The following is a 61,318-nucleotide window of genomic DNA, read 5'->3' on the forward strand; positions in this document are numbered from 1 at the left end:
TTAAGGAATGCTAAAGTCATGTTGGATGGGTACATAGATGCAGACATGGCCAGTGATGTTGACTACCAAAAGTCCACTTCAGGATACTTAATGACTTTTGCAGGGGGAGCAATTTCATGGCAATCCAAATTTCAAAAGTGTGTTGCATTGTCCACTACAGAGGTTGAATACATTGCACCTATAGAAACTTGTAAGGAGATCCTATGGTTGAAGAAGTTCTTACAAGAATTGAGAATGAAGCAAGAAAGATATGTTCTCTATTGTGACAGCCAGAGTGCTATCCATCTCTCTAAAATCCAACTTTCCAATCAAGATCCAAACACATTGATGTAAGGTACCACTGGATTCGGGATGTGTTGGATATGAAGTTGTTGAACATTGAGAAGATTCATACTAATGAGAATGGTGCAGACATGTTAACAAAGTTCTTTCCTAGAGACAAATTTGAATTCTGCAAAGAAACTGCGGGCTTGGTGAAGAACCCCATATAAGCTGAAGGGGGAGAATCGTTAAGTGTGGGTCCAACCCATATGAAGGTCCCACCCACTTTTATTTGCTCCCAAAAGAGCTATATAGTGGAAGCCGAAAAGGCTCCCACCTTTTCTGTTTTGGGGCATCATGTTTTGTAACCACCGAATTGAGAAAAACAAGAGAGAGAAAGAAAACATAGAACCGGGGGTTTATGGGTTTTTGAGTTTGTGAAGAAGAGAAGAAGATAGTTGATTTTTCTATTTCATTCAAGACCAAGCTTGGAGATGTTTCAAGCCCGTTCTTGATAATATTAAGTACTGGAGTTAAGAATCCAACTCCAATTCAGATTTGGTGATTCTTCCTTTTTCTACTTCTTAGTTCAAATTTACAGCAACTTGGTGAGATCTAAACCTCTATTTGTCTTGTATCCACCTTGCACTTAGTGTTGTTAATGCTGTTCTTATGAGCCAAAGATTATTTCCTTAATGTTTGTAAACCTCTAGTTGCAACCAAAGAAGATTGTACCCATTAATTTCTGAATTAGTAGAAGACTTTTACGAACCATAGGTCCCATGGTTTTTCCCCGATTTTGGAGTTTTCCACGTAAAAAAATCTTGTGTGCTATTGTGTGGTGACTGTTATCTATTTTTCTGTTACTTGCCTGAATTATTTACTTGTTATCATTATTGTTGGCATACCTATTTTCACAAACAAACTTAGGGGAAAAGTTCTTGCTGTCCTGGGATTGGTTTTACACTCATTTCTGCAATTCCCCAACACCTATTTATCTTATAGTCAATGATAAATAAACATGGTAGAGTTGCCCATGGATTATATAAAGAACACCAACAGCTGTTATTTTGATAACAAAACCAAAACTACTCTGGTTACAACAAACAAGAGACATGACAATTAAAACACTGATCTCATTCCAACACATGAAATGTGATTTACAATTATATTCACAAGCTCAGCATTATCAAACTGTCATCTCTACCTCCTCAACCCACCCTCAAGGGGAAAAAAGGCAACCAAAATTCAGTACTCACTGGGGATTGGGAAGTCGGCTGTTTGCAGAACCAACTCGGGATCCCCACTCCAAAAGCTCCTTGCTAGTATCGTCCCTGTGCACAAAAACTTCAATGAAACACAGGGAATCTTGTTTGTCTCTTGTAGCTGTTGCAATTGCCGCTGTCAGTTCATCCTCTGTCTTTACCTGGATTTCAATTGTCAAATCCATAAACCTACTTAAGTGGGAAATGATTAATGATAAAGCATGCAATTATGATATGTTGAGAGGGTGTTTTTGGATTACTAGCTGTGGATGCTTCCAATAATTCCATGAGAGATCTCTTGAGTTGTCATAGCAGAGAAACTAGACTAATCAAACAAAACCCAAGCTCATCAATTTGGTATAAAGTGAATCTAGTTTCTTCAGAAATGGCAACTGAAAAGATTCAGAAATTTAATAGTCTAGATGACTAGGCAGGTTTACAGTGATGAGACATGGATTGCATCATCCACAAGGGAAATAGAAGAGATGCTCAACATTTCTCTTTTCATGCTCACCTTGGCAGTCCAACATTTTCCTTCGCCATTATGAATTGCATCCACAAACCTGGTGTAGTCCCAATTCTTGATGATATTGTAGGGGCCGTCACGAATCTCTACTTCTATTGTATATCCTCCATTGTTGATGAGGAATATAATGTTCCTTTGACCACAACGGATCATTGTTGAAATATCCTGAGCTGTTACCTAAAGAATCAAAGAATTGATTAGTTTCACTAGGCACCAAACCTGTTAGATGTATATATATAAGTATGTGCCTGTTTGGGAGGACTGAAGCGACGACTTCTGGCTGTCTGAGTTGGGACCTACATGGACAGCCTTTAAGCTATGTTTGGTGAAAAATCCAAATAGCCCAAATTGGCTTCCAGTTAGTCATTTTTTGGGTTGTTCACTTCAGCCTCTTTAGATAGCTTATCTGGAGCACCTCAAAGCAGCTGAACCATCTTATCTAAGTGTTCAGCTCAGCCCTCCCAAATGGGGCTTTATATCTTATCTAGATTCAACATGGATGGATCATGCTATGTCATAGAATGGACACAGCGACCAACCTGGAAACTTCCATCACCAATGCAGGCAATCACACGCTTGTCTTCAGCTGCCTGGGCATACCCAAGTGTTGCACCTACCGACCAACCAATGGATGCATACTGCATCTGGAATTCATATCTTCACAAAAGTTGCTGTTAAACTTCATTGCTGAATGAAAAAATGGAAAACATTTAGATATAATTTATATGAACAAGTCCTTTGTCTTACTTGCAATTTCCTGGAAGGTGGAGATTCTGAAAGTTGAACCATGAGTCTCCTCCAATCTCAGAAATAACTGCAGTGTCTCCACCCAACATTTCCTGTTTAATGTGTTAGGCTCCTTAGATATATATAAAAGTCAACCAATCATCATGTTTTTCTGACCATAAAACTCAAAATTGGGTAGTCATAAAAATCTAGATTGTCTTTGTGTCGTGCCTGAATGTGTTTGAAGATGATGTTAACTCCCAAAGGTTCATCTTGATTGTGCTTGATAGGGATGGTGGGAGGAACAAAGATCTGGCGGTGATTCTCCACTGCTGCGCTGTTCTTCTTCAGCTTCTTGGCCAATGCAGTCAAGAATTCAGCCATGAAAACCCAACCAAAGGAAGGTCCATTACCAATAGTCACACGCTTGGGCTGAATTATTATTGCTTTCTCCTTCTTGATCAGCAATGAGTACCCCACAGAGCTGGAGTCATCGAAGGTGGGGCCAATAAAAACATAGGCATCAGCAGACTCCACCATCTCACTGCAGAAGCTGGTGCTGACAACACCTCGGTATGTCCCAATGAAGTGTGGGTGGTGCTCTGGTACCAGTCCCTTGCCGGATGGCATAGCTGCAAAAGGATATCCACATGCATCTACCAGCTCCACAAAGGCCTTTTGTGCCTTGGCCACCCTTAGCTTGGGCCCACCCACAATGATAGGTTTCACAGCTTTATTCAGTAAATCAGCCGTTGCCTCCACTGCTGCTTCCAACGCCATTTGATTGCTCATCCTGCATTCAAGTAAGGTTGATCATAGTGAAAATCAATGGCCTTATTTTATCTGCTTGCTGAGAGTATAAAAGGCTTATGAATCTTATTCATAAGCCACAATATATTCCTTATAGCTCAACAATCTAATGAGAAACATGTTCTTGATAGCCACACATATTCTTGATTGGAGAAATATACCACTACAATCACAGGAAAAAATTCTGAAGATCACAACCAGAATGGACCTATATGTGATGCCTAATTGTCATTACTAAGTTGATCTAACATATTGATTATAAATAGGAGACAGGAAAAGGGCCAAAAATATAACTAAGATTTTACAAATTGAAAAGACTTCTGCCCCTTTCACAATGAAACTAAAGTAGCCTCAAGGAGAATAACAATTTTTAATGTTCACAAAGATATTTCAATTTTCAAGTTTCCTTCGAGAAGTCTGTTTGCTTGCAGTGCAAAGCTGAATGGAATACAAATTTTGCACTCAGTTCAGTTTTTCATCCATTTGTTTGTAATTATGATTTGCACCCCTATCTGATACAAAATTTGTAAGTTTTTGTCTCACTTGCAGTGCAAGTTTTGCATCTCAAAAACTGATGCAAAGTTTTTACCACCTTCCTTTTACCCTCTCTCTCTCTCTCTCTCTCTCTCTCTCTCTCTCTCTCTCTCTCTCTCTCTCTTTTGTTTTGATAAAACGGGATAATAACAGAGGGGCTACACAGCTCTGGGGGTAGCACGTCCCCAAAAATCTAAGCAAGAAATTAACGTTAAAGGTCTTGGAATCAGCCCATTCAAAACAGAAACTTCATGAACTTTGTTAGCTAACCAATCTGCAGCTATATTTGCTTCTCTGAAAACATGCTGATACTGAAATTTTCCTTCCAAGCTGTATCTTATGGTCCTGCAGTCTTCAATGATATGCTTTCATCTCCATGGCGGTTTGGTTTTGTCATTGAGGCAGTCGATGACAAGCTTTGAATCACCTCCAATAACGATGTACCTGTTTCTGAAATTGCTTGCTATATTGTGGGCCTCCCAAGCAGCCCAAGCTTCAGCTAAGTTAACAGTGGTAACTAAGGTCAAGAATATTTCCTAAGTGATCCCTTGCAACACAACCTATAGAGCAGTGACCATTTACACAGGAAGCATCAAAATTTATTTTAATAGAATCTAAACATGGACTCATCCATCTTACCGGGATCCAACTCTTTTCCTTAGGAGCTGATTTAATCTCCCAAAAAGAGCTGAGAGCTCTATCAAGAATGATAGCAGGAGGTAAGATTTTATTTTTGAAAGTTTTCTCATTTCTATTTTTCCAAATATGCCAAAGTAAAATTACAAAATTTTCCTTAGTATCTGAATTTTGACAGATATTTGGATCATTATCATTCACCTTTTCCCACACCTCCTGAACTGAGAAAATTAATTCACTTGTGGACTTGAATGTACTTTGGGTAATCAACCAAATCTGTTTTGCATGGTAGCAATTGACAAAAATGTGGTTCAGATCCTCCTCACTTTCACCACAAATACTACAAGACCCATCAATCTTCATTCCTCTATTAAGCAAGTTCATTTTTTATAGGAGGTGCATAAAGTTCTTGTATTTGGGGGGGGGGAGGGGGGGGTTGTTTAGGTTCCATACTATTGTGATCTCACTAGATCCCCTAGGAAGAACACTATCTAAAGTACTTGCCTTTAAGTAGGCAGTTTTAATTGAGAACTCCCCATCCGTATTTGGTCTCCATATTAATCTATCTTCTTTAGGAGCTGAAGGAATGAAAATTGTCCTCATCTTTTCCCACACTTGGTGTGGAACCAAGTTCCTTATTACTTGTTCTTTCCACACTCTTCTTTCTATATCTATCACCTCACTCACTTTCAAGTTTTCATTAGATATGGCATCCCTATTCACACAACTTCTTATTGGGGTATCATCAGTCCAAACATCATCCCAAAAATGTATTTTTTCTCCATTGCCTACTTCCCGTCCAATGCCTTCCCTTAGAAGATTTCTAGCTGAGAGGATTCCTTTCCAAGCCCAAGAATTTTCCTTCTCTTTTTATTTCCCAATAATTCTCTTTATTAAGTACTTTCTTGTGACAACTTGAACCCACAAGTTGTCATTTTCTTTGACTATTTTCCATCCAAGCTTAGCTAGACAAGCATCATTTACCCATTCAATGTTTTTGAGACCCAAACCACCCCATTTTTTGGTGGTACATACACAAGTCCAATTAACTAAGTGGAGGGGTTTCCTCTCACTATTATTTGTCCATAAGAATTGTCTTTGGTATTTGTTGATGTCATCAATCACACTCTTAGGAATTTTGTACGACCTCATTACAAATTGAGGCATCACGTTAATTGATGAATTTATTAGGTGATTCTTCCGGCAAGGGAGAGAGAGTTCTTTTTTCATATAAATTGATGAATTTTGTAAGACCTCAATTCTCTTTCGTATAAAGTGGGAACTACATCCACATCATCTTGCTCCATACCTCATTCCGAAATATATAGCATTCCTCCTACAAAAGTAGGGACTACATTTTACTTCCTACTTGCACTCCCATTTCAATCACTTCCCCCTAGACAACCAAAAATGTGTCACTAAGCAATCTTCCAAAACAATATTTCAGGGCAAAGTAACTAGAGTTATTTAGAGGAAAAAATATTAAAATACCCATCAAATTTGCACCATATGAAAAGTCACCATTCAATTTATAGGGAAAGCGATCAAGTTTAGTTTCGTAGTTTGGTTCTCGAATAAAACATCAACGCATTTGTATAGAAGTAAGGCCTCGTTCGCTAATCCATTAATAAAAGGGTAATTTTTGTCCCATTCAAATATTGGCCAAGTTATTGATGGGTTAACTGATACCCAGAAAATAAACTTTCCCCCTCTCAAAATCCGAAAAAAAAGAACGCCCCCTAAACGTCAAACGAGGTAAAATCATTAGAAGGGACTTCATCACTTTATCTAACCCTGTTTCAGTTCATCTCATCAGAATTAATTCACAACTCACAAGCTTCCAAAACCGAAAGACATGCCAACTTCATATAAAACTAAAACATGAATTGTGAAAGAAAAGGAGAATCCCAGAGAGCGGAACCATACCATGGTGCGAGGAAGAAAGGAACAGGCTCCCTAGCGAACGTCGGATGAGGAATTGCTGGCAAATTGCAGCTAATGCTAATATAAACTGGCTTACTTTCCTTCAAAGCAGTCGAAAATGCAGTGTCTATCTGCTCGTGTGCATTCTCCAAATTATTCACCACCGCCTGTTGCAAACATAGCCATAACCCTTTCTTCAATTTCAGAGATATAAAATCAGCGATGCCAAATCCAGCATTATTCTAACAATCAAATCAGAGAAATTAAATATAATGGCAATTCGATCTCTAATCCATGAGGGTGGAACAGTAACTTGCCTGATGACATGTAACCGTCTGAAAGCACCGAAATTCCTGGCTGAAGTCCGGCAATCCGATCGTATGGTGTAGAATGCGGTTTGTACCAAAATCATTGGAATTGGGCCCACCAACGATGCAAATAACAGGGAGGTCCTCACTGTAAGCACCGGCGATGGCGTTGAGGACGCTGAGCCCACCAACAGTGAAGGTGAGGACGCAAGCACCAACCCCCTTGGCACGGGCGTACCCATCTGCAGCGTATCCAGCATTGAGCTCGTTGCAACAGCCGATGAGGTTGAGCTCCGATTCAGCAACGAGGTGGTCGAGCAGCGTAAGGTTGAAGTCACCCGGCACAGAGAACACGTCACGGATGCCGATTTGGACAAGCCGACGAGCTAGGTGGCGGCCAAGGGTTCCGCCGGAGGAGCTAGCCCGAACAGCCGGTTGGGTGGTGGTGGGATGCCCCTTAGCGCCGATATGATTCTGGGCTTCCATTTTCGCTTCCGGGTTTTCTGTTGAAGCTTGAAACAAAGATAAGATAAGCTTAATTAGGATGGAGAAGACGCGATCATGGAGCTCTGCCGGAGAGTAGTGTTCAGATTTTGGCCGAGTTCTGTAACGTGGTCTTGAATAGAGTGGTGGTGGTGGGGTGTGCTTCAGTGTATTAAAAGTTTTCTTCCTTTTTAAACATTTGGCATATAGAAAGATTGAATAGTGCATGCAAGAGGACAGGTAAGATAAGGAATTGCTTCTTTAATGCAACCATTATTTTTGCTACGAGCGAGAGACGAGAGACGAGAGACGAGAGTGTAGTGTGTGTAAAACAACGAAATAAAACCTTCCATGTATCAATAGGGCCCACCTTGAATCAAATAAAGTAGAGAAACGTCTTGGTAGGCCACGGTAACAAATCTTGGGTTATGATTCTGATGTGGCGTAAGCAATGATGGTTGGCTCATTTTGGCGCCTCTTTTCATTCGGAACTGTGGACTCTACTCTAACAACCCTTTAAACTCTATCTGCAGCCGCACCACGTTTTATTTACGAATTACGATTACATCAACGGGTCTGGGTTATACAAACCCAACGCGAAACAACTCTTATTTGGGTAAAAGATAGGATGCTGAAACACTGAACGGCAACGGCTGAACCCAGCCCGCCCTCATTCCATGTATTATAGATAGTACATCTATACTTAATCATGTTTGTAAATATAATTTTTCAATATTATAATGCCAACAACAGGTCAGATGGGATGAATTCATGTCAACCCAAATTTGATCATAATCCAATTATAGCCGACCTGATTAGGGCAGATTTGTCATTTAATCTGACTTATTGGATTCAATAAGGGTGCTCATGAAAATCGATGAATAATATATACATACACATGGAAAATTGAACTGATCAACCATTAACCCATTGATGTGATTTGGTTTCGGTTTGAAATTTAAGAAAGTAAAAGGACCAATACGGTTTAAAAAATATGCTCGTTAACCGTACCGTGAACACTCTCCTAATCAAGAATCAAGGGTACCCGATGACCCACATATCAATATAACATAAATGGGATTGGTCCTTCTTCGCTTCACATTTTAATGACCAATACACGACCGCAATTACCAATTAGGTCCCGTCCCACCCCAAACCCGATTTAACAGGGAATTAAACAAATTCACATTTTCTCTTCTATTTTTTTTCCACGGTAAGCAATTGCACGCAATAACGTTTAGATAATGTTGTCATATTCTACGTACCCAAAATTTTCCAATCACAAAAAAGAAAAAATCCAATCACTCTGTTTGTTGCCCACCCTGTGGTTTTGAAAATTGGAAAATTGGACGGTCAGGAGCGGGTCAGGCAACCAGTTTTATTTCATCCTAAAATTGTCCTTGAGACAAAAACCGTTGATTTGATGGGTGACCACTGGCAGGTGATAAAATGATTCAGCCGGTTGATTTAGACTGTAATTCCCCTCAGAAATTTATTTGCAGTCTACTCTTAGTCTACTAATAACCCACTTCCCACAAACGCATCCTGTCTATAAATTTGACATCAATCCCTAAAAACCTTAACTCCACCCTAGGGTGGATTGAACCATTAAAACCCCTTTAATTTTTTACTTTTTTTTTTATTTCTTAAATCAGAATAGACTGTCCATTCAAACCCAGTGCATATAATTGGGCTGTCACATAAAACATGGAACGGATACCTCAATCTCACATTTCCGCAAGAAATTGAGAAAACTGGCTATCCCCCACATGACACAATAATTTGCATTAATTGACTGTGGATGGCTGGAGTGGGATATAATCATTAGTTCACAGCCTATTAAACAGCCATTGCCTTTTAGTTCTCATACAAGTATTGGTTTATGGAGTTCCTTTAACTTATGGGTCGTTTGATAAGTCTTTTTAGGAACATGATCTGAACAGTCTGAAGTTAATTTGGCTACCTGTATTTTTTCATGTCTTCCTATGTAAGAATAAAGTGAGAAAGATATGAAAAACTCTATTTAAAACTTCTCGAAATCAGCCCAAAATAAACTTTTCGAATTTTTTGATACACCAACTTTTGGCAATTAAATCAATAATAAATTAAATGTAAAAAGACCATATCACAGTCTACCCAACTTATAAACAACTAAAAAATCACATAAAAAGATGCCACAAACAGAGCCTTATTTGTAGACACTATGATTCACCGTTCACGTTGATAAAAACAAATGGTGTAGTCAAAGGAAGTTTCCTCTAGACAAAGATATGGATGGCCTAGAGGTAGAAGAGTTTAGAGACAAACAATAAGCCCACCGAACCACCTATCCATAAAAATCCTGATCCTGATCACATAATTTAAGTAATGAACTCACATGATTTGTCCCCTTGTCTGTGTACGATTGTAATCCGGTGGGCAAATCAATGAATCAGCGTAAGTATACTATTTGAGATAAAGTATGAGTACTATAAGGCCCTGTTTATTTTTCTGTAAATTATTTATATGGATAAATGTATCTATCCAGGGAAACACTTATTCATGTAAATGGATTTATTTATATTCTTTTATTTTTTTAGGTAAATAAAGTAATCGCCATTTTAGTGTTAGTACTTCCCCTAAGTGAAAAAATTATTATTAAAATAGGCACTTTTATCCCATTCAAGTGTTAATGACTTTCCCCCAAGTGAAAAAATTTATTTACCCATCTAGGAAATAGTTATTACATTCACGAGTAAGTAATACCTATGAAAATAAACTTTCTCTGGTTCTCACATAAATCTAAAAAAAATATATGAATTTTTTGGTCAATGAGAATCAAAATCCTATTGACCAAATTCTCCCTTCAAAATCCAAAAAAAAAAAAAAACCCTAAATGGTATCCGAAAATCCAATTTCGTGTTTGAGATCAAGGGTATAATCGCATTATTAAATAGTTTGAGCTTGAATTCCATTAGCCTCAATTTGAGTTCAAATGTTAAATAAGTTTAATTAATTATTTGAACTCCAATATGAAACTTGCACAATTTATTTTGTTAGATTGAATTTGGATATGATTATTCTATCCAATCAATATCTGAATCATTAATATACACATATGAGAATGACCTAAATACTATATATTCCTCTCTAATAAAATTATAGGACAAATTATAAACTCTCTGTACTTTGAGGCTAATAACACTTAGCACCCTGAACATTCATTTTTGACAAAGACCCACCTTGAGCTTCCAGATTCCAACACTTTGTCCTGGACATTAGAATTTCATTAGGCTGAGTTTGGTTGAAATACAAATAAATTTGCACTAATGCAAAAATATGACAGTGCAAATAATTTGAGTGTAAACTCTGACCTATCTTTGTTTCAAATTTTAGTTTATTTTGTTTGATTGCAGTATAAATAAAGTAAATTAAGACATGAAGCAGAATAAAGTAAAATCCAAATCAAAATTAAAATAGAATTTGCATTTTCTTTATTTGCATTTCCATGCATTTGTACTAGTGCGAATAAAATTGCACAGCAACCAAACACAGCCTTAGTTAAATTTCATTAAAGATTCTCATGTATTTGTTTTAAACATTTCCATAACCCCAAATTTCCTTTGAGATCATTTTGCAAAAAAAATTGAAAAAATACAGCAAAAATAAAAAGAAAAGAAAAATAGGAAATTGTAAAAAAAAAAGGAAATACAACTAAACTGAAAAAAAAAAGATAAAAATACATCAAAATAAAGAAAAACAAAGAATTAAAGAAAATGAAAAGTAATAGAGGGAAATACAAAAACATTAAAAGTCACAAAAAAAGGCTAAAAATACAATAAGAGATATAATGCTTTAATATGACTATTTTTTTTTATATTTTCTTAACTTTGAATGGGTGTTTTAGTAATTTTACCTTTACTGTCAAGCCCATTAGCATGACAAGGGCAAAGTGCTGAAAGCTTCAAAATGGGTCTTTGTTACAAATGAAAATTTGAAGGGTTAAGTGTCACTACCCTCAAAATGAGGGCATGTCAATCTTTAATATATCCACAATTATATTACAGTTTATTTCTTTGTTTTGTAAAGGTTACAAGGATAAAAACATCAATTAAATTTGTTTAGATTCAGATAATTGAATTCGGATTACAAATGATCTGTCAGATATCGATTAAATTCAAATAATCAGTTTTCTAATCGAATTTGAATTTAGATATTAGCTGATTCAGTTCGCTCCATTTACACCCTTATCAGAAATTCAAGATCATATATATAATAATAACAACAGTAAATAACTAAACACATACATTTTTACAGATACAAAGTACACAAAATAGTGGAGGAGCCTTTCTTTTGTTCTCATGCTCCAACCACACGACATTTCGTCTCGTATGAACCAGAAACAACAAATCAAATTAATGTAGTACAAACACATTCTCACATCAGCGTTTCACAGAAAATTTAAGAAAGAAAACTGAGACCTCATTTAAAAATAAACCAAGTAGTATATAACTGAAGCACAGAGAAGAATGGAATTGGATTGACGTGTAAGTCTAGCAGGGGATATGAGAGGTAAGCCACTCCAAGACGTGAAGCGGGGCATTGATCAGCTCTAGGGCAAAGTCCACCAGGGCCGGCACGCACAGGCAACATGGGCATATCAAACCCACTACCGACCTATCCCAATAACAAATGAACAAGCAAGCAAATAAATAAACAGATAAAAATCAGAAATATCACTAGAAAAGCCCAAAGCCAATTAAAATAATAATAATAATAATCGATGAACAAAAAGCTCAAAATGGGCTTTTCGCATAAAAAAATCCCAATTAAAAAAGTAGGGAGAAATTAAAAAAAAAAAAAAGTTGATGATCAGCTAAACACTAAAAAAGTGTTTTTGTAGAAAGCCCATTTCAACAAGTGACTTTCATAAGTTCATTTTAGGCCAAAAAGTACTCTCAAATGAGCTTAGATCTCTTATCCACAAATTTTTTCTTACAACCTTACTCACAGTAATATTACAAATTTACAACTACACATTGAGAATATCTCCCTTGTCATTCAGGGAGCTGTCCCTAATACATAATGGGAGTAATGTCTTGTAGATTGGGATGTGGGAAGAATTTATGAGTAGTTAGAGTTTGGGGTGCAAATGGGGTTGGTCTGAGTTAACAGTTTAATCTATTTTGTGCTCGGGCTTTGGGTTGAACCCATCAAAAATCTGACAAAATCTCAAACCCTAATCCTCAAGAATAACACCATCCAAGAAATTATAAAGAAGAGAGAGAGAGAAAACCCGATGGCCCAGACAATGACGCCAGCGATCGATACAAAGAGGGACAGGATGACACAGGGCAGGGCCAGTAGAAAGGCTAAAGGCCGGCATCCGCAGCAATCCACAGGCCTCATGCTATTCTTCCTTCTGTCTTTCATTGTTCTCGTGCTGTGCTATTCAACTTACTTGATGCATTTTCTAGTCGGCTAGTCCTTCCTACTTTATATTATTCGTTTTGGGGTGACAGAAACAGAAAAAAACATAAAAGAAACTAGGAGACGCAACATGTTTGGTGCCGTTCACCCAAAGCAACGATCATGTATCGAAAAAGTAAGGGAGAAAAGCCGTTAAGATAAAAAGAACCAAACAAACGTCCATTCTGTACCGATTATTAAACTTTTAAAACCACATCTCTGAACCTTCCTAAATCTTCAATATGGGACTGATGGACGTTTGTTTGGTTCCTTTTAAGAGTTACATTTCTGAACCACATCAGTCTCATATTTTCCAAAGCAAACCACTTTGATTAAGTCCACAATTCAAGAACTACATTTCTACAAGCGAATCAGAGCTATATAGGCATTTGGACAAAGAATTCTAGGCCGTGGGCATGATCAAGCAAATCACTTGTGCTACGACATTAATGTTATAAAGTTATTGCACTGGACTAAAATAATAAAATGAAAAGCCTTTTATGTATACTGTTATGGTCCTAGATGAAGTGACATGTTGGTGGGGCTACACCAATACATTCTCCGTTTTAACTTTTAACATAGAGCCCTGATCTGTTTCTTACAGAGTTTCTTCACACCGATCTCACATCACGTACCAGCTATACATTGGGAACATCTCTCATACTTGTGTGTTATTATTCATGGGAGATATTTCCAATACAAGGTGGGATGTGGCTGTCAGAATGGTGCGAGGAGCAGATCCCAATGCTATTGTAGAAAAAGTGAACTCTTCAAGGTTGCCAAGATAAACTTTACATGTAGCCCATGAAGGAAAGAACTTCCTCTCTTTCCAACCTTAAAAAACCCACGTCTGGTTGCTCACTTGCTCTTAGTGGTGATTTTTCAGAAGTTTCTTTGAAAGTGTTATGTTAATTGACCGGTAATTTGCCATGCAAAGTTGCAAACTAAGAAGTGATTGTTAACGGCATCCATGAAAAGAAATGATTTTTGCAAGTTGAAGGGTAGACCAAAAAGGATTTATGTAACCGAGAACAACCCCATTTGAGTGACTTTCTTTTTTGGTAACCTAGTAAGAAATGATTTAAGCGCTTGTATGGAATGGCAAAACAGGATTTATGTAACCGAGACCAACCCCATATGAGTGGAATAAGGCTTGTATGATGATGAAAGCATATACCCATTTCTGCCATAGGCTTATGTGAACAAGTTATTGAAGAGGTTGTGACTTGTGAGTTCCTTAATGGTTGAAGCTAGTGGGATTATTGATTATTATAATACCTCAAATATTTAATTAATTAATACTTTTATCCTTTCAAAAACAAAATAATAAGTCATTCAATTCAACTTTTATCAAACAGCCCTTAGCACCTACACAATTTCTTTCCACAATCAGGTTATTCCATCCAAAAGAGTATGGGTATATGGATATCCAACTTGGGCAGCCACTTGAACCTAATTTCTGGTAGGGATGCAACTTGAGCAGGCTTCGATATTGCAAAACATATTGATAAGTTAAGTTAAAAAAATACAGAATTTTCCTCTCTGTTCTCCCTTCTTCTTCTTCACTGCGATAAAGAGTAGAGCCGATAGTCTCTATTCTAAAGATGGAGAAAGTTAAAAAAAAACAATAAAATTAATAAATTAATAAGATAAAAACAAGAGTATGAGGGAAAATGAGAACAAGAATAAGGGAAAATAAATGGAGAGATGGAAAGGGGAGGAGGAGTAGCGACACTATTCTCGTTGCTCATGAAGCAGAGTAGATGTGCTCCTTCAAAAACAAAAGCAACAGTTTTGAGAGAACTTATGTAAAATCGCCATCCGCTGCCGCTCTTGTTTCTCCTTGCTGTTGTGACAAGAAGGAAATCTGTCGTTGCAAAATCGTCGGCCGTTGTTGCTTTTGTTTCTCCTTGCTGTTGATGACAAGGAAATTCACCACTGCTCCTTGTTGCTCACCACCATAGATGAAGCCCTTTTGAGGAAGGAAATCCGGATGACAATTGTTGGTCGTTGTGATTCATGGAATTCACCTTTGATCGACGTCGGTTGTGGTTGCCGCAGGTCGTCAGCCGCGCCGTTGGAGTATGAGAAGGAGGGTTGGAACTTGAAAGGGTTAGAAGTTAGAATGAAAATGAACTTTCGTTCTAACCTGACTCATAAGGGAGAATCTAAAATATGAATGGATTTTTTTTTTTTTAAATCAGACGAAAATAAATTTTAACTACCTGCAAACCGCTACTTGGGTTGAACGGTTTAGCGGTTCGACCGTCCAATTCAATGGCTTTTCGACTTTTTCAACAGTTATTACTAAATAACGCTTTACATTATAACCGGACCCGGGGCTGAATGGTTACCAATTTTCCGGTCCAACCGTTCGGTCTGGTCCGGTTTTGAAAACCATGGTTTAAACTTCCATATGTAATTTAAGAAACAAACATTAATTTTGTTCTTGGTAATAAAGAAGTTTACTAAAGTATGCCAAACACAAATGAATATTTATAAAATTTAAAGAGTTTATAAAATTATGTCAAAAGTTAAAATTAAATCATATGCTACTTTGAAACCCATTTGTGTGTTGTGATGGTTGAATTTGCGTGTTATGCGAGAGCCTTGAGTACAGATTTCTATAGATGCATATTCAATGTACCCATAACTGTGGATCATGATGCGTATGCTCTCTTAATTAAGTAAAAATATATGCAACTTGTGGAAAGCGCTTAATTATTAATCCGCTGCGTGTGGAATGTATCTTTTCACCATAAGGTTGGCCGGCCAAGCGTCAGTGAGGATAATTCATAATTGTGGACCGTAGCGCCCTCATGAAACTGATGCCAGCCTAAAAATCCCAACCCCAACAAATTTCAAATCAGCCCCCACAGCACATCCCTGCCGTGTTTTGAGAATATCTCCCGGTGTATTAGAAATATTTTTAATATTATCATTGGGAGATGTTTCCAATATATATGTGCTGTGGAACGTTATAGGGGGCAATCTTGTGGGAGTTGATTTGATCACACCCTAAATGCTTTCTAGGGTAGCACAGAGCCAGAGAGTGGTAAAGCGTTCAGAGCATTGCAATTATCAAATATATACTAAATCAATGTTTATTTGAATGACCTAAAAAGGTGGTGTATTCTGGACTGTGGAACTTGAAAGATGGGAGTATTTACCATGGTCCATGGTGCACTCCGAAACCAAACAAAATAGACATTTACCACAGTATCAAACACCACCCAAATGAATTGATCTCTTGGATTGACCACATCTGAAGGCCCCACCTATGCAGGAAATAACCTTGTATGGAACCGCAACAAGCAACAGGCCCTTTATATAAATTACAGTTGGATCTATAGAGTGAAAACCAGTGAAAAGATAGATGCATGAATGTAATCTACAGCTGCTGCAAGAGAAAATCAAGCTCAGACGTCATTACTAGATGAAGCTGCTGCATCGGCCACCGTGGCACCCAAGCTCCCAACTCCTTAATTCTGTGTATGCATAAACAATACACATCCACGCCGGCATGCTGCAAAATATTTGGAAGCAATGACGACTTAATAATAAAAAATTACGATTACAATTCAACACCCGGATATACATGCGTCATGTATAAATCCTGCACTTAAGATGATGCAATGCAACCTTGGCCTCCCCGACTGTTGCACCTTTGAGACTCTTCAGCCTCTTCCAAGTGACCGTGGTTGGTGGACTCCTCCATTCGCAATTAGACAAAACCAATTTTACAGTTAACCAGCAAATATAAACTATTACAAACTTCTAACAAGTAACATCCAGACGAGCAATAACATTGGTTAGAAATTTACAGTGACTACTACACGGTCTCTAATCACCACCATATCATACAAATTTTGATGGGGAAACCTGTGATTTAAGACCAACAGGGTCCATCTGATTGGAAGAATAAAACCCACATAAAAATCATCGCCTTTCTATGAATTCAGTAACTGACAAAAACACTCCTTTTTGTAGAACCACGAAAGGTCTTGAAAACTGCCTGATTCATATACAACCAGCAGACAGTCACATTCCAACAATCATCAGAACTAACCAATTCTTTATCTTAAATCTTACATCTCCCATCTCCAAGTATCTGCCATATGAAAAATAACTCGATAAGCAATTAGGCAAAAAATCAAAATAAAAAGGAGAATTTTAATTTTACAATAACCACAACAAAACATGTTCCTTCAAGCACATGTGCCATAATCTTCTTTGTGGTCAGGAGATGAAAGAAACCTCAAGACTGGAAGTTTTCCTTTCACAACCAAGTTTTGATAAGTCATCTAAAAGAAACCAAGTTGAGTGCACAAGATCTGTGATACTGTTCTGCAAATTTATCTGTCTACTTGTACCATACGGCAAAATAAACAAAATGGTTTATTTGCAAAAAATATCGAGCATCAACAGCCACATATCACAAAATGAGAAAATAAGGGTTTTACTGGAAATGGTAAATGGGTTAGAATAATTTAATTGTCAATATTTAAATTACAGATAGGAACTTCATGCTGTTACTGTAGAGGACATCCTACTTTTAGACCCTATTCATCTAAAACAGAACTTTATTTAGGATATTCATCTTTAACAGAATGTTACTACTACCTTATGGATGATAAATATTCTTAACTACCAGATGAGGCCAGAATCCAAGGTTCCAGCCACAGGTTCACAACTCAAACTGTGAAACCAAAGGTTTTAACACAAACCAAGTACTTCTATGAAAGCAAATGTAGATACCAATTAATGCAAACTCTGATGTCCATCCAATCAAAATTTGTTTCTTTTTTTTTTATGTTCTTCCTAAATGGTCTCTACCAGTGAAGTCTACCTGAAATGCTTGGAGACGGGTGGTCCGTGGATTTGTTCAAACTCTTCTGGGCCAAGAGGTCAGAAAGAGGATACCACTTTACACTTGTTTTCAGAAGGGGCATGTGATTAAGATTGTTATTCTCATGTTTGTTAAACACCAAACACTTTAACAACACAAAAGAATATAGGAAAAAATGCAGCAACCAAATTGGGTTCTTTGCAAACCAGAATGTCTCCACATGGTAAAAGTATCTCCCCAAAGAAATGCAGCAACCAAAGATAACAGAGCCTTTTCAAAACCAGTGACTAACCAACAAACAAAAAACATGTTATTGATAAGAAAACCATAAAAACCATGATAACCAATAAATTTCTTTTGTAAATGTTTTCCTTTCCATAACAACTGATTAACTTCTATAACTAGAACATGACTGAAATTAAGGCTGTGTTTGCAATACAAACGCCGAACCAATGTATTAATGTACTCCGGTTCACGTTTGCGAGCATTTGGTTGCCATATAAAAAAGTAATGATTAAGATATCAAAAATGTTTTATCTGACATCTTTGTATCGTGAGAAGAGAACATTACTGTACCCATTTTTTGGATACAAACTTGCTCTTCTTATAAATGGTGTGCTTGAGCAAAAATATAAGGCATTTAATGATGGGGCCATGTTTTGCACCGATTTCAAACAAACAGGAAGAGTACAAAAAACGGGCTATACTTTGCATTCATGAACCGGAAAGAGAGTATTTATGCAGAGTACATATTTGCATTTGCATCAGAACCAAACACAGCCTAATAAACAAATGCAAATGAGTCTAAGAGCTTAAGCATAATATCTTTAATGTGATTCACAGGATAGGCAACCCAACAACTTGCATCATACTACATATGCCATCCATTACATTCAAAAAGATAAGTAGACTAAGAAATGACCAAGCATTATACAAGTAATATTTTTATGTATATGAGGAAATCAAAAAGCTTTATTTGATTGCAGAGAAAATCCAAACTGGGTGCAAAAATAACATCCTTCTCAGATTTACAGGTATTTGCGGACATCATGATTTGCACATGATACCAAAAAACAATGCCTTCTTGTCTCGTTTTACACATTTTGCATCCCAAAACTGATGAAAAATGTACTTCACATTTTGTATCTCAAAAACTAATGCAAAATTTACAGCTTTAAGCCCACCTTAATCACTTCCAAATTTTTGTTGAGTAAAACAACAAAGCAAAACCCAATACAGAAGTGAACCAGAAGTTACACCATCAATTAGCACTCCTTGCACCACTGTATGAACAGAATTCAATAACATATAACATAAAGCAATATGATATTGATGTCATGTAAAATACCTTGTAACAACATTTAACATAAAGTACTAGGATTTGGATGTCATGTAAAATACCTTATAATGTATAAAGGACAGCTTTTAATATAAACCAATGTTGAGAACTATTGAGTTATTCTTTCAACCAATCTCCTCTATGAAAATCCCAAAACTGGCCTCCACCCTCCCTTACGAAAATAGAATAGTCAGCAACTCTATTGGATTGTTCTGTGAAACCGCCAAATAGTTTAATGATTGTACTAACTGATCAAATTCCCTGTTTCTTCATTTGCAAGGATATTATCAACTTTTGACTCTAAAAGGAAACATTTAGGGGTCTTATGTTGGAAAAATAGCATGGACTTTCCCTAAACTGAGTTGCCACATGTCACCTGGAAGATTCCTTATTTATTCTTCCACATGGCACAAACAACAACCAAATCGAAACCTCCTTTTGTGCCTGCACAAAGAGAGAGAGAAAGAGAAAGAGAGAGGTTTCTTCTGTTGTAACATGTCTTAGAGCTCTACTTTTTATATCAAGCCTTTGAGCCACTGAGTGCAGAACAGGTAGAGAACCCAAAAAACAATGATCAAACCCTCTTATTTGCAGGCCTGCTTCAGCCTTTAGATAACCTATTTGTATGGTAAAATATTAAAACAAAAAAGAGAACACAAGATTGGTAATAAGACAAGACGAGGAGAACAAAAGGCTACCACTTACACCACCCAAAAAACACTCCCCAAACAACTGATTTTTTTTTTGGATCAATCTCCCAAACAACTGATTACCAACCAATCTAACACTAGAAGGTTTAGTCATTTAGATAACTGTCATAGTTGTCTTTGCATCAGGTCTTAAAACTAAAATTTCTATAGCAAGGTTTTAAATTGCTGAATGGGTTAAAAATCCGGTGGTTCCTTAAGCAAACAAAGAACTTCCTAATCATGGCTCACTTACTAATTATGCTAGGGGAGACAAGGGAAAATAGGTGAAGTGGTTTCATAGAATTACCTAAATCTGATGCTCTAACCGAATTCTTCTCTTTTCATCATGTACTTATTCAAGTAATTTTTTAATAAAATATGTTTAGTACAAGGATTACAGTCCTTTCCTGCCCCTGAATCCCTCAATGGTAGGCCCAGTGTACAAGTCTGCTCTATTCACCTCACTCTTGCCACTTGCCAGCCCATCAGATCTTCTAATCCATCCACGTGAGTGTTCTGATTGGAAGTTAGTGATCTAATCTCCTGTACGATATGTAAGCAACAAATCCTACCTCACTCTTTCCACTTTGGGCCTTTGGCCACTGGTTTCCGGGTAAGAGGTTCAAGTTCAACCATCTAGGTCAAGCAGGTCAAAATAGTTTAGGTTAATTTTAGGTTTTATTGCATCTTTTTTTATAAGTGTGTTTGTTGCATCTTGACCATTGAATTAGCATATTAGGTCAGGTTAGGAAGAGATATAAATTGGCTATATTTATAGAAGAGAGTGGAAGACGACGGAGATGCAGCGGCGACAGTGGTCCAGCATGGTTGCATCATCGTTGTTCATTTGCTGGTCGTCATTGTTGCAGAAGTTTCCTGTTCCTGGTAATAGTCATTTTTTTCAGCAGAAGGCAAGGGAAGATGATAAACACTGGCTGAGAAGGGTGGAAGGAGAGAGAAAGAAAAAAGAGAAGAAGGAGGAAGGGGGAGAGAGAGACTGAGAGAGATGACACTGCCACTGGTTCGAATGCAATGGGAGGAAGAGGAAGATCAACAGTGTCTTCCATTCTCTTTTTTATTTTCTTTTATATTAAGCCAAAACCTGCAAACTGCTGCCCAGGTCAAATGGTTCAACCATCAAGGTCAGATACTTTTTACTTCTCAACATTTTTTAGAAAATAACAGTTCAGGGCAAAATGGAACCAGTGACTTGTCTGGTTTCCGGTCTGAATGGTTTGACTGTCGATCAATGATGGTTTTAAAACCTTGATTTAGAATAGAGAAGATAAATGGAAATAGTAATCCCCAAAAAATAGATAAATGGAAATTTACAATACCATAGCAAAATATGTTTTATAGATTGTGACTGAATTTTTATTATAAATTAGATTGTTGCATGGTAAACGAGCTGGTAGACCAATGATTATATAAAAGAATGATCTGGTAATCCATCCATGTTTCTTATTCTTTCCTTTTTAGTTACTTTATAGTTGATCCATCCAAACCACACACTTAAAAAAGTTAACAGTTAACCGCCAACTTCAGTGGATGGCTTTGTTTTAAAAACATTGATGCAAACGAGAGTTAATATACAAAATTAAACATCAGCATATGGGGAGAGAAAGGAAATGAAATCACAATTAACTCAATAGAGCAGCAGTCATAAGATAAAACAATAATCCAATTAAGTTACTAAAATTCTACCTGAAATGAATCCATTCAAGCCCTTGGTGAATGCCCCGCATCAGATCCAAAGGCAGATGAACTTTCACTATCAGAATCTGTCCAATACAGTTTGAAATAAATAAATGACTTAACTTTCAATAAGACAACCTAAAATTTGCTTTATTACTTGTAAAACCAAATATGTAGAGCATTTAACATTGGCATTTTTAGCTACCAACTAACTGGAAATAATCCTACCACTTGATGAGGATCCAGAGTCACTACTAGAACTGCTTGAACTACTTGATCTACTAGCATTATCCCCTTGCTTTTCTGCTTGAACAGGAGAGGCCGAGGAGATGATCTTTTCATCTGTTGGGAACACAATAGATTTGGAAGTGTAATTGAGAAAGATATCATGTGCCAACTTACAAAGAAAGAAAAACAAACAGAACCGGAACCCGTTTGCAAGTTTCCAAAACTTTACCTGCTTTAGTTTCTTTAGAGGGTTCCACCATAGCTGGGGCTGCATTCTGTAAATAGTAAAATAAATCATGTATCAGCCAACAACTCCTTTTATTATGGAGAAGTGAATATTCAATCATGGGAAGAAATATGAAAGGAACAAACCACTTCTGCTGCATTCTGCTCAGCTTCTTGCCCTGCCTGCATGGCAAGCTCAGCAGCAATCTCAGCCTTCCGTTTATTCTTGCTCAAACTCTTTTTGTAGTTGGTCACAAACCTATCAAGTTCCCATAGAGTCTCTGCATCAACGCTATCAATGTCCACTTCAATCTCATCGTCATGCTGGCAGAGCGATGAATTCCTCTTCTTAATAATCTGAACTATATTGTCCAACTTTTCTGAAGGCAAACTCTGAAGATTGGTGCTGAGTCGCTGCTTCTCCTCATATGTCATGTCCCTTTTAAAGGGATCCTTTGCCTTTGGCTTCTTCGGTGCAGGAGTTCTACCAGTTGGGGTGAAGGCAGCCGGCTTCATCTTGGGATCAATGGGGTGTGTAGTAGATTCTGATCTATCCAGTGTTCGCCTCATATCTGTAAGTGGTGGAGGGAGGGAAGGAGGAACCTTCCTTGAAGTAGGGGTAGGTATACCCATATCATGGTCCATCTCATACCTCGAATCAAGATTATGTTCGGCCTGTAAAACCGCCCATTTCTCTTCAAATATCTTGGCCAACTGTTCCGCCATAATGTGAACATCTTGCCCTTTCGGGTTATAAGTCATGGCATTACGGAAGGTAAGTCTAACATCTTCTGCGAATTCCCTAGGAGATTTGTACCAATTCTTGTTCAGCCTTGACTTCACGGTTCCCAGGTCCATTGGATGCTTAATAATGCTGTAATAGTCATGCAGTCCAAGCCCCTTCACGTCCACAGGGGTATTAAATACCCAACCATGTTTGTGCTTCATCAATTTCGCAAGCAGATTGCTGCAACTCTTGAATGCCTGAGCCGTATGCTTGTCCATCGCAAAGCCATATTCTCCATCTCCTACTACACCATGTTTCTTACTGCTATTAGATTTCGACTTCTTGTTGCTGTCAGGAGGGGGGAACTTTTCTTTTCCAAGAACAAAGTCCGAATTGCGGTAGTACTGGTTAGCCTTAGGCGTCCTCTTCTCTTTCTCAACAACGTCGCTTACCCCTTGGCTGTTCTCAACCACCGAGATACTGAGCTGATGCAACGGCCTGGACTCGTGAGGCCCCACAGAAGCCACCTCAGAGTGTACTCTCTTTGCACCGCCGTTATCTATGGCATCGTTGGCCGACAGCTGCGACTGACTATAACCCCCACCAGAGAACCCAGTAAGCTGCAGCTCCTTTGCCTCAAGCTTCTTCACTAGGCTCCTAACCTGATCAAGCTCATTCACGAGCTTCCGCCGGAGCTCACGCATCTCCTGCTTTGATCTCGACGATAGATTTATGGTTATCCGGTTCTCCAACCTGGGAAAAGCCGGCCTAACCGAGCCGTTCCCGGCCGGAGGGTCACGGCTGTTCGGAACGGCGACTTGCCGCCGGTTGAGACTGGAGGAATCATCCGACGCCGCATCAAAACGAGTCAAAAGCTGCTGCTGGGACGAGTTTCCATCTTCAGGTGCTAGCGTTTGAGACGAGAGTTGTTGAGGAACATTTTTGGAGCCCTTGTTGTGCGCTTTTCTGGTGTAGACCTTGCTCTCTGCCCATCTGTGCTTCTCTCGTGAACCATCACCACCTTCCCCGACCAAAGCCATACATGTAAATCAAAAAACACCAAGTCCGATCTGATAAAAAACAAAACCCTAATTTGTTTTCACGACGACGAAGGTTGTTTCAGACTAGGGCTTTACAGTCCGAAACCCTAGAGAGCGCATGCGGAGGATTTGACCGCCGAGGCGATAGATCGTGAATGGCGAAAAACCTAGTTTCGCAAGGAATTAGGGTTTTCGCAGAGAACCCCAGAAATGGGAGGGAAAGCACAGAGGGGTTTGGAAGAAAGCTAGGGTTTCTTACCGTACTTTCGTAATGGGATCTCGATCTCCGATTCTCTCTCTTCGGGGGCGCGCGCGCTCTCTCTCTCTCTATCTCCATACACTTATCCTACCGCTACAGATGTACGGTGGACTAATTTCGAGGGAGTGTTTCGTAACCAAAGTCGAGAGTACAATCGTAGCGCTAGAGTATTCAAAAAAAAAAAATCGTAGCGCTAGAGTAATGGATGTGGACCTAAACTGACTTGCCTCTTTATAAATGCATTTCCGGCCCAATTCTTTTAAGACCACTAAATACATCTTTCTATTAGGCTTCTTTCAAGGCCCACTTCAAACTCAATTAGGTCTGACAAGGAGTCTCATGTTTGTCCAAACTTCAATGGAAATTTTTTTTGGTTTGATTATAATATGGAAAAGATATAATATCTGAAAAACTTCTGACCAGTTAACTGGAATCATAAAGGTGATAGCAATCGTGTTATTTATCAAAATTCATAAATGGGTTTCGATTGATCAAAACTCTTCTCATATCATATTTTTTCTGCATCATAGATTTTCCCTCTTTTGTATACATGATGTTACATATCTTATAAAGTATATATTGATCTACATCTCCAAGATGGCTTGCATCTTGTTAAGAATGGCTGATCCACACATTCTTGTGCCTTGGCTAAAAGCCTAAACTACAATTTTGTGGAGTCCAAATTTAAATTTGCCACCAAGAAAACCCTACTCACACCCTTCCACTTAATTCATGTATCCATTTTTTATTCGTTGTTTGATCTATATCCATTCTCTTGTATGAACTAAGGTACTCTATAGGATGTAACCGGGGGGTGCATATTTTTGAAGGTTTTCTAGTTTTTATTTTTCCAAAAGTATCATAACAAAAAAACTTATTTTTATTAATAATATATAACATATTGATTTTTTTTTGTTGAATATATTGATAGTATTCGATATTTGAATTAAATATGATGGAAATGATTCAATTTGAATTTGGATAAAAAAGCAAATCAATTTTCAATCTCAATCCATTTGCAACCCCAGTATATAATAGATAGGAAGGCGAGGTCAACAATTTGGATGCCTAATACAGTAAACCGAATAAATCATCCTTAATTCTGAATTCTTGAGTCTAGTTTTGCTCATCCATAGGCTCAGTTTGGAAGGAGTACAAATACATACAAAATACAAGGTTTTGCATTCTACAAATTTGCATTTGTAGTCCTTCCAAATGGAGCCATAACAAAAAAACACTATTTGAATATGTATTAAACTTTGATGTTTTATGACCTTTTGCTATCTTGCTCATTGGTGCTATTCTTTTCAATTCTTTATTTGATTGGTACTCTAGTCTTTCACTTCAATGTTACAAATCAATGTTCTAAGAACCAACCTTAGAAGAGGTTTTTCAAAAAAAAAAAAAAAAAAAAAACTTATTAGAGTTGGTTTGGGTGGTTCAATTGGGTTGTTTGTTGGGTACAATGATGAACCATAAAAAAACTTGAGAGTTTAGATCACAGGTTGCTATTTCACTTCTCCCGGTCAAGTAATAGTGGGAAATACTCCCAACTAATTCTCAATTATGTAGACCCACTTTTGTACTTGTGAAATATTTTTAAATTATTAATTTACTAAAGATACATCTATACTATATAATGTGGATATTTGCCTTGAATTCTATGCAGGTCATAAAAATTAAATCCAATACCATATATCATATATGGTTAATACTTATATACATGCATAGCACTCGCTCTTACATTAATTTTATCTTAAAACATATTTGGGGATTTTTGTGGGCAGGGTTGATAAGGAATTTGGTTAGAGTTCAATATGCTACATTAGATTTTTTATAACACTTCATATTCTCACAATGAATCAATTTTCATCAAGCAGTGTTGTTAATTGCAAAAGGTCTTGGGATGGAGTTAGGGGTGTTAATTGGACTGGATTTGGTCCAATCCGATCCAGTTCAATGTGAGTCCATTACAAATGGACTAGGTCCAATCCAATGAATATTTTGGACTATTTTGGACCGGTCCAATTCAATGTTTGAATCGTCCAATATGTTCAAATTCATTTCAATTTAGATTGGTTTCATTCCAAAGCCAGTCCATTGACACCTATATTCTTATTTTATATCAATTGACTAGATATTGACTTAATCCAATCGTATCCAATATAAATTTATTATGGACGAACCAGGTCCATCAAATATGCCCAAATTGATTTTGGACTGGATGGGGTCAAGTCCAAAAGCGGTCCATTGACGCCCTTAGGTGGAGTAAGCTGGTAGGTCAATCCTCCCTTAAGGGAAAGATGGCTAGTTAGCAAGGTTCAGAATTCGGTATCATATCTTTTAGGTGGCAATACATCTATTTAAAAGTATTTTGAAGAAACTTTTTTTAATAATTAAAACATAAAAAAATGCCAAAACTCAAATTTTAGGAAAAAATTCTAAGGGCCCATTTGGTTTGTAGGAATAAGGGTTTGGAATTAGAATAAAATGGCTCATTTTGATTCCAACTGTTTTGTTGGGCAGAATTACAATCCTACTCCCATTCCCGGTGGAATGACATTCCTCCATTTAAGGGAATGGTCATTCCCTCCCTCTCCCATGGGAATGAGATCCCATTCCATCTGATTCCAATTTTGATTTGGTTTCCCATTTGAACCAAATAAGTTATAGAAATAAACCATTTTGATTCTAATTACAAGGGATTCCAATTTTGATTTTGACTATGAACGAAATGAACCCTAAAAATATCAAAAAGTGCAAGGGTCAAAGTCTCGATACACCCCTTTTGGTGTAGTGGGGTATATCAATATTTTGAATCTTGAATAATGGAGCAAATATAGACATTTAGGCTGATTTGTAGCTCTGCAATATTTTAAAATTATGAGCCCTAGACTAGGGCCGAATCTATACTATATATAAAAGTGTGAATGGGTCTTACTTTTTGGAATTTTATTGGACAAAATTTACCCCTTAATCCTAAGATCTATTAAGGACAAATTTGTATTTTCATAAAGAATCTTTAAATGATATTGTAATAGTAAAAGTCACACATGCCTGGTCATCTATCCCATTTAACTCCAAAAAAATGCTTTTCCACATACACATACACGATTACCAAAAAACTCCTCATATTCCAAAACATAAAGCAAATGAACAATTATGAATAGAAAATTTATGACCCATTCATATAAAATTCAAAAAAAAAAAAACTTCATGACCACATGATTCATATCTAACAGCTCATGTTTGGAACAAGTCCCACCATGACTGCAAATAGAAATAGATATTCACTATTCAATTCTTAATACATTATATGAAACGTTGTGCTTTATTGTATAAAAATAATTAAAAATCAAATGGCATTTGTATTAAAACTAGGAAAGCAAGATTGGAACCCATAAGGCCACCAACTCCGGCATCAATGGATGAAGGAAAAAACATTGATACAAAAGTCGGTCCCTTACCATCACTCCCCACTTAATCTAGGTCACCACCACCTTGAAGCAAAATCATTTACAACATCAATTATCAGTGCAGGGGTTTCATTTTAGTCCTAAACTTAACATAATACATTCACATTATAATGTTAAGAGAACCAGACTAGGCATAGAACCAGAGAAGGAAGAGGTTCACGAGTCAGAGGTTCAACTAGGGTCGAATCGTGATGATGTGACATATACATATATACTATGGGTCATATAAGTATTGTATATAATATATTTTATAATTTTTAATATACTTAAATATGGTGGATGGATGGTGAGATTTTTAATGTTTAGAACAAATGATTAGGACTCAAACCTTTTAATTTACGTTTTCTTTAAAATACGTGCATAATAATGTAATATGTACAATAGAGTCATTTATTAACATAATTAAAGAGGTGGATATGTGGTAATTAAGTAGGGTTCGCTATGATATGGAAAAGATATGATATCTGAAAAACAACTGACTAATAAACCGGAATTATGAATGTTATAGCAAATAAGGTGTTATTTATCAAAATTCATGGGTGGATTTTGATTGGTCAAAACTCTTTCCATACCATATCTTTTCTACATCCTAGATTTTCCCAATTACGTAATATATGAAAATAAGAGGTCTTGGGTTCAAGTCTTGTTAACTACACTTTAAAATTTCACTTATGTATGGACCTAGGCAGTTTTATGAAACTGGGACTGACTCACCAGTTTTTCTATTAAATCAATCGATCAACTGGTTATCACCAGGTTTTGAACAAGTCCGGTTATTGGGGTGTGATTGACTCGGTCAGGGTCCTGTCTTGGGTTCAAATCGTGTTAACTACATTTTAAAATTTCACTTATATAAGGATCCATGCAGTTTTATGAAATTGGGACTGGTTCATTGATTTTCGATTAAACCAACCGGTCAACTAGTTATCACTAGGTTTTGAGCAAGTCTAGTTATTGGGGTGTGATTGACCCGATTAGGGTCTTGGATTACACTTCAACCAGATGATCCAGTCTAGTTTTTTAAACACTGTATTGAGTAAACTATAGTGACACCATAAGGATCCTAATGTTCCAATTGAGCTTCCATGCCCAGTCCCTTTTCCACAAACACATTAGAGTTGTGTTGGAGTTTTGGCATGAGAACTCTCATTCATCTTCATTTACAAAATACAAGCAATGAAAATATAGAGAGGGAATATTGCATTTTAGTGAAAAGGTACTTTAGGTACATTGAGTGATCTTGCCAAATGTTCTAGATGTGTCCAACGTATCAGTCAGCTCCACCTTTTTTTACTATAAAGGTTTATCACCATGCCTTTGCAAAATGTTAGAATTATTGGGCCACTAATACTCAGTAGCATCCCCACCACCTTGACTATAGATGTGTCCTTAATGGGGGCCGTTGTACAAGATTCTTTCATATATTGGCTTCCAAGTAAAAAGGAGAAACGGAATTCACTACCTTCAAAAAGCTTATGGGTCTTGGACATTTACAAAGAGCGAAATTGAAGAAATCCTTGTAAATCACTTTCAGGCCCTCTTATCTTCTTCGAATTCGAATCTTTCCGATTTCAATCTTCTTGACATTGCCCATTCTATTTCTGGTGAAGACAACAACTTCTTGATGAAAACTCCTGATGAGATGGAAATTTCCCAAACATTGTTCAGTATGGGCCCATGGAATTCTCCTAGGCCCAATGGATTCCCTGCTGGTGTGCTCCAACATTGTTGGGACTTGTTGAAGGTTGAAATTATTTCTTGGGTGAAAAGCATTTTTAATAATCCTTCATCCATCAGTGAAGTAAGCGCTACATTTCTGTGTTTAATCTCAAAAAATGATACAATGGAAGGCCTTAATGATTTTAGGCCCATTGGACTGAGCAACATGTTGTACAAACTCATTGCAAAGATTGTTACAAACAGTAAAACCACTACTTTTGAAGCTCATCTCCCCTTTCTAACGTGCATTTGCATCGGGAAGGAACATTGTTGATAATACTATCATTGTTCAGGAGGTCCTCTATTCCATGAAATGCCAGAAAGATAGGTATGGATCTTTCATGCTGAAAATTGACTTATTAAAAGCATATGACCGCATTGAATGGAATTTTCTCATGAAGACTTTGAACTGCTTCGGATTCTCTGAGGCTTTTTGCAATCTCATTCTTTGTTGCTTTTCTTCCACGAGCTTCTCCATCCTTATTAATGATTGCCCAAGTAAGTCCTTTTCTCCTTCTTGGGGCCTTAGACAGGGTTGTCCACTTTCTCCATGTCTATTTATTTTCGGTACTGAAGTTCTCATGGTTTCAGATTCGATAACTTTGGCATGAAGCTTACTCACTTGTTATTTGCTGATGGCCTAGAAATTTTTGAAAGGGTGTTGTTCATCTGATGCAAACCAAATCTTAGAGGTGCTTAACTCCTTTTGTAAATGGTAGGGCCAAGAATTAAATCTTCAGAAATCTTCTATTCACTTCAATGGTAACACTCATAGGAAAAGGAGATCCCTCGTTTGTTCTTTCAAAATTTGGTGTTTCCACAATGAAGGCAAACAACAAATATCTTGGGGGTCCCTTGCTTTTGGGAAGGGCTAAAGTTAAGGAGTGGAGATACTTAGTTGATAGACTTAAGTCCAAATTGGCGGGATGGAAAAAGCACACTCTATTCCATGCTGGTAGGTCTGTTCTCATTAAGTTTTCTCTCCAAGCTATTCCTTTGTACATCATGCAGACTTACCTCCTTCCTAAGCAGACGTGCACTGAGCTTAATAACATTTGCTGTAATTTCTGGTTGTCTGAATCTAAATTGAATGGTTTGCATCTTAGAAAGTGGTCCTTGTTTTGTCAGCCTAAAGCTTATGGTGGGTTGGGTTTTCGTGACATGGAGGTGACTAATAGAGCCCATATCATTAAGCTGGGTTGGAGGTTACTCAAATTCCCTTCATCCCTATGGGTGAAGGCTCTTCGTGTAAAATACTTCAGAAATTCCAACTTCTGGAAGTCAAAACCAAAACCGGGAGACTCATATATTTGGCAAGGTACCCTTGCTTGCAAATCTCACCTTCGCAAAGGCTGTCGCTGAATTATTGGCAATGGGTGGAGTATTGATGCTATATCAGACCCTTGGTTGTCACATGATGTGGATCTCTCTTTCAGCATCATAGAAATAACTCATTGAAAGTAGCAGAACTCATCAACCAACACTCAATGACTTGGAACAATGGATTGGTGAATCAATTATTTTCACCTCAATCAGCTCAAGAAATTCTTTCATTAGATCTCCCACTACACAGTAATGTTATGGAGGACCACCTTGTTTGGACCCTTACTCCTCATGGGCAATTCACCACCTCATCTTCCCATCGGCTCCTGTATTCGGAACTCTTTATTTCTTCAAAGGCGACTTCCTTGTTTGGGGATTGCGATTGGTCCATGGTTTGGAAACTCAAGTGGACTTGTCCCAAAATTATGATTTTTCTTTGGAGAGCTTTAAATGATGCTCTTCCCACAAAGAATAGACTCAATGTGTGAAAGTACAATCTTGAGTCTTGTTGCCCTCTTTGTATGAATGAGGAGGAATCTATTGACTATTTATTCCTCAAATACCCTATTGAAAAATTGGTCTAGTTTGATCAAAACTAGGTGTCCGAACTGAGCTCTTTCAGTATCTACTAGAATTGCTATGTTTTTTGTTCTCCTCGGGGACTCTCTCTATTTCCTCCCCACATCTTCCTTACCTATTGGTCTTCTCCATCATTTGGTACCTTTGGCTGGCTCGAAATGCGATTATTTTTCGGGGGAAAGTTTAGTCTCCTGATTTGATAAGTGGTAAGGCCCGAGACTTTATTGCTCGATCTTTGGTTGGTGTTCTTCCTAATTATCAAGATCCGCCCATTGCTTTAGTTCTACCTCCCCCTAGTAGATGGTGTAAGCCTCCTGCTGGATTGGTTAAGATTAACTTCGATGGTGCCACTTCTCTAGTTCGAGTAGCTGTTGGTTGTATCATTAAGGATCATCATGGAACCTTGATCTATGCTCGAGTTGTACTTCTTTGTACATGCTTTGCCTTGGACTTTGATACCCGTGTTGTACCTGAAAGTCTTTAGTTTGCATTATCTTGTGGTATTTCCATGGCAATTTTTGAAGGTGACTGTGCTACTTTGATTAAATTCTTATTGGAAGATTCTGGTTATCCTCCATGGAGTGTATTTACACTCTTTCACAACTACAAGAATATTCTGAATCACCATCTTGATTTTTCAGTAGTGTTTTCGTCGAAATCAAAAAACAAGGCGGCTCATTCCTTAGCTCATTTTAGATTGACTTGTAACTCTTCTTGTACTTGGTCATCTGTTCTAGTGTTCTTGAAGAAAATTGTAAAAGAAGAGTCTACTGAGATATCTAATGAAAGCTAGGCTATTGGGCCATTTCCTCAAAAAAAAAAAAAAAAACCACCTTGGCTTTCCCTACCATCATCCTAATGTTCAATCTATCAAATCTGATCATCAAGTCAAATACTTTTTTTTTGAAGTGCATCAAGTCAAATACTAAAAAATCAATTGATTAGATGGTTTACATTTCCATCATACAAGTCTACTAAATGAATTTGTGTTTCACAAGGGTCAATTCATATGGTTAATGGTAATATGCTCAAATGTAATAGCTATGATAAAACATAATGGCTAGAAAGTTAGATGTGGCTAAAGCAAAACTTGTTGATGTTAATGCTAAGCTTTCCATGTATAAATTCTAAGCCAATGTTCCCTGTGTCGTAAAGGCATAGACCAGAATTTGAACTACTACTTTAAGTTCATTTCGTTCCTTCTTATTAAATTTCATATTTAGAGTTTGACTATGATACCAGAAAAAATTGTGACCAATCAACTGGTATCATATAAGATGTAACCAAAATCTAGTGTTATTTATCAAAATTTATGAGGGGTTTAATTGGTCAAAGCCCTTCTAGTATCATGTCGTTTTGATAACATATATTTTCCTCGCATCTTAGGTATTAACTCTCATTCTTTATCATTAAATCCTATATTTGAAGTATATAAACTAGTAAATTTTGTATACTTATTTCTTACTTAAAGTACCCCTACTTTTGAAGTGAAGGGATCTGTTACGAGCACAAATGTGTGACTCTAGCTGAATAACCAATCATGAGAGAACACGATGCCCCATGTGTATGAAATACTAGCAAGTTCACTTGTGATTGGTTACTCGACTAGGTTCACACTTTTGTGTTCATAGTAAATCTAGAGCCACTTTTTAATTTTGTTTGCTTTTAGTTATGAGGGTATAATTGTGTAAACATAATTTGAACTACTACTTCCCCTACCTATAATTCTATCATTGAGTCATGTATTTGAGGTGTTAACCCACATTCTCATTTATTAAACCTATATTAAAGTATTTTAATTTATCATCAATTTAGAAATGAAAATACCTTCTTGTTTAGATGGTAGGTCAATGGTTTGACCTTTTAGGGCAAATGAGCCAGCATATGGCATCATTTATTTAAATGATAGTAATAAAAATTAAAAAATATAGAAAGACAAAAAAAAAAGTTAAAAATGCAAAAATTGTGTAGAAAACATTTGGGTATATCTATATTGAATATTGATAATATAAATAAAAATAAGGTGATAAATAAGAGTTCTTTTTAATAATGATAGAAATGGAATACAAAATTAAAACTAACTTGAAAACAAATTTGTGTTTCCATCTAGGTGCTTGGTCAATAGTTCGTGTATTTGGATAAAATGGGTCAACCAATGATGTCATAATTAATAATAAAAATTAACAAATATATAAAAAATACAAAATTAATAAGAAAAATGTTGGCACTTCTCTTATGTTGTACATTTATGACACTATGCAAAGATAAATATGATCCATAAGAGTTATTTTTATTAATTATGTAAATGGAATAGAAAGTTTAAAGCCACTCAAAAATTGATAAAAACCAAAATTATAGAAAATACAAAAAGTTTGTAAAAACAAATTGTACATAAATCTCTAATATCATATATTATCATATTTGTAAAAAAAATAAGTATGATAAATAATAAATATTTTTATTGATGATGGAAATAAAACAAATGGAACATAAAATTTAAATCCACGAACACACCATGCCTCAATTAGTTATCTTTGTTCATAGGTTCTGATATGTACATTACTATTATTATTATTAGTATTAGTATTATTATATTATTATTTTCACATGCAACGCATGTACACATTTACTAGTAAGCTTAAAAGGGTGTTTGATCTTATTGATTCCAACTTTATGTCTTGGAACATGGATACTCTTAGGGAGCATTTTAACCCTCTTGCAATTCAAAAAATTGTTGACATTAAGCTTGCTCATATAACTTGGGATTAAGGGTGTCGGTAGACTAGTTTTGGATTGGACCCTGTCCAGTCCAAAATCAAATTGGATAGATTGGACAGACCAACAAGACATATTGGATTGGACCAATCCAGTCCAAAATATTTATTAGATTGGATCGGATTTGGTCCGTCTGTAATAAATTTACATTGGATTGGGTTGGATTAAGCCAAAATGGTTCAAAATATTCATTGGATTGGATTAAATGTGGTCCATTTATAATGGACTCAATTGGACTAGATTGGATTAGACCAAATCCACTCCACTTGACACCCTCTTACTTGGGATGATAAACATGTTTGAGGCCTAGATCCAAAGGATGTTTTTATTGTGAAATATACCTATCATGTGGCCCTTACATCTAACAACCAACTAATATACAATAACTAGGGGTGTTCATTATACAACAACCAGGAGTGTTTATTTAAAAGAAAACAAATAAAACAATTGATAATATGAAAACTATTTGGAAAAAAAAAGACCCCTCCTAAGTATCAGAAACCTTGTGGAATCAGGGTACATCTGTGAGAGCCGAGTCAAGGTAAATCTAGGAAAACTGAATCAAGGTAAATTTGCAAAAACTGGATCAAAGTAAATCTGTGACAACTGGATCAAAATAAATCTACAAAAACTAGATCAAAGTAAATATGCAAAAACTTGATTAGAGTAAATCTGCGAAAACTAGAATAGAGTAAATCTATGAAAACTAGATCAGAGTAAATATATGAAAAACTGGATTAGGGTAAATCTACGAAAACTAGATCAAATTAAATCTGTGAAAACTAGATCAAAGTAAATATGCGAAAACTAGGTTAAGATAAATCTGTGAAAATTGGATCAATGTAAATCTGCAAAAAATTGGATCAAAGTAGATGTATGAAAAACTAGATCATGGTAAATCTGCAAAAACTGGATCAAGGTAAATCTACAAAAACTGGATCAACATAAAACTGCAAAAATTGAATCAAAGTAAATCTGTGAAAACTGGATTAGGGTAAATCTGCGAAAGACTAGATTAAGGTAAATTTATCGCTAAGAAAATCATTTTAGAGACAAACAAATCAATCATTAAGACAAAGGTTCAATGTTCTTGCAAAGCACAATCACAAAACACCAAAAAATGTTCTTTGGTTTTTTTGAGAACATTTTGAAAGATTTTAATAACTGCTTTTTGCATAACATAATGTGAAATAATTGTTAAAGAGTTTTAGACATTATTTATCCTTCATTCTATCATTCTTTATTTTCCCTTTTTTTTCTTTTCTATTTTGCTTTTTTTTCCTTTTCTTTTGTCTAAATTTTTATTATCATTTATATCATCTCAATTTATTCAATTCAAATACTAGCACAGGTCAAAGAAAGGAAACTTACAAATAGGATTTTTTGCGCGAGTCAAAACATAGATGCTGACATAACCAACGGGATTTTTCTGACATGGGTCAAAGCATAGAGGTTGTCATAACCAATGAAAGATAGATACATGTCAATGCATAGAGACTGACATGACCAGCGGAATACATAAGCAAGCAAAAGGATATGATGTGATGGTAAAGCCGAGATATAAGTTGGGTATGCACTGAAAAGGTCAAAACATCTCCTCAAATTGTGGTATAAGGAAGTATTCAATTATCAGGCAATGTACAAGGACATGAAATATTGGAATGGTAAGATGGAAAATTTTCAAAACTAAAGGGCAAAAGTGCCTTCAACCTCAACTTATATGAAATTGATTAGGCCTAAATAGGTTGCTTCTGGTTCTCATCAGATGAGAGTGTGTAACCTCTCTTCAGAATCGCCACTTAAAACTCATTGAGTTAAAAACATGTGCAATGGAATTGTAAATTGTTGATCAAGGGATTCACTATAAGAAAAGCCTTTATCATAAGGGGTCTGCCCCAATTTTTTTTTTCTTTCATTTCTTCTTTTCTTTTTCTTTTTGTTAACAAAAATGGTGGCTATAAAGTTGATACTTTAATGGAGCAAGTGACAACTTTGATCCTACATCGCCGGGTAAATATGTTTGTCTAGTGCTGATTTACCAAATTTTCAAAGATCGATGATGTCTTGCTCATTAGGATGAAACATGGTATGGGACAGAGGTTACAAATGATGGGTTAAATGGCTCAAATAACAATTAATATAGGCATCTGATGCTTGAATCACCACCTTAGGGATTTAATTCAGGGTCAACTTTCATCATCATATTTTTGTCTTCTCTCTTTTTTTATTATCCATTTTTTTTATCAAGGCTCTCTTCATAGCCATATGGATGGAGGTTGCTCTTCATATTCTTCATCAACATGAATCGTGCCTACTTATTAATTAGGGAGGACTTTATTTTGGAACAAAATGTAAATGGGTAGGAAAAATTAGAACTAACATGCAGGTGTCATCATGAAAGATCCCATAGTGATAAAATCATCTTAGCTGCCCTAGTTTCTTTTAACTATTTCTTGATTCTTCATTTGACAATTCACTTTTGGATCATATGCTACCAACTGTTCATTCATTTTTCCTTGTTTTTTTTTTTTTTTGCTCTTACTCAATTGCTCTAATTGCATTCTATTTGTTTTAAAACCCAATCGTTAAAAAGTATTTATTATGAAGAAAAGGTTGACAAAAAGGCTCAAATGGCCAACTAGGGGATTTTACTACATATTATTAGGATTGAGAACACAAGGTCAAACAAGCGGCCAAGGATGGCCTCTGATTTAGACGTTTTTATTGGGAAGACATATCACAGCCGACAACAGCAGTAAAGGGAGCAAGATTTGCTGATTCTCATCTTATCTAATTCTTGCTAGATACAGTTCTTATCTTATCAGTTCAGTAGGATAGATTAAGGGAATCTTATCTTATCTTATCAGTTCAGTATGATAGATTAAGGGAGTCTTATCTTATCTTATCTTATCTTATCAGTTCAGTCTTATCTTATCTTATTAGTTCAGTAGGATAGATTAGTAGGGAGTCTTCCTAAAATAGGACTCTTATCTCTTGTAACCTCCTATTTAAGGAGCTGATTTTATTCAATAAAGGCATCGAAAATTTCAGTCAAGAAAGAGAGCAAGGAGAGTTAGGTGATCTCTTGGACAAATCACCATTAAGGCACCAAGATAGGTTCATTAAGAGCAAGGAGGAACAAGGGAAAGCAGGAGGTTTTCCCCGTGGACCTCCCTTCATTTCATTATTGATTGCATGTCACTTATTAAAGTACCATATGTTGAGCATAGTATGTCGAGCAAAGCCCCCTTGGGCATTCTTCTTCTTCTTCTTCTTCTTCTCTCTCTCTCTCCCCTTTTTTTGTTTCTTTTTTGTTCTTTTGCTTTTTTTTTTTTTAGCCCCTTGATGACCCATGAAGTGCATCCTATGGATTTGACTAGTTTGCCGAAAAAAGGTCTAATATATAAGCCCGATTGGTTAATTAACGACTTTTGTGAATTCAAGGGATCGTTGAGGAAAGAGAAACAACCAAGGATGGCTTGCAGTCATTTCCTTGATTAATTGACAAAGCACTAGGTGAGGATGGTACCTTTGTTCTTTGCCAGCTCAGGCATTACTCAAGGGAAATGTACTATGCTTTGGCAACTACAATTCTACTCCAGTTTGGACAAGGAGGATGGCTTAGATTGGGAAGTCAACAAGACGTTCAACTATAGAGATCTTAATCAACAACTAACTTTCCTCAGGCATGCTTTTGAGACTTTAAGAGGAGGCAGTTTCTGCCTTCTTCTGCAAATAGACAATCCTGAATGGACTAATCACTTTCTTATAAGTAAGCATCTCAAACAAGGGAAGGAGAAATGGGGGGAAACAATATTGTATTTATGAAAGTGACCAGACCCATGAGATGGGCTACTCTACGTACCCCTTTGAAAGGGATCAGGCTGGACGTAGTTCAAAATAAGAGGTTGAGGCCAACACCCAAGGCTCTACTGAGAAAAGGTAGTAAAGTTTACTAGCTAAGAGGTGTTAATAAGATCATTTGGGAAGGACTCTTGCACCATGGCACGAGTCACTGCACAATGGGCTACTAGTTTAGGGTTCCCAATGATATATTGAGAAAAGAATAGCTTAGTTAAAGCATTCATACATCATCCCACCTCTTTTTTTCTCTTTTTTTCTATCCTTTTTTCTTCTTTTCCTTTTTTTTTTTGGTTTTTAGATTTTCCCTTTTTTTTTTTACTTTAGATATTCCCCCCTTTTTTGTATTTTGGTTTCCCCCTTTTTATTTTGGATTTTTCTTGATTTTGTATTTTTCCTTTTTTATTTTATATATCCCCATTTTTATTTTATATATTCCCATTTTTTGCATTTACTCTTTTTTTGTATTTTGTATTTTTTCCTTTTTTGTTGCTTTTGGATATTTCTATCCTTTTTTATTGATTTTGGAATTTTCCTTTTATTTGATTTTCTATTTTTGTATTTTTTCCTTTTTTGTTTGTATTTTGGATTTCCCCCATTTTTTGTATTTTGACTTTTCTTCCATTTTTATTGGATTTTGGGTTCTCTTTTTTTTTTCCTATTTTGGATTTTTCTTTTCTTTTTTTTTTTCTGATTTTTAAATTTTCCATTCTTTATCCTTTGGATTTTCTTCAACTCTTTTTTTTATTTCAGATTTTCCCATTTTTATAATTTTCTGTAGTTTTCATCTCTTTTTTTTTGTTTTTTTTTTCAACTTTTATCTTTTCTCCTTTTTTGTATTTTGGATTTTTTTTTGGATTTACCTCTTCTTTGATTTTTTTTTTCACTCCTAATAGGGCCCTCTAAGATAGATCATGCAAATGTATCACACACAAGTTGGCTGACCCTAGAGTCTAGGTTAGCACATAGGTGATGTGCATGGGCTCGGGGTGTGACGTCTAAATCATATTTGAAAGGCCACCAGTCTTTAAACCTCCATCCATAGGGGCTTCTCAGATTGGTGGCTGGTTGAGAGCTTTCCACCGGCCTCATTGATTGGGTGCCTTGTCCCAATGGCCCAAGTGTACGCACTCTCTCCTAATAGGAGAGTGGGTTTTAAAAATATAAGGATGATATTTTTAGATGCCATTTCTCACATATAAATGGCATCAACATATTTGAAAGCCCATGCACAAATGCTCATGCATCAACATATAAATGAAACATGCCATTTCTCATAGCAATGATCAGTAATCTAAAAACAGAGCATAAATGATAGCAATATGATAGTCAATGTAAAGCACATGCTAATCAAAACAAACACTTAAAGACTAGAAGGTTCATCACAGCAAGAACCTATTTATTCGAAAGCGGTAACTCTATTCAAGCATTTCTCTTCTCTCCCTCCTTTTCTTTATTTTGTTTCATTATTATTTTTTGTTTGTTATGAGAACCCAACAACCTTACTAATTGACAAACCTGCCCACTTTAAATGTCACCCAAACATACTTACCGGCAGCAACCACTAATCTATTAACTTCACAAAGACAGACCTTTAAAAGGATTTGCAGTAAATGGAGCTGAATCTAGTAGGACTAGCCTTACCATCCCATCTCCCTAGGCCTGACCCACACCTTTGAGAAAGCAAGTTTATATGCCAATGTGTCACATGGTGTCGGCTGATGATCACCAAAACAGCGGAGTAGGCCCGACACATCCAATGTTCAGCAAGCCATAACCTTAAGAGACCCAACTAAAATCAGCAACAACACCCCCACACAAAACAATTCGATTGGGCATGGGTTGTCTACTTGTTTCCCACAGGTCGCCCTAATCCAAAATGGGATAAAAAGACTGGACAACCATTGGTATTAATTAAATTTCAGATTGAAACATTGAAATATTTAAACATAAGCTTGCATCTGAAATTTGCTCTCAAAACAAACAACCTGAGCTGTAGTGACACTCAGAAACCATGGAGTAAATTGAAGTTTTGCTGATAAGGTTGACCTCGACCTAGTACTCAGGGCACCTCAAGGGAGATGGAGGTCCTAAGAGAAGGCCAGCTATAGTAATTTGTAGCAGCAGGGGGATGGAAAAAAGTCTGCTATGATTTTAGTGGAACAGAGAACAGGGATGAAAGAGTGTTGCCATAGCTTGGCTCCAACTAAAAAGTGCATATCGACAGCTGCCAGCTATTGCAACTTTCACTGGGACGGGTGGGTGCAGAGCTCTACCTCGGACTGATGTAAAGGCCGCCCACCCAAGGATCTAAAGCCAGAAATAGGCCTGCAAAAGCCTACCCTGAAATGGGTTTAGTGAGTTTTGTAACACCCTAGAATTAAAACTCTAAAGCCCAAGTCGAATTTCTTCAGATTCTGATCCAATGTCCTGAGAGTAGAAGAATCCTGGACTCCCCCCACCTTTCACCAATCTGAACATGAAGTCTCAACATGACTGCTATTTCTTTGGCCTTTCCTGCTTTCGTCATTTTGTTATTAACTTACCTCGTGAAAGTCAAATTATGATGTTCCACTATTTTCCAAGGTGTATGGTTCAAGCAGTAGCTACACATTTATTGAAAGAAGAAAAAAAAGAAAGGGTAAAATTACAAAGACCCCCGTACTATGGGGTCTGTGAGAATAAAACCCCCATGTACTTTGTTTTGGACAAAGACCCCCTTTATTATGACCGTGAGACAAAGACCCCTTCCTTTGAAATCGGCGGTTGCAATATTTTTTAATCTCCATACTACTCTTGAAATAATTATTCGAAAAAGACACTATTCATCTTCCCCGATCTCAGATACACGAACAACAGCGGATTTCCAAAGTCTTCTCTCTTCTTCCGTTCCCCTTTCTTCTTCTCGATTTCCTTTGGAGAGAGAGAGAAGAAGATGTCACAGTAGCAGAGGTAGCAATAGAAGGAATCGTAGCCAGAACTGGTTGGTACTTGTATCTCCTGCTTAGCTTTTGGCGGAGTAGTGAAGTTCGTCATTGCATCTGGTCCCCTCAACTGAATCGCTGCATTGTCATTTACCTTGGCTGCTTCCTCGGCAGTGTCGTAGGTTCCTAGCTACAAGCGTACACCTCGTGCGGGGTCTCGAATCTCAGCAGCCCATTTTCCCCATGGTCGTTGCCGTACTCTGCGGAACTTCTCGCCGTTTGATGAAGAGAGATTTAAGGGGCGCCGGTTAGACTGAATATTTTCTCCTCCCACTGATTTTTTCCGCCCGCTCCGAACGGATTTACTTCTCCAACCACCATTAGCATTATCGTTATCTGTAGAGCAAGATTCAATACTGATCTCGTTGACGTACCTCTTCACTATGTGACGGCCAAACAACTCATCTTCGTCGCTAGACGAGTCCGTCGCGTCGGCATCGATAAAAGAAATTCGAACAACTTTTGGCTTGTCAGTAGCATTCGCTTCCGACGAATTATTTCTATGCCTCATCGATGATGGCTTCGGGAACTTTTTAGTTTAGCTGACGGTGCTCTGTATATTTGACCAGAGAGAAGAAGTTATGCTCCATTGATAGCGACTTTGGATCTCTCTACTCTACTTGCATTGAAAACAAAAGTTAGGTGGGGGAACGCAGAACGGGGTGTGGCCGTGTGGGAGGAGAAAGCAAGAAATAGGCTCGAAAAGACGGATTCTTATGAGACTAGACACGAGGAGAATAAAGAGAAACGTTAAGACGAGAAATAAAGATCGACCGATGAAATAATCTAATAAAAAACAAGACAAGAAATTCAAAGGAAAGTTTATACCTTGAGAAGAAGCGGATTAATCAAAGATAAATCTTTAACTTCACCTTGGATGTGTGCATCCTGAATTCATCTGTCCCATAGATCCCATTCTTAATATCGGGAAGCGAGGGATCAAATGGATATTCCTTTCTCTCACTAGGATCTTTCAAGGCCTGTGGCATCAACAACTGCTCTGATTGTTCCTCCGTTTGGTTCATAGTTAGATCGGGAGAAATCCATCCTTCTCCTGTGCAACTGCCGCCCTTCAACATCATCTCTATTGTTTTCTTCCTCGAATTGCACGACTTCAAAACTGGAGGAACCAAGTCCCCAGGTCGATTACCATTAGCATCAACAAGGTTAGCGTCAGCCGAAGCATCAAGCAAAAGCTTGACAATCCCATTAGAGGAAGCAGATCCTCCTGCAGCAGCAAAGTGGAGGGCGGTTGCTCCGTCCGACCCATAGGCCCTGTTGACATCAAGAAGAAGAAAGGGGAAGGGGAAGAAGAGAGATTGGGGGGAGAGAGAGAGGGAGGACTTCAAAGTCTTCTCTGAATAGTTATTAGAAGGATAGTTTGGGGATTAAAAAATATTACAATGTATTTCAACGGAAGGCTGAAGAGGATCTTTGTCACAAAACAAAGTACAGGGGGTCTTTAAAACCGCATTGGTTCAGCCTCAAAGAAAGAAACACATTGCTTGTCTCATGGACCTTAAGAGAGATATACTCAGACACTCACAGAGAATAGAGAGACAAGACACTAGGGGAGAGTCGGAGAGGCCACCGGCTGAAAGACGACTGGCGCCAGAGGAAAGCAAAGAGAGCTGCAGCACCTGCTGCCGAATTGGCCACTTAGGATTGGGGGTTTTTTGGGCTAAAAGTTGAAAATTTTGGGTTTGGGGGTATTTTGGAAGGATCAGAAAGGCTTGATTGGGGATTTGGGGTGAAATGGGGTTAACTGAACAAAAATCGAGTGCTAACAATTATAGATATAAAATATAGTTATACTATATGGATATAGATTATATAGACTAGTGTAATGACACGTGCTATGCATATGTCCAAGTAAAGAGAAAGGATATAAATTATATAGTATATAATCAAATTAACTTTTATGACCTACACCAAAACCAAGCCAGTATATATATATCCTAAACCCTAAATGTTAAAATGCTAAAACCCTAAACCCTAAAATGATAATCCATAAAATGCTAAGCCCTAAACCTTAAACCTTTTAAGTCTAAAATCCTAAACCCTAAACTCTAAAACAAAATCCATAAACCCTAAGCCCTATAAACCTAAAACCATAAAGCCTAAGCCCAATAAAGCTAAAGCCTTAAAACCTAGACCTTAAATGCTAAGTGCTATACCCTAAATCCAAAACCCTAAACCCTAATGCAAAACCTTTAAATCCTGAACCCCAAAAACTAAAACACCAAACCCTAAACCTACAATGTTAAAACCCTAAATCCTAAAGGTATAAAACACTAAATCCTAAACCCTAAACCTTAAAGTCCTAAATCCCTAAACACTAAAATGCCAAGACCCTAAAACTTTGAACCCTAAACTCTAAAAACCATAACCCTACACCCTAAACCTTAAAAACCATAAACCCACACCCTAATCCCTAAAACCATAAACCCTAAAAACCCTAAACCCTACTCCCTTGTTTTTGATATATAGGAAGTGTATATCATAGTCTCTTCTTTTGATATCTAATAGTGTTTGAACCTTCTCCTTGCCATCTCCTTTGGCCATCGATCAGTCAAGTGTCAATCTACATATGTATGAAGGAAAATTAGGATTAGCTACAAGGCTTCATCACCTAAGAGAAAGCAATTTAAGCAATAGCTCTCACATTTTGTGCATCAAAGCTGAAGTATATTGGAAGCACTCCAGTGCTAATAATCAACAAGTAAGAGCATAAATAATAAGTAGGTGAAACAAAAAGGCAAAAGTGCATTCTTGGAAGCAGAAATACAATCACGACGGAAATGGGAGAGTGAAATGCCATTTCCCATTCTTGAAATATAGTGACAAACTTGATCTGGAGCCTAATTGTAGCTAAAGATGCATCAAATACTCCATACAAACAACAAATAACAAAAATATAATCTCATACATTAGAACTAAGAAAGAATAAAACCTCAAATCCTTAAATTATCATTTCCAAACATGCAAACCCTCTTATTTAACTATGAATTAAAATACTACCTAAGAAAAAGAAATAAGCATCCAACAATCACTAGTACTTATTCACACAGCAACAGAGATACAGATTAGCAAATTTTCAATATCCCATCCATCAAGCAACACATATTTTCAAATTGTGGAGCAGTTCAATGATTATATCAATTGATTGTATATAGAGTCATTTCAACTAAGAGCTAGTATAAGAGTCGAAGATTTAACAACAAAGAAATAAAGACATATAAATATGAACACCTTAGGAAAACCAAAAAATAATGGAACATATCAAGAGAAAGAATTGTATGTCCACAATGAGGTAGATACCCTACCTCTAATATAGTCTTCAAGATATGGTGTATGCTACAAGAAAGAGCTCCGAGTGAGGTCAGTGTATCAATAAGGAAGGAAGGAAGAAAGAAAACTTTGTCCATAGTAGTAGCAAATTTCAATAAAAGCCCTTAGGGAGGTAGAACAACGGCAGGGATTGAGGTTGGTTGACACACTTCTTTCGATGATGATGACGGTGAGGGTCTCTCAACCATGGATAACCATCTCTTCCCATCTTTCTTCTTTGCTTGATCTTCCCTTAGTCGTAAACCTGACCTCCTTCTCTCTTTCCTATGTCGTTGCATCTTATTCTCTCTCTCTCTCTGTATGAACACTTTGCCTTTTATATTTAAATTTTTATATGTGACAAGTGTCCAATGACTTCAATTTGCTCATCACTTCATTAATTTCAAGGTTCAAAGTATTGGAAATGCCAAGTGTATTGAAACAACAATTTTAAGAGATGTATTGGGATACACCTTGGATACACATGTGTATTGGAGAAAAATTAAAATACACATAGATCTATTCATGGAAACGCTATAAATACTTCAATAAATCATAAAAACACATCAATAAAACTAAATATAAGGCCTCAATGAGGTATACATATATTAAATTAATATATTTTAATGGTTTATGAAGAAATACATCATAGTCAATTATAATTCTATTTTAAAAATCATATGCTTAATTATAATTTATAAATTATAATTCTTAAGTTTTAAGGGATGGGAAAACCCAACTATGCTATCTAACCATAAAACATGTATTTGCAAAATTTTTGAATGCAAATATAATTAATAATTATTTCTTATTAAACAATTATTATTTATTTTTATTTTCAAAATTTATAAAAATAAAAATAAATAAACATTATATAACATATTAAAAAAAGCAATTATTGAAGAAGAATTTTCAATTCCTCTATGGATATGATAGATCATCCATAGATATATAATATAATCAATCCTTGTGATTAAATCATAAAATATAATTAATTATTAATGATTTTTAATTCTAAAAGTATAAAAATTAAAAAAAATATTGAAAAAGAAATTACAATTGATCTATGGATATTATAGATAATTCATGGATCTAAAATATAATAAGTCTTTCTAGGAAGATAAAAAATACATTTTCAGTTTTTTGTTTTTTATATATTTTTTTTCAAATCTCTTTATAAAATTTTCATAAATGTACTCATAATACTTAAAAGTGATTTTGAACATATTTAATTTAGATCAACATAAATTTAAATATTTTCAATATTTCATGGAAAAAATCATAAGATATTACGCAAAATTAAAAAAAAAAAATGTACCTATTTTTGTAATAATTTTCAAATCTACTTGCGTGTTTTTTTGCATATCTAGCACTTTATAAATGAGATTTGGAGTTTTAGAGTCATTTGGGGGTGAAAAAAGGTTTGTTTCAAGGGAAAGATTTTATTTTTTCTCATTTTTTTGTCAATATCTTTTTCGTAGTGTATTGGTCGATACGCTTGATACACCTCTGGTACAACCTGATATGGGTCTGATAAGGTGGGAAAAGATGATACCATAGATTTTCCACCATATCTTGTATTAGAATTTGAAAGAAATGATACGGTACACCACGTATTAGGTGTATCTTGTCAAAAATTTGAAACCTTAAGTAATTCTATTGTTATTCTCCAAATAACAAAACTAATGAGGACAATATTGAAAAAAATCAGGGTGTTTTGACGATAAGATAATTTACCATTCTCATTTTTATATATGGTTATCAGATAGATTATAGAAAATCAAATGGGAGTTTTAGAAAATAAACCATAGTTATTTAATATTTGATTTTTGACCACATATTTGAATTGAACGAGTTTTTAGGCACAAACAAAGCTTCTACATGTATTTCAAGATAGAAATGAATAACTTAATTAATGTTCCAACAACATGGCACATGTCTTCCAAGGGCTTCATGACAAAGACTATAAATTCCCTCACTATTACTTCGTTTCTTCATCATTCATCACAAGCCCCTTTTGAGTTATATCTGTGTTGTGACTTGTGAGTTCTTAGAGAGGCCAAAAGAGAGAAAAGATGGCTGACAATTCTCAAAAAGCGAACTTCCATGCTGGTGAAACCAAAGGCCAAGCTCAGGTGAGGAATATCCTCCTATATATAGGTTCATTATATACTCCAATTCATCATGTGTATCGATATATGCATGCATGCATAAAACATAATGTGGTCATGGGTGTCCATTCTTGATTAGATTTAAGTTTTTCCTTACAGGCCAAGGCAGATCAATTGATGGACAAGGCAAGCAATGCCTATGAATCAGCCAAGGAATCATGCCAAGAGGTTCATTTCATTTCCCAAGCAAAACAAATTCTTGTTCTAGCAATGCTAACAATGCAAACAATTTTTTTTGCCAATATAAATTTTAATTGGTTTTTTATTATGTATAGGCTGGTCAGCAAATGCAGGCTAAGGCACAAGGGGCTACCGATGCTGTCAAGGATGCCACTGGGATGAACAAGTGAAAAGATCTTGCTTCATGGATGTTGTTATGGCTTTTGAGTTCTTGTATTTATATTACATTATATAATAAAATGTAGCTATCCACGTCAGCTTAATCTCCCTCTCTCTCTCCTTCTCACAAAGAATTCTTTATGGTTTTTTAATTTAAAAAGTTAAAAAATAAAAGACTGGGCTATTTATACTCACCTACAACCAATGTAGTTTCCTAATAATGAATGTAATCACTCCCCTATAGAACATAGTTATCTTTTAACACTACTAGCCCATGCATCACATGACCCCAATAGACTAAAAGGCCTCTCTACTTCACTGTGGTAGCATTTTCTTTTAGACGAAAGTATCCAAAACGTGGTTACTTCCACTCTCAAAATATCTATATTTATACTATATATAAAAGTGTCGATGCAAAGTGAAAGATTTTTTGAAATAAAATTACCCTCAATTTCTTTGTTTGAAAAAGGATATAAAAATTATTTTATTACATTACAACTTTAATGTCAGCCTTAATGGCTAATAAAATGCCCATAGTTGAAAATGAAACGCCGATTATTACTTTTCACATCTTTTAATCCCCTCTCATTAAGTCTTATATTTAAGGTATTAACTCCCATTTTCTCTTATGAAATCCTATATTTAAGTTATTTTTGTACTAATAAATGGTAATAATTATATCTATGTCAATATTTTTAACAATATAAAAGCCTATATTTTAAAATTGACTAAAAAACAAAACCATTCTTTATCTAAGTGGTGGCTAAGCAATTCAACCATCTGAATCAAATTGATCAACCTATGAAATCATAGTTAGGTAATAAAAAAAATAAAATAGAAATAAATATAGAAGTTTACAAAAATGTAGAAAAATTAGATATGTTTATAATACTTTTTGTTAATCAAATTAAAAAAGTGTACTAAACAAGAATAATTTTTATCGATAATGAAATTGAAATACATAATTTAGAACCAACCAAAAGTGAAATTATTTTACTATTTGGCAAAGATCAATAATTCAATTTTTGGGTCAAATGTGTTAACATTTAGTGTTATGAATAAATAATAAAAATTATTAAAACATAAAAATAAGAAAAATACATAAATTTTTCAAAAAACATCCAGGCACATGTATAATATTACATAGAGAAAATTCCTGAGTAGTAAGTGCCCTATACTTTAAGCCTAGTGCCACTTTGGTCCCTAAACTTTAAAATGCGACAATTCAATATCTGAACTTTCAAAGCATGACAATCCAATACCTACTGTTAACTTATTGTTAACCGTCGTTAAGTGGCATTTGAAAAAGACACAAATGCCCTTCAAGTGTCATATAACTTTCTTTATCAACCATCCAAACATTGACAAAAAATTAATAGTCCCAAATCCTTGCCTCTTCTATTCAAGAAAATTGGGATCACCAGAATCCCCACTCAAATGTGATCCCAACTTTCTTGAATGGAAGAGGCAAAGATTTGGGACTGCTAATTTTCTGTCAACGTTTAGATGGTTGATAAACAAAATTAAATGACACTTGAAGGGCATCTGTGTCTTTTTCAAATGCCACTTAACAGCTGGTTAACAACTAGTTAACAATAGGTACTAGATTGTCACGTTTTGAAAGTTCAGGTACTGAATTGTCGTATTTTAAAGTTCAGGGACCAAAATGGAACTAGACCCAAAGTACATGGTACTAATTGTGAATTTTCCCTATTAAATAATTATCATATTAAATAAAAAGCAAGTGTGATATATCATAATTGTTTTCACACTGAAATACAAAAAAATTATAGAAAAATTGAACACATCTATAATTCTATATTTACACTACTATTAAAAATATGAATAAAATTGTAGAACTTTCTTTTGACTAAAATACTTATTTTTTAATTTAATCATTATTTAATTGTGAGATTTAAATTATAAATTGAATTTCTATTTTTCAGTTTTCACCTCATTCATTTCCATCTGTTTAAATCTTACATTTCTTTGATAAATGAACCAAAAAAAAAAAAAGATAAACCAAAAAGACAAAACATTACAAAAAGAAGAATCTAGCCAAGAAAATAGGCTTGTTAGTGATATTTCAAACTTCACAACTTGATTTGATTATCACATATTTGGTTGAGGTCTTTACGTAATCAGATTTGGATTTTTCAATTTGCATCTGGTTAATAATAAAAAACAAAAAACTATAAAAATAAAAAATAAAAAATACATACTTATAGAAATTTTTGGATACATTATTACTATAATTATCATCACCTAGAATTTTCACATGCATGCTTTCTAGTAAAATATAAGTAAGAGTTATGACCTCCACTTTTAAAAATATTGCTTACTTTAAATGATGCTAGATCCATATATACTAAAGCAAACAACCTCTATAATTTAATTTTCTAATACAAATAAAAGATCCATCATAAAGATTTTCACTTCATTAATTGACTCATGGGTCACATTCTTTTAGGCAAAGTGGGCCATTAATTACAAATTAACTCGGAATTAATCTCGTAAGGGTCCATTTGATTCATAGTTGGAATTGGAATCAAAATCCATGAATGGTCTAATCCTTTCACCTATTTGGTTCAAACAAGAATCAGAATGGATTGGAATTAGTTAGAATGGATTCCCATTTCCAAGGGAGGGGGAGAGAATAACCATTCTCTCAAATGGGGAATGCCATTCCTCTATGAATGGGAATGGGATTCCAATTCTTCCTAATCAAACAACTGGAACCTGAATAGACCAAATGGACCCTGAATTTAGTTTTTCTTAGAAAGTTCAATATTCGATGTTTTCTTTTCTTTTTTGTTTTTTTGAAAAGTTCAATATTCAATAAATTTGAAATGGCCATTAAATAGTCATCCATTAATTCATGGGGGTCTCTTGGAAAGTTCAATATTCAATAAAGTATCAAGTTCACTTGACATGGTTTCGCCTCAAAATCAAAATTATCCTGATTTGTCGAATTTGATGATTCATTGGTTGAGTACTTGAAACTCCAATATTGTGTTTGTACAGCAACATATAAAGTGGAAAATTGATGGAAGGGAAACAACTCTTGGATCAAGAACGTTTGGCATTAATCTCTTAATTAACAAAACATCTATCTTTCGAATCGAGTCATGTATTCTCCCTCCTTGAATTCAATATGTAGTTCCCTGATGGCACCAAAGTTGGAAAAAATATTATTTTTGTTATGTAACCTTAATGTTCTATAAATCTAGCCATTATTCGAATTAATTAGAGATATCATCTAAAATTTTAAAGTAAATTTACTTGAATTATTCATTATAAAGGTTAAGAAAACAACTAATTCAAGAAATCATGGGTACCTAATGGCCAACATTGTTCCTAAAGGCAAATAGCCTGTGAACATTTCAAAGCTAACTCAAAAGTGAAGTTGTTCTTATATTTGGTACTAGGTCAAATCCTTTTAAGTTAAGTTAACTCTTGATGTTATAATTAAATAATAAAAAATAGAAAAAAGATAAAAACACAAAAAAGTTACAAAATGAATAAATTTTGTAAAATCATTTTGGGTACATCTCTAATATTAAATATTCATCATATTAAACAAAAATAGGTGTAATAAATGCGAATTATTTTTATACACAAAAAATATAAAAATATTGTTAGAAATTTGAAAACATAGCATTACTATCATCATCATCTAAAATTGTCACATGTAAAGGACATGCACACTTACTAGTTAAGCAAAATGTATTGTTAACAAGCAATTATAGACTTCTAGTTCTTAGTATACATGTTTAGGCTAATCTTCTAAACTATCAGCTCCGACTATTCTAGGAAGGGAAAACCATACTTCACACAGAGCAGATATACTAATTAATTAGTAGGGGTGCAAATGGATCCAATTCTAATTGAATTAGGCAATTCTAATTGGGTAAATTACAAGGACCCCCTGTATTATAGGGTCAGTGAAAAAGACCCCCTTGAACTTTGGTCATTAGACAAAGACCCGTCCGTTGGCATTCCATCAATTAACTTCGAAAAAGATTCGTATTTAACTATTTAAAGTTTTTTAAATGTTCAAACTACCATTTTCTAATTTATTTTATTAGACTTTTTTTACTCAACCAATAGGGCTGGTAGGTACTTTTGGTGAGTAAGCAAATAGGCACCAGTATAGGTGGAGGTGGTGTTTGTCCAGTGAAAGAGGGCAGCAGCAGGCCATTGATCTCTCCATTAGTAGTTGGCTGACACTCTGATCCTCTTTGTGTGGGGGTGATTAGAAGAAATTAAAATAAAATAAGAATTGGGGTGACGTTCCTGTAGTAGGAATCGGGGCCATAGTTGGACGAGACTTGAGTCGTACGTCTCACAGGTCCCTTTCCCTATAACCCAATCTAGCACCAATGGGCACTCCGCGTATATATCGCACTTTGCTCTAAAATTCCCTTTCTAGTTTTTTAAATTTTGATTTTTTTATTTTTTAATTCAACGTAATTAACTCACGTTCATCCATTGACATTGCAGAGGTGTCGTTCAATCAATCACGACTCTACGACGATTACAAGTAGTCGTGATATAGGGATAAACCACGACTACTCTTTTCCTATCTGTTTTTTCAAAACTTTCCAATTTCAACTCAATCACAGTAGCATCATTTTACCCTCTGTATTTTCCAATATAACGTCAATCAGTTAAAACGTTTTTCCCTTCAATTCAAGTTTAACATTAAAAAATAGGAGCAGAACAACGACTAACAGTCATGGACATTTAGAGCTTGACTTATAGCTTCATTGTGGAGATTCAGGGTCTGATTTGAAGCTTAACTCACAACTTGATCATGGAGATTCAAAAAACAGGGACGGAGCACCGGTTTCTTCCAGGCATCCCTTCATCCCCATTACAAAATCCAAGGTATGTTTTTCGATTACCCCAAACCATTAAAGACAGGGGATCATTTTTACCGAAGACCATTAATGACCACTGACCATGAAAGTCTAAATGGATCGATTTTGCTAAAACTATTGGTTGCCGGCGTTGTTCCGACGACTGACATCCGCTCTTTTCCACCGTAAAAACCCATTAATTGTAAAATGGCCCCTGTTCCCTGTTTTGCATTGTGGCCACTAAGTAGGAGTTTGGCATCATGCTGCGTTTCAGGGCCGATTCATTTCTGCTGATGTGTCACGTGCACCACATCAGCAAAAAAATGGAATTGGCAAAAAAATCGTATTTAGCAATGGTGTTTCTCAAAAATAAAAAAATAAAAACGTTTATGTAATAATTACCCTTAGAATTCGAGAAATGAGGGATTTCTTGAAAAATCACTAGGGTGGTCCTGAATCGCCCTGGTTACGTGGCACATTGAAATTCAAAAAAATTGATTATATACACACAGATCCATATGATGCATGGGAAAATTTGAAAGATTTAATAATTTTATTTTTCATTTAATGTTGATTTATAAAAAATAATTATTGTTAATTGAATATGCTAATAAATTTAGTTTTATTAATAATATGTAGTAATTTTAATAATTTTTATTCTTTTTAAATGAAATTTTGATTAATTTTAAATAAATAAAAATAATTATAAAAGTTAACATTTTTATTAATTCCACTAATAATTAACAATTATATAGGAATGACAACAGGGTGGGTTCAAGGCAGGACACCCTATCCCTTTTCTCGCCCCATAGTCAACACACTCTACCCCATCCTCGCTCCGTCCCCAGTGTCACACGTTCAAGGCAAGGTAACCACTCCTCAATGTCGAGCGAGTTTAGGGGCAAAGCACCCCACTCCTTATCAATGATGGACAATCATCGAATTTCCCTACCCTATCCCCAGTATTGGGTGGATTCAAGTAGAGGTGTAAATTGGGTCATGTTGGGTCGCACGACACGATCCACATGTGGCCCGCACAAAGTGCAAGTTGTGCCATATTGGCCCACGAGGCATCCCGATCCGTGCCTCCCTCCTCTAGGATAATTTGGGGGGTCGGTTCGACAGGGCCCATGGCTCAAACATGCACGGGCCCGTGTCGTGCTAAGGGTCAAGCTGGTTCATGGGCCAGGCCTTGGGCCAAACCATGCCGCACACCAAGCCAAGCTCAAGGCAAGGTACCCACTCTCCATCCAAGGTTTTTAAAATTGGACCGCATAGGGAACTGCTTTGGGGTCGAACGGTTTGATTGTTCGGTCCGAATGGATGACCCGCTCTAACAAAAAAAAAATTAGAAAAACAAAAAAAGGCAAAAAACTGTTGTTCAAGTTGACGGTTCGGCCACCTAGGTCAGCGATTCGCTAACCAAATAAACGATTTTTAGACAAAAAGCGGTTTTGATGTGAAATGGTGTCTGGTTCCCAATTTTTCTAGTCTAGCCATCTGGTTTGATCCAGTTTTGAAAACATTGTCCCCATCAACCCCCAATATTCAATTTGATGATAGAAATGATCAAAAGGATATTGAGTATCAACCATATGGTAAATTTCTAAAAGTACACTAAATTGTCTTTATACTAATTTATCATATAATTTCTAATATAAACTAACCAATAATTTTCTTTTTCTAATATTATACTAATTTATCTTAATAATTTGTGTAATTATTTGTTCAAATTATAATTTTCCATTTCCCATAGTCATTTATCTTTAATAATTTTCAATAATTTGCAATGAAAATTACATAATTTTTGTAATGGTTTTCCAAAATCTATCAAATGTAATAAATTTTCCTAAAATTTCTGAAATATTCTACTAATATTGTTATTTAGTTATTGAAATAACATTGTTATTTAAATTCTTAAAATATTAATTATTTATTAAATCTAATAATCCATAAAATTATAACTGTACTATTATTACATAATTCGTTATTAATTTTGCAAAATATTAAATTATTATTAATATGAATATTATGAATTCTATTATAATTATTTTTCTACTTTTAAGATTTGTTTTAAATTTATTACATAATTTTGTTATTTTAACTATTTAAAATTTTGTCATGTTAAATATTTTGTTATTTAAATATTTAAATAATATGTAAAATATTTAAAAATTTTCATTATTTGAATTTTATTTATGAGATAAATTACAAAGACCCCCCTATACTATGGGGTCTATGACAATGACGCCCCTGTATTTTGTTTTGTGACAAAATATTTAAAAATTTTGTCTGTATTTTGTCATGTTAAATAAAATACTGTTCATCTCCTCAGGATACATAGCGGCGGTATTTCTTCACATCTCTCTCCCTCTCTCTTCGGATCTCTCTTCTTTCCCTTCCCCTTTCTTTAGATTATCCTTGGTCTTCTCTCTTCCATCGCCTGAGCTAAGCTGAGAAAAGTTAGAAAAGGAAGACAAGAAAAGGATTTGCAACTTAAACTTCTCAATCGTTAGCAACTCGACATTCACTAACTGGTCAACTTCTCTCCACCCTAGCCGTAATCCCTTCCACCACCGAGTTCCACCCGTAGTGAGTCAGGAACCCGCCCACGGCTCCATGGTTCGGTATTGGGACTTGTGGGGCCCATCCCCTTATGATCAAACCTCTCCCCGCCACCCGATCTTTGATCTCCTTAACGATAACCTCGTGATTGTCCGCTTCCCGTCCCGACATCGTCATCTTTAACAGTACAAATAAATCTGACTCCACTTCATTCCAGCCCGACACCCAAGGCCTCAGCTGTCGTTTCGACAGCATTACCTGACTACCAAAACAAACGTAAAGCACAGACTCGTCCGGGCAACGATCGAGCTACTTCAGCACATCAGCAGGTGACACCGAACTGGGCTCACCTCCTTCATCAGATCTAGCACCAGCAGCAACCGCCTCCATCATAGTCCGAGGGCCCACACCACTCTTTACTTCATCTTCTTCTCGTTGTCGATTCCAAATCCGCTCGATGGCGGGTTCTGCGACCTCTGAATTGAAGAAAATTCAGATTCAGGGAGACGATATTACATTTGATGCTTATGTAGTGGGCAAAGAAGGTGCTCCTGTCATAGTGGTGTTGCAAGAGTGGTGGGGGTTGATTATGAGGTCAAGAACCATGCTTTGAAAATTTGCAGATGAATCCTGGTTTTAAAGCACTCATCCCAGATTTGTATCATGGAAAGGTTGGTTTAGATGTTGAAGAAGCACAACATTTAATGGATGTTCTTGATTGACAAGGTGTTGTTAAGGATATTCGTGCTTCAGTTAATTGGCTCAAGGCAATGGTTCACAGAAGGTAGGTGTGACAGGATTTTGCATGGGCGGTGTTCTCTCAATTGCAAGTTCAGTTTTGATTCCTGAAGTTGATGTTGTCGTTGCTTTCTACGGAGTTCCTTTCTAAGGGGAAGGGGAAGAAGAGAGATCGCGGGAGAGAGAGAGGGAGAGAGAGAAAACGTAAAGGAATACCGCCCTCCTGTTCCTGTATCGTGAGATCATGGAAGATGAATAGTGTTTTTCTTAAAGGGTAGTATAGGAATTAAAAAATATTGTTACGCGGATTTCAATGAAAAGCTAACCGAAGGGGTCTTTGTCCACGTTATAGTACAAGGGGGTCTTTGTTGCAAAACAAAGTACAGGGGTCTTTGTCCCAAAACAAAGTACAGGGGGTCTTTGTCACAGACCCCATAGTACAATGGGGTCTTTGTAATTCACCCTTTTTCTTAAGTCGAACCCGATATGGAATCATTTTGACCATTGGTTTTTGGGTCAAATAAATTGATCATCTGATTCGAACAAATGGTTTGTTCTGATTTAAACAAAATCAAAAATCAAAAATCAAAAATCAAAATCAAAAGCAACCAAAAACTATTGTCCAGATTGATGGTTCAATCGCCCGGGTTAGCGGGTCATTGATCAAGTTAACAGTTTTCATCCTAAAAATGGCTTTAGGGTGAAATAGAACCAGTTGCCTGACTGGTTTTTGGGTCAACCGGTCCAATCATCTGATCCGGTTCGGTTTTCTAAACCATTGTTGAGTGTGAAAAATTCCTTCCTTCTCCATGATTAAGAAAGGCTAGAAGTTCTTTTGTAGATTTTTTATGCCTACACTCTACGGTGACAAGCTTTTCTAACAATTGAAATGCTGAAGATAGAAGACGCAACTTCAGTGCAAGAAACATCAAGTATTGATTATTATTATTATCTACCTATGAGATTCAAAGAAAAAGATGCCCAAGTAAATCCCCATACTAGACCAGTCTTCAGCAAGAGAATGTTCTCCACATTGTGGGATTCAAAAGTATAGGGGCATGCAGATAACATCATCACAAACAACTAAAACCTAGTTGTTACTTGCTCAACAAAATCATATGTTGACAATCGATATTTTTAATTAGGAGTGTCAACGGACATTTTGGATTGGAACCCATTCATATCAAAATCAACTTGGACAGATTGAACAGGCCAATAAGACATTGAATTGGATCAGTCCAGACTTAATGGTCCAAAGTATTTATTGGATTGGATTGGACCTGATTCATCTGTAATGAATTTATATTGGATTGGGCTGAATCAAGCCAATATCTGATCCATTGTCAGAAAATAAGAATAAAGGTGTCAATGGACCAGGTTTGGGTTAGAATTAATCTAAATTGAAACAAATTTGGATAGATTGGACGGTCCAGACATTGACTTGGACCAATCCAAAAATATTCCAAAATATTCATTGGATTGGATTGGACCTGATCTATTTGTAATGAACTCACATTAGACTAGATTGGATTGGACCAAATCCAGTCCAATTGACACCCCTACTTTAATCACAAGAAACCCTAGTTAGAAATGCCACTGAAGAGAGAGAGAGAGGGAGAGAGAGCTGCTAGAGAGAGAAAACTGTCCGAAAGAAAGAACTACCGGAGGGAGAGGGAAAGAGAGCTAGAGAGATTATTAATTGGTTAATAATTTTACAATTCAAAAGATTCACCATAAATAAATCAATTTCAGAAAAGAGATCGGAAGGGTTTGGTGTAGTAATTCATATGATGAAGAAAAAATTTGGAAAATAAACATTTTTGTTAAGAGTGATTGTATTGATATTTTGGACATTTTAATGCCTATTATTAGAAAGTTTTACCAAAGGGGATCTACTTGAGGTTTCAACAATTTACCCTAAAAAAAATATGGGTGTAAAAAGCTATGGACATGTCAAAAGTCAAAATTTTGAACCATATATATTGGGTTGAGCAAGTTTTCAGGCACAAATAAAGCACTTATTTGTACTTGAAGACGAAAACGTGTGATAATCTAAATAATGTCCACCTACCAACATGGCACATATCTTCTAAGGGCTTCATGACAAAGGCTATAAATACCCTCACCATTGCTAGGTTTCTTCGTCATTCATCACGAATCCGTTTTTCCTAATACCTGTGTTGTGAATTTCCAAGAGAGGCCAAAGGAAGAAAAGATGGCTGATAATTCTGAGAAAGCAAACTTCCATGCTGGCGAAGCCAAGGGCCAAGCTCAGGTGAGCAATATCCTCCTCTGTATAGGATCATTATATACTCTAGTTAATTCATGCATATCAATATATGCATGCATGGGGAGCATAATGTGGCCATGGGTTTTGATTCTTGATTAGATTTAAGTTTGATGCAATGGCTGAATGTGTGATGATGATAGATTACATGGGTACTGATGACAGTTTTCTCCTTGTAGGCTAAGGCAGATCAAATGATGGACAAGGCAAGCAATGCCTATGAATCAGCCAAGGATTCATGCCAAGAGGTTCATTTAATTTCCCAAGCAAAAGAAATTCTTGTTCTAGCAATGCTAATAATGAAAACAATCTTTTTTTCCAATATAAATTTTAATTGGTTTTTTATTTTGTAGGCTGGTCAGCAAATGCAAGCCAAGGCACAAGGGGCCACTGATGCTATTAAGGATGCCACGGGGATGAACAAGTGAAAAGTTCTTGGTTATTCATGAAAGCTATTTTGGCTTTTGAGGACTTGTATTTATATTACATTATATAATAAAGTGTAGTAATCTACGCCAACTTATTTTCTCTTTCTCTCAATGCATCGCACTCGCATAGCCCTCCCCCATAGCCGACTAGAGGGCCACACTCCCCTTCATTGTGGTTGCCTCTTCTTTTCAGATGAAAGTATCCAAAATGTATAAGATACTTTGTTATTACTAACTAATAACAAACTGTGTAAGAGGATAAGTCCAAACATCACTAATTAATCTCCTGTTGAAACTGTGTTCAGAGTTTCCTTGGTGAAACCATCTCATATCACTGCTTGCCAAGAGTCTTTTGCAACGCTTCACTCAAGCTTTGATATCCTTTCATTCATTATATAGGTAAAGTCCCACCAACAACACGACACACTCAAGTTTTGAATTGAACGAGTTTTCAGTCACAAACAAAGCTTCTGTGTGTATTTCAAGTCGTAAATGTCTAACAACCTAATTAATTAATGTCGCAATAACATGGCATATGTCTCTCAAGGGCTTCATCATAAAGACTAAATTCCCTTGCCATTATTTCGTTTTTTCATCATTCATCACAAGCCTGTCTTGAGTAATATCTGTGTTGTAAGTTCTCTATAGAGAGGCAAAAAGGGAAAAAATATGGTTGTAGACAACTCTCAGAAAGTGAGCTTCCATGCTGGTGAATCTAAGGGCCAAGCTCAGGTGAGCAATATCCTCCTATATATAGGTTCATTATATACTCCAATTCATCATGTGTATAGATATATGCATGCATGCATGGGACATAGTTTGGCCATGGGTTTCCATTCTTGATCAAATTTAAGTTTTCTCCTTGTAGACCAAAGCAGATCAGATGACGGACAAGGCAAGAAATGCCTATGAATCAACCAAGGAGTCATGCCAAGAAGTTCATTTCATGCCAAGAAGTTCTATTGGTCAACAAATGCAGGCTAAGGCACAAGGGGCCGCTGATGCTGTCAAGGATGCCATCGGGATGAACAAGTGGAAAGTTTTTGCTTCATAGATGTTTTTTTTTTGGCTTTTGATTTCTTGTATTTTTATTACATTATATAATAAAATGCAGTTATCCACGTAACCTTACTCTTCTCTCTCTCTCTCTCTCTCTCTCTCTCTCTCTCTCTCTCTATATATATATATATATATATATATATATATATATATCTATTTCTCTCTCCCCAAGGACCAAAAATAGAAACCCAGCCTATGTAAAATTTCAGATTGGATCCGTTTGGGCTTGGGCTAGGCCGACCCAAATTGCACCCTAATCCAATAGGGGAGGTATCAGTCCAATTTGAAAAGAGAAAAGATATTTCAATTTTTAGGAGAAACATCAACGGAGGTTTACGTCTTGTACCCTTCTCTATTCTTGAATTGAATATTTGGTTTCCTGATTGGCACCAAAGTTGGAAAGGTCATATTTGTGTATTTAATGGCTACTTTAGTGGTCATATTTGTGTATTTAATTCATCTCTAAATGTAAGTGTTGAAAATGTAAATTCAATTATTATTCTCCACCTCATTTAATCCCCTCTTATTAAGTCTTATACTTATGGTATTAAATCTTATTTTCTCTTATTAAATCCTATATTTTAAATTATTTTTCACTAATAAATGCTACTAATTAGATCTATGTTAATACTTTTAGCAATATAAACCCATATATTTTAAAACTGACTCAAAAACAAAACCATTCTTTATCCAATTGGTGGCTAAGCAATTCAACCATCCAAATCAATTTGATCAACCTATGAAGTCATAGTTAGGTAATAAAAATTTTAAAATAGAAATTTACAAAAGAAGATAGAAAGAATAGGCACATTTACTATATTTTTATTGATTAAATTAAAAAAAAAAATTAGTGTAATAAACAAGAATTATTTTTATTGATAATGAAAATGAAATACATAATTTATAAATGACCAAAAATAAAATGTAAAAATTATAATAAATAGTTCAACTTTCAGGTTAAATGTGCTAACCTTTAATGTCATAAATAAATAATAAAAACTAATAAACTATAAAAATACAAAAATGTAAAAAATGCATAAATTTTGCAAAAAAAAAAGCATTTAGGTACATGTATAATATCATGTACTTATCATATTAAACAAAAATTAAGTATTATATATCAGAATTATTTTTTCACACAAAAAATACAAAAAAAATTGAAAACATCTATAATTAGTATTGACACTACTATTAAAAATATGAATAAGACTGTAGAACTTTATTTTAACTAAAATCAAGGTTTTAAAAACCAACCTGAATATAGAACAGCTTTGGCTTCTGGATTTTGGATCAACGGCTCAACTGTCCAATTTGAGAAAGTCAATTCGGTAAGATATAAAATATAATGTAACTTTTTGTTTTGACTGCTAGATTATTATGATTAGGTTGAAGTCTACTGCATATATACATTATTATGAGAGGAAGTATGGGATTTTGAGAGGGAGACGGTTGGTTAAAGCTGAGAAGTGAGAAAAAAGAAAGAGGAAGAAGAAGAAGTAGTAGAAGAGAAGGAAGTGTTGCTGAAGGTGGTTGTCACCATGTTCACCGGTTGTTGCAAAACCGTTTTGCCCTAAGGAAAAAAACCATTGGCAACGGTTATCTCCATGTTTATCATCACCACCACTATAGCACTACTTGCCATCTTCTTACATCTTTCTTATCTCTCTAAATATCTCTCAAATCCCAGATTGCTTGCTTCATTGGTGTATCTCAACTTTTAGTATAAGATCGATGTTTAATCTCTCATCTCTTGTAGTGATTTTTTGATTTCTTCATTGGAGTTGTAATTTTTTTCTGTTACAACATAAAAAGAATCACAAAAATAAGAAAACTCAAAATCAAAATGGAAAAATTAAAAACCCTAACTAATTTTGGTCATTGGGAATAATCTAACAAGATTATGACATATGAAAGTTTCTTTTCTCAATTTTTATTTTCTAATTTCTATTTTAAAATAATAAAAAATTTAGAATAAGTTTGAAAGCAATTCAAGAATCGTTAACCGGGTTAAACATTTTAACGGTTAAACTGTCCAAGTCAGCAGTTCTCTTACATAGGTTGGATTTCTATTTTTGGTCCTTGGGCATATATATATATATATATATATATATATATATATATTAATATATATATAGAGAGAGAGAGAGAGAGAGAGAGAGAGAGAAAAGAGAGAGAGAGAGAGAGAGAGAGAGAGAGAGAGAGAGAGAGAGTAAGGTTACATGGATAACTGTATTTTATTATATAATGTACAAGAAATCAAAAGCCAAATAAACATCTATGAAGCAAAAATTTTTCACTTATTCATCCTGGTGGCATCCTTGACAACATCATCAACCCCTTGTGCCTTAGCCTGCATTTGTTGACCAGCCTACACAATAAAAAACCAACTAAAATTTATACTAGCAAAATGTTGAGTGGGGCCACCGATTTGTGTTGTTGAGTGGGCCGATTTGTGTTTAGTTTATTTTCCTTTAAATTAAAAAGTTGTTGGGCCTTGGGCCCATTAGTTTTTATTTTTAAAAGGGTTGTAACCATTTTAGTTTGAGTTGCCGCCTTACTAAGGGCATCTTTGTAATATCTCATATTTAAGTTAAATATAAATTGAATGAGGGGCTGGCGGCTAGGGTTATGATACACAATCCTAGTTGACCTTTTTCTCCTTCCTTATCTTTCTCTTTCTATTGATGAAATCTGCAGCTTTCTCCTCTTCCTTTCACAAGAAGCTTGATCGAATCATCAGATAGTGGTTTCCACTTGGTATTAGAGTAGGTTGAAGGTTCTAGAAGTGATTCTCTCATGCAACCCTAGATCGGCCGACTGCATGGAGATTTAAGAGGCTGATTGAAGCTCA

The 61,318-nt window shown here is 35.8% G+C and overlaps 5 protein-coding genes and 1 pseudogene across 5 annotated transcripts; 2 read left to right on the forward strand and 4 right to left on the reverse strand.

The window, feature by feature from the left end:
* Positions 1-1,377: 1,377 nt before the first annotated feature.
* LOC148877567 (pyruvate decarboxylase 1-like) lies at positions 1,378-7,787 on the reverse strand. Its single transcript, XM_088942162.1, has 7 exons — positions 6,999-7,787; positions 6,685-6,848; positions 3,010-3,571; positions 2,800-2,891; positions 2,592-2,709; positions 2,041-2,229; positions 1,378-1,687 (listed from the first exon to the last, which is right to left on the reverse strand). The coding sequence occupies exons 1-7, from the start codon at positions 7,698-7,700 to the stop codon at positions 1,517-1,519; spliced, it is 1,998 nt and encodes a 665-aa protein (XP_088798288.1). The 5' UTR covers positions 7,701-7,787; the 3' UTR covers positions 1,378-1,516.
* A 3,911-nt stretch (positions 7,788-11,698) lies between these two features.
* On the reverse strand, positions 11,699-12,925 carry LOC148877568 (signaling peptide TAXIMIN 1-like). The gene is made up of 2 exons (XM_088942163.1): positions 12,748-12,925; positions 11,699-12,128 (listed from the first exon to the last, which is right to left on the reverse strand). The coding sequence occupies exons 1-2, from the start codon at positions 12,882-12,884 to the stop codon at positions 12,005-12,007; spliced, it is 261 nt and encodes an 86-aa protein (XP_088798289.1). The 5' UTR covers positions 12,885-12,925; the 3' UTR covers positions 11,699-12,004.
* Positions 12,926-16,658: 3,733 nt separating this feature from the next.
* Positions 16,659-24,209, reverse strand: LOC148877569 (transcription factor GTE4-like). Its single transcript, XM_088942166.1, has 5 exons — positions 22,093-24,209; positions 21,950-21,995; positions 21,721-21,834; positions 21,502-21,578; positions 16,659-17,031 (listed from the first exon to the last, which is right to left on the reverse strand). The coding sequence occupies exons 1-4, from the start codon at positions 23,710-23,712 to the stop codon at positions 21,517-21,519; spliced, it is 1,842 nt and encodes a 613-aa protein (XP_088798292.1). The 5' UTR covers positions 23,713-24,209; the 3' UTR covers positions 16,659-17,031; positions 21,502-21,516.
* Positions 24,210-40,397: 16,188 nt separating this feature from the next.
* LOC148877570 (ethylene-responsive transcription factor CRF4-like) lies at positions 40,398-41,278 on the reverse strand (annotated as a pseudogene).
* Positions 41,279-45,932: 4,654 nt separating this feature from the next.
* LOC148877571 (uncharacterized) lies at positions 45,933-46,632 on the forward strand. The gene is made up of 3 exons (XM_088942167.1): positions 45,933-46,153; positions 46,289-46,357; positions 46,465-46,632. Exons 1-3 carry the CDS (start codon positions 46,094-46,096, stop codon positions 46,537-46,539), a joined length of 204 nt encoding a protein of 67 aa, XP_088798293.1. The 5' UTR covers positions 45,933-46,093; the 3' UTR covers positions 46,540-46,632.
* Positions 46,633-56,739: 10,107 nt separating this feature from the next.
* LOC148877572 (uncharacterized) lies at positions 56,740-57,677 on the forward strand. The gene is made up of 3 exons (XM_088942168.1): positions 56,740-56,968; positions 57,160-57,228; positions 57,334-57,677. The coding sequence occupies exons 1-3, from the start codon at positions 56,909-56,911 to the stop codon at positions 57,406-57,408; spliced, it is 204 nt and encodes a 67-aa protein (XP_088798294.1). The 5' UTR covers positions 56,740-56,908; the 3' UTR covers positions 57,409-57,677.
* The last annotated feature ends 3,641 nt before the right edge of the window (positions 57,678-61,318 follow it).

This window comes from Nelumbo lutea, chromosome 1 (assembly GCF_056320005.1).
Source record: "Nelumbo lutea isolate HS-2025 chromosome 1, American lotus-T2T, whole genome shotgun sequence".
NCBI lineage: Eukaryota > Viridiplantae > Streptophyta > Magnoliopsida > Proteales > Nelumbonaceae > Nelumbo > Nelumbo lutea.

Bases quoted from the DNA above. Each gene is read 5' to 3' on its own strand.
- LOC148877568 (XM_088942163.1), bottom strand. From the start codon at position 12,884: ATGAAAGACAGAAGGAAGAATAGCATGAGGCCTGTGGATTGCTGCGGA. The intron at 12,129-12,747 runs GTTTTCTCTCTC...TTATTGGGATAG, and splicing joins GTCATTGTCTGGGCCATCGG to GTCGGTAGTGGGTTTGATAT.
- LOC148877572 (XM_088942168.1), top strand. From the start codon at position 56,909: ATGGCTGATAATTCTGAGAAAGCAAACTTCCATGCTGGCGAAGCCAAG. The intron at 56,969-57,159 runs GTGAGCAATATC...TTCTCCTTGTAG, and splicing joins AAGCCAAGGGCCAAGCTCAG to GCTAAGGCAGATCAAATGAT. The intron at 57,229-57,333 runs GTTCATTTAATT...TTTATTTTGTAG, and splicing joins CCAAGGATTCATGCCAAGAG to GCTGGTCAGCAAATGCAAGC.
- LOC148877567 (XM_088942162.1), bottom strand. From the start codon at position 7,700: ATGCACTATTCAATCTTTCTATATGCCAAATGTTTAAAAAGGAAGAAA. The intron at 6,849-6,998 runs GCAAGTTACTGT...TGTTTGCAACAG, and splicing joins AGACGGTTACATGTCATCAG to GCGGTGGTGAATAATTTGGA. The intron at 1,688-2,040 runs GTGAGCATGAAA...ATTGAAATCCAG, and splicing joins GAAAATGTTGGACTGCCAAG to GTAAAGACAGAGGATGAACT.
- LOC148877571 (XM_088942167.1), top strand. From the start codon at position 46,094: ATGGCTGACAATTCTCAAAAAGCGAACTTCCATGCTGGTGAAACCAAA. The intron at 46,154-46,288 runs GTGAGGAATATC...TTTTCCTTACAG, and splicing joins AAACCAAAGGCCAAGCTCAG to GCCAAGGCAGATCAATTGAT. The intron at 46,358-46,464 runs GTTCATTTCATT...TATTATGTATAG, and splicing joins CCAAGGAATCATGCCAAGAG to GCTGGTCAGCAAATGCAGGC.
- LOC148877569 (XM_088942166.1), bottom strand. From the start codon at position 23,712: ATGGCTTTGGTCGGGGAAGGTGGTGATGGTTCACGAGAGAAGCACAGA. The intron at 21,835-21,949 runs GTAAAGTTTTGG...TGTTCCCAACAG, and splicing joins CTCTAAAGAAACTAAAGCAG to ATGAAAAGATCATCTCCTCG. The intron at 21,579-21,720 runs GTAGGATTATTT...TGTATTGGACAG, and splicing joins CTCTGGATCCTCATCAAGTG to ATTCTGATAGTGAAAGTTCA.